The sequence below is a fragment of the Thunnus thynnus genome, chromosome 6, assembly GCF_963924715.1.
Source record: "Thunnus thynnus chromosome 6, fThuThy2.1, whole genome shotgun sequence".
NCBI lineage: Eukaryota > Metazoa > Chordata > Actinopteri > Scombriformes > Scombridae > Thunnus > Thunnus thynnus.
The window spans coordinates 27428501-27500302 of NC_089522.1; the positions used below are offsets into that span (position 1 = coordinate 27428501).

At 38.4% G+C, this 71802-nt stretch overlaps 5 protein-coding genes across 6 annotated transcripts; 2 read left to right on the forward strand and 3 right to left on the reverse strand.

Moving 5' to 3' along the window:
* Nucleotides 1-5089: 5089 nt before the first annotated feature.
* agmat (agmatinase (putative)) lies at nucleotides 5090-9921 on the reverse strand. Its single transcript, XM_067593127.1, has 7 exons — nucleotides 9235-9921; nucleotides 8297-8499; nucleotides 8032-8080; nucleotides 7315-7510; nucleotides 5909-6088; nucleotides 5622-5706; nucleotides 5090-5535 (listed from the first exon to the last, which is right to left on the reverse strand). The coding sequence occupies exons 1-7, from the start codon at nucleotides 9552-9554 to the stop codon at nucleotides 5462-5464; spliced, it is 1107 nt and encodes a 368-aa protein (XP_067449228.1). The 5' UTR covers nucleotides 9555-9921; the 3' UTR covers nucleotides 5090-5461.
* Nucleotides 9922-12033: 2112 nt separating this feature from the next.
* LOC137184964 (tubulin alpha-1B chain) lies at nucleotides 12034-15089 on the forward strand. The gene is made up of 4 exons (XM_067593126.1): nucleotides 12034-12165; nucleotides 13194-13416; nucleotides 13509-13657; nucleotides 13772-15089. Exons 1-4 carry the CDS (start codon nucleotides 12163-12165, stop codon nucleotides 14750-14752), a joined length of 1356 nt encoding a protein of 451 aa, XP_067449227.1. The 5' UTR covers nucleotides 12034-12162; the 3' UTR covers nucleotides 14753-15089.
* A 1517-nt stretch (nucleotides 15090-16606) lies between these two features.
* pink1 (PTEN induced kinase 1) lies at nucleotides 16607-23392 on the reverse strand. Its single transcript, XM_067593125.1, has 8 exons — nucleotides 22925-23392; nucleotides 21738-22013; nucleotides 21505-21608; nucleotides 21240-21422; nucleotides 20251-20414; nucleotides 20011-20138; nucleotides 19545-19775; nucleotides 16607-18164 (listed from the first exon to the last, which is right to left on the reverse strand). Exons 1-8 carry the CDS (start codon nucleotides 23279-23281, stop codon nucleotides 17880-17882), a joined length of 1728 nt encoding a protein of 575 aa, XP_067449226.1. The 5' UTR covers nucleotides 23282-23392; the 3' UTR covers nucleotides 16607-17879.
* Nucleotides 23393-24397: 1005 nt separating this feature from the next.
* On the reverse strand, nucleotides 24398-33950 carry LOC137184966 (trypsin I-P1-like). 2 transcript variants are annotated; one of them, XM_067593129.1, is made up of 6 exons: nucleotides 28990-33950; nucleotides 28317-28386; nucleotides 27860-28022; nucleotides 27561-27699; nucleotides 27147-27401; nucleotides 24398-25712 (listed from the first exon to the last, which is right to left on the reverse strand). In XM_067593129.1, the coding sequence occupies exons 1-6, from the start codon at nucleotides 29008-29010 to the stop codon at nucleotides 25557-25559; spliced, it is 804 nt and encodes a 267-aa protein (XP_067449230.1). In that variant the 5' UTR covers nucleotides 29011-33950; the 3' UTR covers nucleotides 24398-25556. The 2 variants fall into 2 exon arrangements, with proteins under 2 accessions (XP_067449230.1, XP_067449229.1); XM_067593128.1 differs by having other exon boundaries at nucleotides 28317-33950.
* An 85-nt stretch (nucleotides 33951-34035) lies between these two features.
* On the forward strand, nucleotides 34036-45985 carry zmp:0000001088 (trypsin). The gene is made up of 5 exons (XM_067593130.1): nucleotides 34036-35732; nucleotides 38618-38777; nucleotides 41233-41374; nucleotides 42117-42383; nucleotides 43247-45985. Exons 1-5 carry the CDS (start codon nucleotides 35678-35680, stop codon nucleotides 43415-43417), a joined length of 795 nt encoding a protein of 264 aa, XP_067449231.1. The 5' UTR covers nucleotides 34036-35677; the 3' UTR covers nucleotides 43418-45985.
* The last annotated feature ends 25817 nt before the right edge of the window (nucleotides 45986-71802 follow it).

Below are 71802 nucleotides of genomic sequence, written 5' to 3' on the forward strand. Positions count from 1 at the left end.
CCAAATCTGATTCACTCCCATTTTTGTTGCTGTGCTTGCAGTCTTTACACATTATTAGATTCAGCCATGCGGTATAGTGGTGAAGATGTCCTATGACTCACTGTACCAACGGCCAGCTCTGTGTATTACATTAGAGTTACTGTTGCACCATGTGTGTTGCCAACTGGAGCTGGACTGTGCAGCTGTAGAAAACAGCTGTAACAATGAACTACAGGTCAGCCAAAGTATATGAAATGCATCCGCTCTCAGTGGTGAACAATGCCCTTGGGGTCTGATACACATTCAATTATGCTGGAAGAAATGGGAGGACACACAGGAGTTTTTTTTTCCTCTTTCCTTTCATGTAAGTCTCATATGTGGGTCACGTCTTTCATTGTCTTCACCCTCATTTTTATCAAATAATTCCACAAATTCCTATTTGGTTAACAAGATCATTATATTATAGCATCATAAAATAGGAGTCAGCAAGCTAACAGTCCTTTGAACTACTGAACAGAGTACAAATTGAACATTATGTTGATTATCGACTCTTGAAAACTGACAGCTGCTAACTTTTAAAAACACAGCAAGACATAACAACAAGTATTGTACAGTAAGACATGAGCATTCCTTTAGTTGACTCATACATTTTGCAACTCTTTTGAGACACAATCACGAGAAATTACAGTTTTATGGTGTTGAGAGTGAGTCACTCCTTTAAAGTGAAACTGAGTATTTACAAGCACATTTTGTCTCTAGGGTTTTAAAGTTTGCAGGGGGAGTTAAAGGAACCAAGCATCTGCTTGTAAAGCCCTTTTGCAGAGTTTAACAGACTTCATGGTTAATCTGGAAATAAACACAGCTATAATCACATGTGTCTGTGTACATTTTAAAGCTCTAAATGTTCTAATTTTGCTGACATAATGAGAGAAGCTCACCATCAGCAACTATGTAACAAAGTCATTTGTAGCAATGACGCAGTCCAGTGTCTCGACGTACAGTACCAGGAGCCCGACTGGGTGTCTCTCTGAGACAAGTAGCCTGTATTTGTTACAAGAGGCGGTAGGAAGGCACACATAGTCAAGTCTATCTATAGTGCTGACTTGCATCTGAAAGACTGTGCATCATTCGCCAAAATAAACCCAGATGCATGAATGCAATGCAGACACACACACACACACACACATTCAAGCACAAACACTCCAGGAAAAGTTGCGTAGGACACCACAACGTTACTGGATATACTCGGAGTGTCACTGCTAGATGACACCAGAATGACATAATCTGGTTATCTGCTGCACTGATCTCATCAGAGGCCTCTCTTTCACCTCAGTAACAAAAACAAACAGTTTCCCAATGAGACCAAATTAAGTGCATAACAGTATACAGTATGTTGTACTTATTAGGCAATAACTGTTCCTCCTTCTCCACCGGTGAAGATGAGCAACACTGGCCAATGAAGTACTTTGTGATGTGCTGAACTGGGACATGTTCTTCGTTCTATAAACATATATATGAGCATACATTGGGTCTTACAAGTCATCTGGATCTGGACTAAAGACACTTTTTCATTTCCATAATGTTGGGGGACTTGCAACACAGGCAGAGGTATCCTCAGTTAGTCCCTAATATTAATCAAGCCCCCCAAACACTAGATCCTACATTACCCATAATGCAACTTGATAGTGTCTTTTGTTAGACCCTCCCAGCCTGGTAAATGCACTTTCAAACTACTCACCTCCAGTTTGTAATACACACTTTTTGTTAAGAGGTGTAGTCACACGTCTAAACCAAGACAATGTGAGGATATAATCAGTTTTAGAACACTAACTTCAGAGCCATAGACGATAACATACAACTTTTTTCACAGACTGATTACTCTACATTATGAAAAAACAAACATGATGTGTAAAATTTGCAGAATGGCTCTTTAACAGTTGGTATAATATTAAGCCATGCATAATTCAAGACTCAGACTCAGTTTCTAGTAATTTGCAGGTGGTGCAACAACAAATTGAATTGTTTTGTTGTGACGTAGAGAACGTAGAGATCTGTGAACAAACATGAGCTCAACATTTTAGATGTAGTCTAACTAGTTAGGACAGTTTCAGACAAGAAGTAGAAGAAATGATTCTTACTTGTTTCGAGCCTTGACTTTCACAATCAAGTTCCTTAAAACTTCTCTTCTATGTTTGACACCGTGTGATTGTTCAGCTCACATAGAGGTTCAAACTCCATGTTGTTTATGATGACGATACTGCTCCACATAGGCTATCATTCATTTTATAGCTCTGGCACAGGCAGTGTATATACACACACACACATTATACATATATATATATTTACAGACTACCACTCAGAAGTTTGGGGTCACCCAGAAAATGTCATGTTTTCCATGAAAACTCACACTTTTATTCATCAAATGAGTTGCAAAATGAATAGAAAATATAGTAAAGACATTGGCAATGTTAGAAATAATGATTTTTACTTGAAAATGCTTGCTTTTATCAAAGAATCCTTCGTTTACAGCAATTATAGCCTTGCAGTCAATTTGTTGAGGTAATCTGAGGAAATTTCGCCCCATGCTTCCTGGAGCACCTCCTACAAGTTGGATTGGCTTGATGGGCACTTCTTACATACAATAGAGTCAAGCTGCTCCCACAACAGCTCAATAGGGCTGAGATCTGGTGACTGCACTGGCCACTCCATTATAGACAGAATACCAGCTGACTGCTTCTTCCCTAAATAGTTATTGCATAGTTTGCAGCTGTGCTTTGAGTCATTGTCCTGTTGTAGGAGGATCAATCACAGGGTATGGCATGGTGTTGCAAAAAGGAGTGATAGCTTTCCTTATTCAAGATCCCTTTCACCCTGTACATATCTCCCAATTTACCATCACCAAAGCACCCCTGGACCATCACATTTCCCCCACCATGCTTGACAGATGTCATCAAGCACTCCTCCAGCATCTTTTCATTTGTTCTGCTTCTCACAAATGTTCTTCTCAAACTTAGACACTTTTTCCCCCCATCTTCCTCTGTTCGATGTTTGTGTTCTTTTGCTCATCTTAATATTTCCCTTTTATTGGCCAGTCTCTCTCAGATATTGCTTTTTCTTTGCTACTCTGCCTAGAGGCTCAGCATCCTGGAGTTGCCTCTTCACTGTTGATGTTGAGACTGTTTTTTTGCTGGTACCATTTAATGAGGCTGCCAGTTGAGGACCTGTGAGGCATCTGTTTCTCAAACTAGAGACTCTGATGTACTTCTCTTCTTGCTCAGTTGTGCACAGGGACCTTCCAATTCTCTTTCTATTCTGGTTAGAGCCAGTTTGTGCTGTTCTGCGAAGGGAATAGTACACACCATTTTATGAGATCTTCAGTTTCTTGGCAATTTCTCGCATGGAATAACCTTCATTACTCAGAACAATGGACTGACGAGTTTCAGAAGAAAGTTTTTTTTTTCTGGGCATATTGAGACTATAATCAAACCCACAAATGCTGATGCTCCAGATACTGAACTAGACTAAAGAAGGCCTTCTTTAATCAGCACAACAGTGTAACAGTGTGGCACAACAGTAACAATGTCTAGACTTTCTGATCAATTTAATGTTTTTAAATGGAAAAAGTTGTGCTTTTCTTTCAAAAATAAGATTTCTAAGTGACCCGAAACTTCATGCAAGCGTGCGCACACACACACACACACACAGACACACACATATATATATATATATATATATTGTATGCAAGACTTAAATGTAAAGGAGTAGTTTTATACTATACTCATTTTTGCATTATGTTAATATGGTGGAAAGTCTTATTTAGATTGATTTTCAAGCCAGCTAAAAACCTTTGTCATGATTTTCAGGTCTGAACATCCTCAGATTAAATCCACCATAGCAATAGTGCTGCAGCACAGTCACGTCTGTGCTGCAGGCTGTAGTGGAGATCCTCAGTGCTGCTGACAGCATCAAACCATGCTTGACCTGAGATGAACCCATACAAAATCTTCAGAGAAGTAACCAGGTAACATGGTGGCACTGACAAAAATTCAGGTGCTGAAGAAATGTTTTTCATTAACATACAATGCAACTGATGAATAACCTTTAGTATCACAAGGTATGGGTGTGTTAGCTATGCTATAAACCAGTGTGCATGAGAGGAATATGTCTCATATTGATATTTGTTCTAACCATCATCTAGATCTTGCAAATGGCAATTATGTGTGTTTAAGGCAGACTGATGACAGTCAGCCACACAGCAGTGGTCACTACAGTCATGGCAACAACAGTTTTTACTTTGACAAGTCCTCCTTCAACTTTCCTTTAAGCAGCAAGAGCCACTGGGACTTTTCTGACAGCACTTCAAACAACAGCTACATATCTGATAAAGATCACCTCTGACTGGTGCTTCAACTGCAGCCACAGTGAGGATATCCTCTCTTTACAGGCGTCGGAACAGGTGTGTTAGATGCTATGAGACACAGTTAGTACCTCAGTACTCATCGCATCCCATCTATACTTGGAGTCGTCAATAGCAAAGTGCGGTTTTTCCATAATGCTGCAACAAATAAGCACCTCAAGCAGTTTGTAAAAGACTTTCTTCCTCAGACAGTTGTGGAGTAGGTAAATGTCTGGCTGTCTTGTTAGCAATAATACAGATAAACATTGAATGTGCAGTGCAGAAGGATGACTAAAAACTGCATTTTCCATATACCTTTTGGTGCTACTGTCAAAGTGATTGCATTACTATCTAAGTGAACATTTTATCTCTGCATCGTCATAGCTGAGTTTTTTCTTATAAGGACTACTTGCAGTTTGGCTCTGTGGATCAGGGCTTTTTAGAGACTGCAAAAATGTCTCATTTGCTGCTGGAAAATACAAAGGAAGTTGAGAGATTTGTTTATATGTACCAGCAGCTGCAACAACCACTTTGTAACATCCTCATGCACAAAAAGTGACCACAACAGCTGTCAATTCCACTGCATACTTACTTAATCCTCTTCATCCCCAATGATCTTTCTGTTGAATGTTTTCATGTTCTGAATGGCCACGCCTGGCTGATGCTTTCTCATATCAATATGATTTAAAATTATATATGACAAACGCATGAAAGTGAAGGCAAACTTTGCATGTGCCTGCTTGTTTTATTAGTTCTTCTTGTTAACATAAAGTGTAAAAATGTTATTAAAATACATTTGATGTTACTGTATGTTGTTAATATTGTACATAATCATGTTTAATTTGAAAGATAAGGATAGCATTTCACATTTTTAGGATTTATCAAAATACTCTAGGTATTGTCATTTTCAGTTGTTGCAGGTGTTCTTGAATAGTGCATTTATCCTCTTGTTGGTCTTAATAAAGTGCTTTATGTTTATTTACTCAAACATGAAATTGTAATTGTTGCAGAATTTTCCTTCCTTATCAGTTTAATCATCTGTATTCATTGTGTAAAAAACTATCTGTTCTGTGTCCTCTATACTGATCAGAGGTATTTAACTTTTGGAAGGACGCACATCATTTCAAAAAGAAGGTTGGCACCCGTCAGTGCAGTGTTTCCTGTAGATGGAAAAAAAAAATATATATAAATAATGGTTGTAAAAAACAAAATACTAATTTGATGAGAAATGAAATGTGAAGAGTACCTGTTGTGTCATAGGCTGGAGACACCTCCACTAGATCACAGCCAACAAGGTTCAGACCACGACAACCCCGAATAATCTCAACTCCCTAAATCCAGCCAAGATAACAAAAATGCATAACTACTCATACAGCAGAGAAAACTGTAAACAAAGACAAATAATACAGACAAACATATATTAGAAAAGAATATGTCAAGTTTCTAATTTATGTAACCATCAATGTATCATTTTGACAAACACCACTCACATCACACATACTGATGGATCGAAGTGTGTTGCACCATGTTTACCTGTATGGGAGTAAGCCCTGCTATCTCTGGTGTGCCTGTTCCAGGGGCGAAGCCAGGGTCAAGAGCATCAATGTCGAAACTGAGGTATACGGGACCGCTGCCCATCTGAGCCCTGACCTCAGCCATCAGAGGTGCCAGAGATTTGAACCAACACTCTTCCACTTGGACCACACGGAACCCCTGCATAATATAAAAGCCAATTATTATGTTTTACTTAAAAGGGACAAGATATATACATATATATATATATATATATATATATATATATATACTAGATATAATAAGTGACTTAGATACTAGACATAGTAAGTGACCTTACTACATCTATTATTGGCTGACTCAAGGATTGTTTGGATAAGTGATGAGATTTCTGGCATCGGAAACAACAAACACAAATGTTTATGGATTTATGGAGGATGACTGTGTGTCTTAAATTTAAGACACACAATCATCCTCATTTAGCCAGCTCATTCATTGCTAATGTGATTTAGACTTTTTGTTTTGTTTCCAGTCTTTATGCTAAGCTAAACTAACTGTAGCTTCAAATTTAGTGTACAGACATTAAAGTGATATATGAAAATCCTACAGTTTGCTAATAGAGGGCACAGATTACTTAGTCGTTTTTGAAAATGATTGATTTTCAAATTCTGAGATCTGAAGGTACAAATACAAGTATACGTTTATTTATGTTTTTTAGGATTTCACTTAGGCACTACCACAGTAATACTTATTGTTCCTGGGAGAGCACATAACAGGCCTTTCTGTCAGAGGACGTTTTGACATGTTACTGTAGGAAAAGCACCGGTGTAAATAAAAAAAAATATTATGGAAATGAAATGAATTTTACTTAGCTGCTTCGGATTCAGGGTCCTGGTGTTGTGCATGCTGTCACACTGTTGTGACTTACCAAAGTCATCTTTAAAGTTATTATTATCACCTGTGCTTTTCCTACTATGACAAAACGCCTTCTGTGAAAAAGCCTATAACAATAATATACTAAATCTAACTAGGTATGCAGATGAGGTCTGTCTTTAAACAATGTTAATTAGACCAGCATATATTTGCTCATACAGTAATTAAAGAGGCATTAACGTGAAACCTTATTAAGGCAGTTGTAGTTATTTTTAAAAGCAAGTTTGTCCTCATGATTATGCAAATTATGCAGCACAGTGTTCCAAAATCTAATCAGCTCTACTCTCCAGGCAGAACATAAATGCTTTTTTCCTTCTATGTTCAGACACACAAACAGATGTTACCATGACAACAAGATTTCCATATATCATACTTAGCAGTGAGACATACTGACATTTATTAACAGCTTAATAATAGTCTGGCTATGCAGTACATGTTGCCATTTGTCTGAGGCTTTGCTTCACGTCGTCCACTCCAGTATTCTAGCAGAGTACCTGTGCCCGACTCCATTCATATGAATCTGCAGAGTAGCCTGAACCACGCAGACCAATCTGGACCACTCTCTTGCAGTCAAGCAACCCCTCCTCCACACAGCGTCTGAATGGAGTCCCATGGCCGATCTTCTCCCCCAAGACCACGTCACTGGTGTCAGCATGAGCGTCCACATGGATCAGACCCACTGGGCCGTACCTGACGAATCAATACAGAATAGAATAAGCGAGACACTGTGTTTGAAATGGTTAAGAGGTAGTTACAATAACATTAAAAGGTTTTGGCTAGTTTTCTTAGATTTGGGTTTAAGATAAGCTTTGTCCAAGAATATTTTGATAATTGATATATAGTTTCAGTTGTTTTATCAACCAAAAATGCAAAGTATTCACTCTTTCCAGGTTCTTAAATGTGATAATTTGCTGTTTTTCTCTTTTTAAAATAATTTTAAACTAAATATCTTTGGGTTTGGACTGTCCGTTGGAACAAGACAAAACAAGACATTTGAGGGTGTCACTTGTGACGAGCAAGTTTCACAAATTTTTAACATTTTATAGACTAAATTTAACTGGTTAACTGATAATGAATAAAATCATTAGTTGCAGCTCTATAACCTGTTTGGATTTTTCTTCACTCTGGAAATAAGGAAACAATCCTCATGTCCAGGCAAAGTAAACTTCATGTACAGCCCCTGGCAGTGAAGCACACAGTAGCCCACTTACTTCTCAGCAACAGCTTGTAGGATCGGGTATGCAATTGTGTGATCGCCACCTGCAGACAGCAAAAGTTCCTTAACATCTGACCTTTGATCGAACATGCACTATATTTCATAGAGTGATTTAAATGGCTAATAATTGTACAGCTCTTGCTTTGATAGTTATAAAACATTTACTGGGCCTATCTTGATAATCTCCAACCTGTCTAGGTGGTGAACAAATCATGCAGAAGTGACACTTTAATAATTCTTTTTCCTCGAGTCACTCTCACCCATAGTCAGAGGGATACAGCCAGTAGCCAGGACCTTTCTATAGGTCTCCCTGATGCGTTTGCAGGTGTCCTTCAGGTCATACACGTTCACATTGACGTCCCCAATATCAGCCACCATGAGGGACTCATAAGGTGCTGCCCTGGTGCCACTGTTGTAGGCCCTCAGCATGGCAGACTCTACTCTGATCTGCCTGGGACCAAACCTGTGGTGGTGGAGGGAATATCTGGTGTTTCATTTCCATATTGCAGTGATCTGAATCTTAAACTGTGAGGCAAATATCATTAACTGAGGTGGTAACAAAGTACATTTACAAAAATTGTACTTAAGTATAATTTTGAGGTACAATACTTGAGTATTTCCATTGTATGTTACCATATACTTATACTGCACTACATTTCAAAGAGAAATATTATACTTTTTGCTCCACTACATTTATCTGACAGTGTGGTTGTGACTTTTCATTTACTTTTCACTTTACATTTTAATACATTTAATGACCCAGCAGTATATTAAGGTGTCCTTGACAACATTAAAATGCTACTAACACATCAAAGCATCATAATGCTTTAATATTCCAATAATAGACATATTTATGATATACAGAACATTTAAAATGATGCCATTCTGCATACTTTTACCTCTGATACTTAATGTTAATTTGGCTGTCAATACTTCTGTACTTTCTTCAATCACTTCATATTAATTCTGTGCTTGAAGGTGTGAACTGTGCTCGGTATGCAATAGGAAAAACTTTCAATATGTCTTAATTATTAATAATTAATAGCCATTCTGTAACAAATTTGTGAGTCTTAAAGTGATTGTTGTTGCAAGCACATATACTTATGATAGAATTAATGATTACAAAGCAGTGGCCCTTGCATGTAGCAGCAGGCCAGGGCCAGACTTTTTAACAGCAGCTGCGGAGTAAAAACACCACCTTGCTCCAGGTCGGTTGGAGGTCCCGGTGTCAATTGGGACGCCGATAAACGCGGCATCAAGCCCGTCCGCTGTCTCCTGGTAAGGTAATTTGGCCATGGTGGGGATCCCTGACACCCTTGCAACAAACTCGGCGCTCGGCGGCACATTGAAGCCTTTTCCTGAATACTTTCTGTTTGGGTTTATGCATGGATGTCTGTCTAACTCGCTGCAGAGAGCCGAAGTTTGTTGTGTGCGAAGAGAGAAGAAGGTCGCTGCAGTCGAACTAGACGGCGGAATAAGAGTACGACTGAACTTTAGGTTTCTCCAAACTGAAAACATGTTTGCTGTTAGTTGTGGGTGTTATATGGAGCTGTGTGGGCACTGGTGAGACGGACTGTTGACATGGACAAATGCTACTTTAGCGTTTCCCTGTAAGCTCGTAACATTGCCTACTATATTATAGTCGTAGGGAAATGACAAAAAGTACTCCACGGGAGTTTTGGACGTCTAATTATTGTCTATACGTTGTTTTGTTGAATGGTCCATCTCTGTCCACCCATTAAACCATATTCAGTATAACATCACTTCACGTGACATATAAATTAGCTACGTTTGTTGTCAGGTCGTGCATGTGATTATCAAAGTTACGACGTGATTGTGACCGTGAAGGCAGCATAAATACGCAAATCACTAACGGAGCAGATGGGAGGGGCACCTGTGTGTGAGCTGTGTGTGTATTTTTTATTTATCCACTATGAAACAAGAGTCACTTAAAATACCAGCAATTACTCCCTAATTCGCCCCTGAAAAAACACCTTGAGCCACCCCTTACTTATGCCTATTTAAGGCATAAGTAAGGGGTGATTTTCATAGTTTTCACACCATTTTAAAGTTTTAACCCCTTAAAACCCCTTAAACCATGCAAATAATCATTAAAAATATCTTGATTTATTTCAATCCATTAATTATCCCCTTAAAAAACATTAATAAATAGCCTAATTCCGTCATTATAAATGGAAAATTAACGGAATTTTAAGGGGAAAATTAAAGGACCAGTGTGTAGTATTTAGTGACATCTAGTGGTCAGGTTGCAGATTGCAACCAACTGAATACCCCTCCTCCTCCCCTCCCTTTCCGAACATGTAGGAGCACCCGCAGTGGCCACGAAACTCGCAAAAAACGCAAAAGACACTCTCTAGAGCCAGTGTTTGGTTTGTCTGTTCTGGGCTACTGCAGAAACATGGAATTGCAACATGGCGGGCTCCGTGGAAGAGGACCTGCTCCCCTTTGGCAATATTTTTTTCCCAGGATGGCAAAGTCATGACCTGACCTCCCCTGCCTCTGATTGGCTTACCTTGGTATTCTTGCCCTTAACCCTAACCGATCTCACTTCTCATGCCTAAACCTAACCAACCCAACCAAGACGGCAATGAGTACTAGCCAATCAAAGGCAAGGTCATGACTTCACCATCCTGGGGAAAAAAATTGGCCTCCTCTGTAGAGGAATGAGCCCTCTGTAAAGGGCTCATTCTAAGGTAAAGAAAACACCACAATTCTTATTTTCAGGTGATTATACACTAATTAAAACATACTTATTGATATTATATTCAATTTCTGCAAGTCTGTTCCACAAGATGCCACTAAATCCTACACAGTGCATAGTTCATAGTGATCCCACGTCCTTTTCACAGTGTTACAGTCGATCAATTTTCTGTGTATACCTAGCCTATCAGTAACTTTTGCATTTAGCGTTGGTGGAAGAAGTACTGAGAACTTTTACTTTAGTAAAAGTCGCAGTAACATAGCATAAAAATTAGTTTAAAAAAGAAAAAAAGGTCATGCATTCAAAATTTAAAGTACACTAGCAGCAAAATGTAGGCCTACTTAAAGTGCCAAAAGTAAAAGTAGTTATGCAAAATGGAACCATTCAATACAGTGTATTATACAGTATAAAAGATTGGAATATTATTACTGATACATTCACGTATACATCATTTTAATGCTGTCAAAGTGGAGCTAACTTTATCAACGTAATATACTGTTTAATAGTTTAATTGATAATATGTCTTATATGTAAAGATATGAAAAGTAACTAGTAACTTGCTCAGCAGTGAAATAAATAAACGTAGTGGGGTAGAAGTATAAAGTGGCTTAAAATGTAAATGCTGATATAAAGTACAAGTACCTTGAAATTGTACTGAAGTACAGTACTTGAGTGAATGTACATTCGGGTTCAGATGGTGTCAGAATAACGATCTTGAGCAGAAGATTTTGTCATGCTGTAATTAGGCTAAAGTGTCAAGAGATGTGCATGGCGATATTACATGGTTTATTTGTGTGAGGATAGTGTGAGCAGAAATGTCATCATGTTGAGTCACTTGTGATATTTATATACAGTTTATCAAGAGTTTGGTGAGCAAATATGTATGAAATGAGTTAGGGAGGGATGCCTTCATTATTTCTACAACTATTATGATATCAGAAATGATATCAGGGTCACCAAAGTCATTAAGATTCATCGTCTGGGAACCATGAATGTCTGTACAAAATATAACCTATATGTGACCCATTCTTCAATCACACATAATCACATTCCCCATTTCCCCACATGTGTAGCCTGTACAGCCCTGAACGAAATCATCAACACATCCTCCAAATTACTTTCTTTGGTTAAACATCCTATCTGAGACATTTGAAGGACTTGCTTATCTCATGCTGGGGATTGTGGATGAGAAACAGTTACTGCAGCAGACGGAGGAGGAGGAGGAGGACGAGGAGGAGGAGGAGGAGGAGGAGGAGGAGGAGGAGGGTTTTTGCGCACTTCACCTGTCCTCCTCAAGAGGCAGAGTGCGGAGCGTCATCAGATCTGCTTCAGACACCGTACACCTCAGACACAGACACTCCTCAAGACTTGTCTCATTACATTGCATAATATCGACAAGCCATCATGGTAAGTGCAATTTTAAATGTCATTTCTAACATTTTTCCTGCAGATTTATTGTTTTGAGAGTCTAATCCATCGTTAAGTTGAAAGAGGAGGAAAGCAACTTAGGTTGTTGTTCTAAGATGTCTCTAATGGTGCTTTTCTTGTCTTGATGGATTTGGTAGCTTATTATGACTATAAATTGTTTAATTGTTAATATTCCTACTATCAAACAATTGAAGAGCTGTTATGTTTTTACGTATGTAGTCCAATGCATTTCTGCACTGCAAACGCCTAATCCTCTTCCCACATAATCAGCTTAGTTACAATTGCATGCCCACTGGTTTCACACTGTGTAACCAGTTAGTCAACCTGATTTGCTGTCAGTCTTTGCTGCATTTGTATAAATGTAGGCTATATTACATCTATCCTGTGCTCCTTCTGCTAAAGACCATTTTATATGAAATTTTCTTTATAAATTGTCTTTTTGTGTTGCATAAATGTAAGCCGCCTTTTTGCTATATACTGCAAATAAAATAAAATATAAATTCTAGGGCACATAACCTCATTGAGAATGTGAATGAGGCTTTTTAAAGAGACAGCACACTGCAACATGTCTGACCTAGATAATCCCCTGTCCTCACAGTAATTCTGTGCGCAGTAGGCACAGTCTTGTGTCGCAGCAGAGACCAGCAGAAAATGCCAGGGCCTCTGTAAAATAAATGATAGACTGAAACTCAGTCAGACTGGCGTGCTATCATAGAAAATAAACTGGTAATAATAAAAGCCTTTCATGCAATTTCAAGTTTATTTATATAGCACATTTCATACGACAGGCGTAGACTCAATGTGCTTATGTGGGGGGAAATAATTGGAACAGTTTGTTCTGATTTGTAGCGTCACAAGGCTTTTAAGACTTTAAAGCCCTGTCAAATGCACATGTTCAGTTCCTCCATTTTGAATGTGAAAGCCGTTGCTGTGGAAATTCAATTTCCTTTGTCATGATTTGAGATTTAACTAAATATTTAATTCAAATCTTCTTTCTCTGTGTCCAGCGTGAGTGTATCTCCATCCACGTCGGTCAGGCCGGTGTCCAGATTGGCAATGCCTGCTGGGAGCTTTACTGCCTGGAACATGGGATCCAGCCGGATGGACAGATGCCCAGTGACAAAGCCATCGGAGGAGGAGACGATTCCTTCAACACCTTCTTCAGTGAGACTGGAGCCGGGAAGCACGTCCCCAGAGCTGTTTTTGTCGACCTGGAGCCCACTGTCATCGGTAAACTCTCATTAAATACAGATACCATGGTTACATCTTTATTTTGTTTTGGTGAATCCTGAAGTCATTTGCGATTGAATCTGTCCCTTTAGATGAGGTGCGCTCTGGAACCTACCGCCAGCTGTTCCATCCTGAGCAGCTCATCACTGGCAAGGAGGATGCTGCCAACAACTACGCCCGTGGACACTACACCATCGGCAAAGAGATCATTGATCTGGTGCTGGACAGGATCCGCAAACTGGTGGGTCAATTCTGAACAGGAGGAGTTTATTCCAAATTATTCTTTAGAATATAAAACTAAATCATATAAGTGTATCTCATACATTTGATCATGTCTCTCCCTCTCTGTCCTCAGGCCGACCAGTGCACTGGCCTACAGGGCTTCCTGGTGTTCCACAGCTTCGGAGGTGGCACCGGCTCTGGTTTCACCTCCCTGCTGATGGAGCGTCTGTCTGTCGACTACGGCAAGAAGTCCAAGCTGGAGTTCTCCATCTACCCAGCTCCCCAGGTGTCCACTGCTGTGGTGGAGCCCTACAACTCCATCCTGACCACCCACACCACCCTAGAGCACTCTGACTGTGCCTTCATGGTAGATAACGAGGCCATCTACGATATCTGCCGTAGGAACCTCGATATCGAGCGTCCTACCTACACCAACCTGAACAGGTTGATCAGTCAGATTGTGTCCTCCATCACTGCTTCCCTTCGTTTCGATGGTGCCCTCAATGTTGATCTGACAGAGTTCCAGACCAACTTGGTGCCATATCCCCGTATCCACTTCCCTCTGGCCACATATGCCCCCGTCATCTCTGCTGAAAAGGCTTATCATGAGCAGCTCTCAGTGGCTGAGATCACAAATGCTTGCTTCGAGCCAGCCAATCAGATGGTGAAATGTGACCCTCGCCACGGCAAGTACATGGCTTGCTGCCTTTTGTACCGTGGCGATGTGGTGCCCAAAGATGTGAATGCTGCCATAGCCACCATTAAAACCAAGCGTTCCATCCAGTTTGTGGACTGGTGTCCCACTGGTTTCAAGGTTGGCATCAACTACCAGCCTCCCACTGTAGTTCCTGGTGGAGACCTGGCCAAGGTCCAGAGGGCTGTGTGCATGCTGAGCAACACCACTGCTATCGCAGAGGCCTGGGCTCGGCTTGACCACAAATTTGATCTGATGTACGCTAAGCGTGCTTTTGTTCACTGGTATGTGGGTGAGGGTATGGAGGAGGGAGAGTTCTCTGAGGCCAGAGAGGACATGGCAGCTCTGGAGAAGGATTATGAGGAGGTTGGAGTCGACTCTATTGAGGGTGAGGGAGAGGAGGAAGGAGAGGAATATTAAAAGGGACATAAAGGCATTATTTAAACAGGAAACAGATGTGTTTCCTGTTTAATGTGTGTCCAATATGTTCTTCAATACTTTCCTAACTTAAATGTGGGTCTATTAATCACCAGTTTGGCTACATTTTAAAGTTTCTGTGACAGAAAGGATATGGTAGTTGTGAGAGAAGAATACAGGGAGGGTACAGTTGACTGTAGTGTGAGGGGGGGGGGGGGGGGGAGGAGTGTTAACATAAGGAGCTAGTTAAACAGGCAAATAATTCAAATTCATCCTTGAATGCATTACAAACATAAATGTCAATGAAATCCCGCTCTAAATAAAATTCCTGTGACATGAAGTTGTCTGTGTTTATTTTTATTTTTTGGAGAATTAACTATTAGTTGCAGGTGATTTTCCTCCATAATCCTAAATCCTAAATCCTTTACCATCGGATATAATCAGATCAGGAAATTTTAGATATAGCATATGTTTGAGAAATAGCTGTACAGCAAAAAACACAATGCATTACATGTCAGAATTACTCGTAGTTTAAAAAGTAGTCTGCATATTTGAGCATTAGTTTCCGTCGCCTGATTTCAAATGCACCCCAACACCCCACCCGAGTTGTGATCTTTAGTTTGTACTGCAAACTAAACTCTTGTTCATATAAGGATAAGATTAAAATTTTGTGACGCAATGCAAGTTACTTTCTCAACTGTGAGTTCTGAAAGTGTTTAAGCTTTTTATCCATAGTTCAGAGTTCACAACATTATTTACAAAGATTATCTCAAAAAAAAAAAAAAAATGTTAGTTATGTAAGTTTCATGGGAAAACTTCTGTGGGAACACATGATAAAAGACACTCAGGATTCAGCTTAAAACAGGTCATTGCACTAACACTATACATTATTAAAACAAGTTAAATATTAATCAGACTTAAATTGTTTTTCACCCAGAATAAACCTAAAGACATTGTGTAATGATTTAACAACTGACTGACTGACTATAATATAGCATGTCCAGACTTTTGACTGGTACTGTATATTTGATCCTTTTAACAGTAACAGCAGCTTCTTTAAGTAACTGAGCAACCAAGAACCATTATCTTATCATTTATTGTTGCTCCAAGTAAAAATGCACTAAACAAGAGCTGTCCAATTAACACATAATCTCTCTTCCCTTGTTTTCTTTTAAAGATGAGAACAGTGGTCCGTCTGTTAAAATTACAGGTTTGCAGGAGAATCAGACTGGGAGGTTCTGGTTGGTACAGACTTATGGTCATAATTCATAGATTAGTAATGATTTCCCAATATTAGTGCTTTTATTGTATAAAATAAAATAAAATCCTTAACCTGTTCAATAACATGCTCATCTAACTAGAATGTTATGTTGGTAACATAAATTTATGGTTTAAATGTGAGCTGTAGTTGATAATCACTATTAAATGAACAACCTAACCTAGTTTGTAAATGCTGAGTTTTAAAACTTTATTTCTACAGGACCATTACATATGCAAACATTACTTGAAAGCAAAACTGCTCTGTTGATTAAAATAAATTGATTGCTTTGAAGTGTGTGTGAGAAGACTGTATATGCTAATAGTCTTGACAGTGCAGCAGCGGGAGGTCAGCTTGCTAACGCTGTGGGGGGGATTTCTTTGATATTTTGGCCTGATGCATATTTATATCTTATTTTATTTTAGGCTTAGAGATTATGTAACATCTTCAAAAAAAGTTGTACATCAGTTGTGACTTCAGTATTTCTCCTGACTATTGTTGCTCAGTCATCTCCCAACTGTCAGTTTATATTCACTTTAACCTAGAAAAAAGAGGGGCTAAATAAACAAGAACAATGACTTGCACAATCCATTCAGAGCTCTTTTCAGACAGACATTTTTATTCTAAAACACAGCAGAAAAATCTACATATATCCAAAATATTTCTCACCATCTTTCATATGAAAACAATGTACACACCCTATGTCTTGTATCCCTAACTGCCCATATGATTATATGATGTTTCATGATGCATGTTATAATGCCAAAACTGAAGGATTAACTGTCTAGTTTTGATAACAGATTACAGTGATGTCTGAAGGGTTAAATCACTACATTCAAATCATGGATTTGGCATAATAATTTACCAGATTATAATAGGTGTTATAGATAACCTAGCAATGAACAAACATCAGTTAGCCATAATAATGGCTCTGAGCAAGTGCAAACATGAACATAAAGTGCAAATCACAGCAAGAAAAACAAAATTACATCCTTAAGGTCTGTCAATCGTCTGTGTGATCCATGCTGTCTATCATCATTGATGTGATTACTATAGAGTAACATGTCAGGGAGGTTTTACATGCATTACGTTGTGCAGAATAGGTGAATAATTGACTGTTTTGGTGACAGTTTGATTGACATTCCAGCTTTTTTAAGGACTGAATGTTACCTGTGAATACATAAAACATATGTGGCCCTACACAGTAGGGTCTGACGGGTACTGTAGATTATTTTACTTTAAAATATCTGCATTGATGTTCAGCTTTATCAGTCCAAAACGTCTACACAGACCAATTTCTATCAAACACACAGATACTGTATGTTTGTGGGGTCTTGCCTAACAAATAACTAAAAAGTGCATAAGAGCTTGTAAAATTAAACATGCTCTTTTATAACAGAAATACCAGTAGCCTTTGGTACTTTGCATTTCAGGGCTTATTTAGTTGTTTGGTGCTGAAAAACAACACTAATTTAGGAAGAAATTCATTATAAACATAGAGAAGAACTAAGCTTATTTCTCCAGCAACAGTAGCTTCAGTAGTCCATGATCCTTTTCTGTAAGAGGAACTAGTAGCACTTTGTTTTTGATGCTGGCTGCAACTAATTAAGGAATTTGTGAGAACTCATTCTGGGAAATGCAGATTAGCAGCTTCAGTAGCAACAGAAAACACTGGTTTAGAGGTGAATTACAACACTTGATAATTCACAACAGCTGTTGGAATACACTGAACGTAAGATTATGTATGATAGTGTAAGGGCCATTAGATGTAAAGGCTTATACTATAAACATTACAAATATAGATGTCTAACTCTAGGCTCAGTCTATCCATATCAGGAGGTCTAAATTGTGTTTGAGTGAGTGAGAGTGGATCTATGCAGACAGTATGCAGGCCTGACGCTGCTCTCGCCCATACAGGAGGAAGCCTACAGCGGTGCGCAGGTCCTCCAGGTCCAGATTAGACAGGAAGCTCCTCTGAAGCTCCGCCTCCACTGTGTTCCCACTAGGTCCACTACAGCCCTTCAGGAGAACTTCAGCAGACTGGCACAGCAACCAATCAGCCAGCTTCCTCATGCCAGCGCTGTCCTGATTGGCCAGTGCCCTCCGTCCCCAGAGGCTGAGATGTAGCATGTTAGCTGCCACACGAGCACTGGGGCGCTGAGGAGTGAAAATAAGATGTATGAGTCAGTCAGAAAACAGATGTATGGAGTGCTGCTTGGATGTAGAAAGGTATCCCTCTGGTGCTCTTCCGTTTGGGGACTAGTTTAGAGCTATTAAGAAGATCTGAGGCACTCAAGAGGGTAATAAATTTAAAAAGCCTTTAATATTTCATGACTACTTATTCATAGTTAAAAACATGCCTGGCTTTCATCAGGGGAAGTACGTGGTATCAGATATTTGGTTACTATTAGCAGAACAATTTAGAGTCCATCTGTTTATAACAGGAATATGATGAACATAGTGGAGCATTTAGCTGCTAAAGAACCAGATATTTTTCTCAGAAGTTGGTGCAGATCAAAGCAGAGCTAAAAGACTACAAAGTATATACTACACTTACACTAATTATGTTTTGAATTGAAAATTGACCTTAAAGTATTACCGCTTGTCCATAAATCTCTGAATGTTTCAGGTTCTAGATAAATCTCAGATCTACTCATACAGCATGAACCTTCTCAGGTCAGCTGGTTCTGGTCTACTTGTGGTTCCTCAAGTTAGCACTAAACATGGTGAAGCTACTTTTAGCTTCTATGCTGCTCACATCTGGAACAGACTACCTGAAGATCTCAGACTAGGGACTATTCTGACAACTTTTACATTTAAATTTTAGACATTTGTTTGTCATAGTTTAAATTAAATTTTAAAGCTGCATTTCATTATTTTTATCCTTTATGCTGCCTTTTAAATGGTCCTTTACTTTTTATCTAATTTTACTGCTCTATTCATTTTACTTGCCTCTTTTAGTTTTGTTTTATTTTTATTGTTCTAATATTATTTTGCATTTTGTAATGTGTGTATGAAATGTGCTATAGAAATAAACCTGCCTCACCTTGAATATGACCAGGGACGATCCTTGTATATATTTAGACTTATGTCGTATGGTTCTAGTTTTTTATGTTAGCTCATTTTCTAGCTAAAATTTTAGTGATTTACTTTTTTATTATATTATTATTAGTTCTGTCAGTTGTAATGCTACAATTTCCCACTGGGATTAAGTACTCTTTCTCATTTACCGTATCAAATAAAAACCCATGTTGCTTCATGCCAGCTGGATGTGTAAACAGGCAACATTCACCATATTTACCTCATAATGTGATAATATGCCAAAGTTGTGTTTACAGCTTGTTGCGCTGCCCCCTGTGGCAGAAATAATTTCATCTTTTATAGCTATTTAGGGTGATTAAATTGTGTTGAACAACAAAATAAATAAAATGCTGCAATATGAAAATTAGATCTGACCTGCACACATCATGTTCAATCATATCAATGACTGACTGAGCCCATAGTGTCCAAACAAATCCTTCATAACCCCCGCTATACCTTGCTTGGATTCCTCCTGAGGAGTAACTGGATCACTAACTGCACATCAGCAGGAACAGTAGACGGCAGAGCAGGAAGCTGCTTCTCCTGGTAATTCCTGCTCTCCAGTCCCACTGCTCGATAGAACGGGTTATGCTGGCCGAATATCTCATAGGACATGGCGCCCACAGCCCAGGCATCTGCCTTGCTGTAGTCAATCACCACACCACATCCTGGAACCGCAGTGGACACCTTCGGATAGAAACGCCATGATAAACGGTGGTAATTAAATATGTGGTTATTTAAAGTAACATTATGGATAATGACAACGACTCATTGCACTTAAGTGTGTGTTTTACTGTCTGCCCCTGATAATACTCTGCTTCTTTATTACATTCAAACAACTGCTATTTGAAACAGGGCCAATAAGAGACTGTTGGGACATTCCTCCTCTACTTAATAACAATAAAGTGCTACTTAAGCATACCTCAGGGGCCATAAGGGAGGCATTTCCTCCTCTGTTGACCCACATGCTGTTGAAGGGCAGCTGTAGAGTAGAGTCACTCTGGGCCAGGCAGCAGCCAAAGTCAGTAATCACCAGATGAGGGCAACCACCTGCATAAATTAAAGTCAATGGAAATTTTTTATCACAGAACAAATGCGATCAAGGTGATGTAATTAACATTTATGTTTCTATTTTTTTCTTACTGACTGAACATTTTATAACCTGAGTCAAACTCCAACAGCACGTTGTCTGATTTGAGATCCCTGTGAGCAACACCCTGTCTGCACAGATGGTCGACCCCCTCGAGGAGCTGCAGCACCATCAGAGAGCTCTGCCTGCGGCCAGGTGTGGACGTTTCCAGGTACTGTCGCAGTGTGAAGGGATAGCTACGGCACAGAGGACAGGATGTTAGTGCTACTGACATGGATGCCCTTAGCTTTCACAAATACACCTGTGTAGTTTCTGACTATCATTAGCACCATGGAGCAATGTTTTTGTATGATTTGTTCTCTGTCATGCATGCAGGTGATGCGATACATTTCTGACACTGATTTCACGCTATTCCACTGATCTACAGGTGGAGGATAACGTGCTAAGAAACTTAACAAAGCGCCAATAAAAGCAGGGAAGAAGAAGACAGCTAGAAAGTAAACATGAGTGGAAACAATGCAGGATTCAAACTTTTAAGAAAATAGGGCTTTGCAAATGTTTTCTGAGGAAGGAAATGCACTAAAAATGTTTTTGTTTGAAGGATAGACACAATGCATTTTGGTGAGTGACTCTGAATTAAGGCTGGGCGATAACACGTAAAATCAATATCAGGATTAATTGTGAATGAAGTGTAGCCATATTACCAACAAAACATATATATTTTTTTTGTACCAGCTTGATCTCATCTGCACCAGCCAGCTGCATTTCTTCAACACTTGAGGTGCCTTGTCTTAATTGGACACATATGATTAATTACATCAGTTTGAACTGCAAGTATGACAGCCAGTATGAAGGAATTCATTTATTGAACATATTGATATAAGTAAAATTATGTTGGTCATAATGTCAGTTTTGGTTACTTTTTGATTAATTATCCAGCCCTACTCTGAATGTAAACACAACTCCGCAGGACACCTTTGAAATTAAGCTGTTGACATTTGTACTCTAATTCATATCCTGTAAGAAATTTGACCAAGAGAATGAAAGACGGCAGGTCTTACTTCTTCATGACCAGGAAAAGAGTGCGGTTATTGCCCAGACCCGCAGGGTTCAGCCTGGCTGGCAGCACGTCCGGATACTCTTCCTGGGCACCTGGTAGCAAAGGGACATCTGCTGTGAAAGCCCGGTACACTCTGATCACATTCGGGTGTGCTGACACTCTTTTGGGCAGGACTCCAAAATGTCTGCATGTAGAGAGATGAGATCACAGTTCAGGACTGCAGGAATCGTAATGAACAATGGCAGCACTGAATGCATATTACTTACCCATCCAGAGTTATTTGTTCTTTTTCCTGCTTCAAAGCCAGGGGGCCAGCAGGCACCAGCTCCTGTGACATTGATTTTAATATATCCTCGCTCGACGATCCCGCCTGCAAACAAATGACATTGAAAATACCAGTCAGTACTGATGTGTGTCTGTCATCTGCTTTCCCACAGAGGATTAATACCTAAAGTTGTTGGAAAATTCCTTGGTAACAAATACATTGTAGAATACCCACCCCGAAGTTCCACATCATCTTGACAGCCAAGGGGAAGTTTCTTAGTGAGCAGCATGTCAGAGATCGAGCAGTCTCTCCTTCCTCTTCATCTTCTCTCAGCTGCATCAGGCAGCACTTGCTGTTGTTTTCCTTCATAGGGGCAAACTGAGCTGCAGCCTCATACACAGCTGCATTCGAGCCTTTCCCAATCTGGTTCCCAATAACGTAATCTTCCAGCTTGTATCCAGAGGTAAACGGCTTAAGTGGGGTCTGGAATCTTTTCTTGCTAAACACAGCCTGTAGATTGGGAGAAATGTTTTTTTTTTTTTTTAAAGATGCAGAAAAATAGTTGCGTGCACATCCCATCCTATCCTATATTTAGAAACAGCACACTCAACGAACAAAGGTGCTCTTTGGAGTGAAAGGTCAAGACAATTGCAATAAAAAGACAACACACGCTGAGTTGAGTATACGACAATAAAGACCCAGTAAGATCTTTTTTTCATTCCAATAAAGTTTTGGGAGCTTTAATCCAGAAATAACAAGCTCTAGATAAGGTACTGTCACATGCATCATCTTTTTATCATCTACTTGTACCACAAAGGCATCATGTTTCTACTGGTTACAGGAAAATGTGACAAGATTAGGGCTAAGCAGGTGAATACCTCTAATCTATTCAACTCTAAATAAAATCCAAGATCCCACACAATAATCAAATTGCCAGCGGTGGAAAAAATAGTTTAACGTATTTTTAAAAAAAGTTAAACGTACCACAATGGAAAAATACTTTATTACAAGAAAATGTATTTCATTCATTTTTTACTTCAGTATATCTACTGCTAAGTATTAGGCTATCAGAAAATATTGATAACAAATATCAGCAAAATATACTTAAATATCAATATTATTATACAGAAACTGATCCTATGTTATATAAAATTACTGTTACATTATTGGATTATCTTTGTTGATTTGTTTACATGTAAGCAGCATTTAAGTGTTGCAGTTAATCGTGTTTTCTAAGCTGATTATATGTTTTGTATGTCAAATGTAAATAAGATTTAATTAATAACTACAGCTGTCAGATAAATGTAGTGGACTATTAGTATGAAGTAGCATGAAATGGAAACACTTAAGTGATGTATAAGTAACTCTAAATTGTACCTTTACAATACTTAAAGATAACTATTAAACCACAAGTTAGTTACCTGGATCTCCTGGCATGTCGCCGCGCTCTTTCGGTCATCTTCAAGCTGTTGTTCGATGAGCCCCACACCGAGACCGAAAGCCAAAAACACGGCCCTGTTTCGCGGGGACCCACCGCCAAACCTCCTCCTGAAGCCGGCGGACTGAAGCTGGGCTGCCAGGCCCTTCAGAGAGGTGCGGTAATACCGGTACCGAGACGGCAGGAAAGCCTGAGGCTGAGCGGTGCGGACCGACGGGCCTACACGGAAACGGTCAGCTCGGAGCTTTGCTGCGAGTCGGCCACCCGATTTAAGGAGACCCAGCTGAAAGACCGACCGGCCCAACTCGAGCCCCCGGCTAATAGCGTGTTTCACAGACATAATTTACCTGTAAAGGTAACTTAAGCTGGTTTTAGAGTCTGTTTGTGTCCACCTGTTCTCAGCTGTCTCTATCGCAAGGACACTGTTGTGTAAACAAAATAGCTACTACCGAGCATGCGCGAGAATGACAGGCGACCTACATATCATTTCTTTCTTTTCTTTTCTGTTGCTGGACAATAAATTTCCTGTATAGGTAGAAGCTACAATTTTAACATCAAATCATGAGAAAACATAGTTTATAGGTAGTCTGTCTGGAGTTTTTTGACACTAAACCAAAACCTTAATAGTTTTTGACCACTAGAGGGAGAAAGACTCAAACAAACACAGCAATTCTCCTTCACACAAACATGAAGTGTATGAGATGTCAACATATGTGATCTGAACCTGTATGTATAAAATATATAAGAATTAAGCATGTGTCAGAAAAAAACCAAGCAAAAAATAGGTCTTAGCAGGTTTATATTGGCCTAAATGTGGTAAAAGTAACTGGAAGAAAAGTCCAAGTATGATTCCTAAATGCTGGCTGCAGTGTTGTAAAATAAGGACTACAAACATGTCTACCCCAAACTGCCCTGAATCAATCAATAACAGGCCTGCAAAAGTTATGTGTCAGGTATCATGACAGCTTCATGAGTTTATACTGTCAAGTTCATTTATTCAGAATAAGCTTAATTTGAAATTTCTGTTTTCTCATTCATTGTTGCCCTTTTAAGCTAATATTATAATATTATTGCAATTTTTTATAGTTTATATAGACACATATGAACATTTGATTGCATTCATGCTAAATCCATCATGTTGATTATTTCATTATTTTCATGCTGTGTGGTTATTGTGGGTATTTGGAAAGACATTGTACCTTATTATTGACTTACCACACATTTCCAGAATATCCTGTTCATGTTGGAAAATGCATTATTCTAAGAATAAGAGCAGAATGATGCTAATCTTATTCAGTATTGCTGCTGCAAAAGCTGTTACCATGGTCACATACTATATTTTGAAAGCTGTTATTAAAAATGGTGGTGTAACAGCTGTGAAAATATGAGTGCATCAAAATATTACAGACTGTCACAGATTTTGATGAATGTAGAGCATCCATTCAAAAATGGACAGCAAAAATGTAATAGAGTATATATAACTTGTAGTTAAAGAGGTAAAACTTCACATTGGTGCACATTCATATGGTCCTTTGAATTGCTAAATGTACTGTGGCCGTAATCAGTGTTCCTATAGCTTAGGTTGAGACTTAACTGTTATCTTGACAGAAATCCAGGTAGTATGTAAGTCTGAGTTCAGGTTAATTGCAACTAATCTACTTTACCAGCATAGTTATTGTTTTGGACAATATGTCAAATTTGAATTAAATTAAATGAGCAGAAATAGTGACTTACTGGTGAAGAAGTTCCTTTTTTGTCATAAGAGACACTAAGCAACCTCTTTTGGCCTTCTAGGACTCATGAATATTAATGTCGTCTTCCTCATGACTTTTTTAGACAGATGTTACTGATTCAGCATGTGAGGTGGCTTTTTTATTCTTGTAAGGACAGAGCAAGAGATTACTGGGAGTATAAACAGACAGTCTTTATCATAAGAGAAACAACTGATCTTTATTGTCACTGTGGGTAGTTTATTCATTAATTCAGTGCTTTTAGTAACATTAGGAAAGTATCACCAGACACAGTAACGTTAGTATGATGTTCTTAAAGCTGCATTAATCAGTGTTTTGATATTTGTGATGGATAAAATGCCTGAATGTAATATAAAAGGTGTTGACTGTAGTGACAAACCCACAGAGCATCATCATTAATGCAGCTTCAGTGTCTTTGCTAATGCTACTACTGCTTCAGCTAATAATAATTAAAATAATGACGGTTTTATTTCTGAATCTCATCGCTCTATCAGGGTGACAAATGAATGAAAATCAATGAATTATAAGCATATTAATAGATTTCCAATCTTATATGTGGAAATTACTGATAACCCTGCCTCTATAGAGTAGAACCAAATTAATTCCAATTAGTGCGTAAAAAGTGTGTCAAATAAACGTCTTGTACTATACAAAACACAAAGAAAGCCCTAGAAAATAATAAAGACCTATGTTTGTGTTTCACTCCATGCTGTGTTCAGATCACAGCAGCAGTTCAGAAATCACCTTTGACTATGACACAAATTACAGCAATTAATCGGCTGCATCTGTTCTCAGTAGTGACCAAAATCAATACATTTAGAAGCTCGTCTCTGCAGGCTGCTTATAAAGGATGTCGGTGACTGTTCATGGTGTATCGTTGTCAATAATCCAATTGATCCATTGGACGTAGTTCCTCACTTTGGTGTAGACTCCAGGGAAGTATGGATTAGCACAGCTGATACCCCAGGAGACAATGCCCTCAAACTTACCGTTGCAGATGAGGGGACCACCTGAGTCACCCTGTGGATCACCGAGACGAATGAGAGATTATAAACAAACATATTTTATTTCAGTCTTGGCATAGACTAGTGTGCAGTATTTGCTGAACAGTATCTCATCACATTCTTAATCTGATCTAAGGGAATATTAAAGGATAGGTTCACATTTTTTCCTATCTTAAAGGAAAACTCACATGCCCATATGTACATTGACAGTTATTGGTCGCTGTAATTATTCCTCCTCTCCATACTGGCTTCTTAAAGCGATTTTAATGTAAGTGATAGAGGCTAAAATCCACATTCCTCCCTCTGTGCAAGAATGCTTCTTAAAGTTCTGGTATAGCTAATATGAAGGCACCACCATAATCCGTCAGAACTGCTTGTCAGACGGTCGAATAGCCTCAGAAACCCCTCCCCCCAACACCTTTCTGACCTAGGGTCAGAGTTTTTCATTTCTGTCAATATCTGTAATGTGACATTCACACCCACTTTACGCCGTAATTGGCCAGCTGTGCAGATGTGCTCTCTTTTTCCATTATCAACAATAACTGTATTTCAGTAAAGGTGGAATTATGGCTCTCTAGGCTGCAAGAAGGCAAACATGAACGGGGGTCACCTCGTAGCCTCCGCTACCCATAAACACCCTTCCCTGCGTATGTTCGCAGAGACGTTTACGTGCATCTTCGGAGAACCATAAATCCACCTTATGTCACTTTTCACATGAACAACCACCCTGCAGGGGAGACTGTGAAACCATGCACCATTATCTCTGTATTTAAATGGTACCTGGTGTAGGTTTTCGGAAAAACTATAAATATTTTTGATTTCCGATTTGGTCCGACAATTCGCTGTATGAACTAATTGTGATTGAGCATAAACCAACCATATCTTCCAAAGTTAGTCTTCTTTTGTACATACTTTAACCTTGGAAGATACCCACTTAATTGGACTAATTCAGACTGTTGAAGACACATTTCTTGAGTGGGGTCTGTGGATTTTGTTCACTTACATTGGAATCTAATGTAAATGAACCATAAGTCCCAAAAGATTAACTTTTTTTCCCTTGTGTGCACAAGTTATTGGTTTGTGTTAATATGTTGTGCACACAGGATCCATATCTTGTGTCTACACACTTAAAAAATAAATAATTTTTCAGGACTTTGCACGCTCTGAAGGAATCACTTTAGGAAGGGATCTCGTCACAACCGGTATGGATAAGATACTTTGAGTGCCTTTTAAAAGCAAAGTATAAATAAAATGTATTATTAAGGTGACAATTAAAGTGACCAGTAATGATTTTAATGTATATATGGGCATATAAGTACTATTTGTGAACCAATCCTTCAATGTTAATAAATATATTATGTACTATACAGAACATTGTTTGGCAGTAATTAAAACATGCACAGAGCAAGAAACCTTTAAATCAAAAAAAGAAAAATATTTTTTTCTGTACCTGGCAGGAATCTTTGCCACCCATTCGAGATCCAGCACACAGCATGTTTGAAGTGATCCTGCCCCAGTAGTAATAGCTGCAGTAAGGCATAATTCTCACGTCCACGGCACGTAGCACAGGGGAGAGGTAGTAACTGTAAATCTGTGTCACACCCCAGCCGCTCACTGTGCAGACGTCATCATAAACTGGAGGGGTGTTTTCGTCTGGCAGCTCAGCTGGCTGGACATTGGCATTCAGCTGTGCCGGCTCACCCAGCTGTAACACAAAACAAAGTTACAGCACCACAGCTGTGAGATGCTGACTAAGCAATAATTCATCTATTAGGAGTGAGGAGCGTATGCATGTGTGCAGAGCTCCATGTACCATATCTGTTATTTTAAGCTGCTACTTTCTTTTTTTTTTTTTTTTGCATACCTTGATGAGCATGATGTCGTTGTTGAAAGTCTTGTACTTAAAGTTGTGGACGTATATCTTTGAGACATTGAAGACCTGTTCATATCCTTCTGTTGTTTTCAGACTGTGTTCACTTAACACCACCTTCATCATAGTGCTCCTGAGGGCCAAAACAGAGATTTGTTGCTTTAGAATTTACACTTTAACTGTAAAATATAGAAAAATGATAATTTGATGTCTTCAATTTCATTCTTATATCTTATTTCCTTTCAAAACATCATTATAGACCTTGTCTGGTAGTATCTACTGTCAGTACTTACGGTCTCCAGCAGTGGGCAGCAGACACCACCCACTGAGGGTGCACAAGGGTTCCTCCACAGTAGTGTTGCCCAGTCTCGAACTGCAGGGATGCCTGATATTTGATAGAGTAAGGCCGGACCTCCTGACCCCCAATGATCCTTGCTGCAAATGTCCCTGTCGACACTGAAAACAAGCTGCTTGTCAGGCATTTGGATTGTTCTGTCTTTTAAATGAGTTTATTAGATTTACAAAAACTGTCAATGTTTTTGTTCTGTGATCTACCGAAGAGGAAAGGGGAAAAATCAATGTTTGTATTAGTAATATATTCACTTCAAATGGGGCAAAATTGGCCATTGATTTAAGGTTTTATTATGTTAATGCATTTCTGAAAGTCCCTTTCAACATGGTTTTACATCTTGAGTGTCGGATTTATTATTCATCCAGGAATTAAAATTTTAAAGACTGAACAGAACTTACTTGATACCGAGAAAGCCAAGAGTAGCAGCAAAGTAGACCTTCCCAGTGGAGCCATATTTTGACTTATCACCTGTAATGCAGAAACATGACTTTTAGCAGCTTCGATATACATATATATATATACATATATATACTGTATAAACAGAGTATATGTGCCAATAAATTTAGTTTGTCAGACTATAATGATAACAACTGATTATCTGATTAAATTAAGAAAAATTAATACATTGCCCCAAATTATTGTACAGTTATACTCTCTTCACTCGGCTGTACACTTGAATTTTCAAGATTTTTTTTAAGTGTGTTACATGTCACAATTTGTAGAAAATAATGATTTTTTTTTAGATTTTGCTTTCAGTTCCTTTAGTGGAACTAATTAATGGCAAAAGTTCACAATCTTTAAGTTTTTTTTGTTTTTTTTTAGTAAATTAAATGTCTAAATCCTATTATTGGTATAAGTATATGTCATTATGACTATCTGCTATCTACTTTCATATTGAAATAAGGGTATGAAATTAAAATGCCATTCTAACATGTATGATAAAAATATGTTTGTAATAATATAGATTTTTTTTTAAATTTAAAGCACCATCATACCCTGAAATCTGGGCAGATGACTGAATGTTAATTATAATATTTTGACAAAAAAGCGTTATAATTACCTTCTACTTACCTGTAAGCACAAACACAGCATCTTTCAGAGTATCTCCAACTGGTCTGACCAATGTTCTCCTGTTGTCTTTTATAGTGTAACTAAATCCTTGTTCAAATCCTTTGTATTATCCTTTCGTCTTGTTTTGTACTTTGACCATCTCACGCTTGAACAATGAAACTGACCTACTACATGACAAAGCTATGGTGTTGTCTAGTATTATGTCTGTGTCTTAGCTATAGTTTTCTGCTCTCACCTTGGGATATGAAGGTATTTGGGATGGGAACACCCCTGCACAGTCATCATCAGCAGGTTACAGATAGAATAAATGTTGTACATTTATTTTCATTGTTAAACTAAAGAATCTACATCATCATACATTCGTGTGGTTCAACTTGTATTTGTAAAAAAAAAAAATCTAGTCTGGAATGTTGTTTAAACATGCGTCTCATTTATAAATCAACAGATAACATCTTAATTTAAAGGTTTAATTAAAAAACAAGTAATTACAGGTAATAATACTTCCTGTGATTGGCCATGATAGTGACAGCGGTTGTGTATAACACCACATTGCAGCATGCAATGATGATATCTATATGCTGTGTGTGCTGATACAAACATAAATGACCAAATTTAGACATTCAGTGAATGTACTAAATATTTGTAATGAATATTCTTTTTTTAATAAAGAACACTGGTCAAAAACAGGTAAAAGCTATTACCCCTTTATTGATATCCCTTTTTGAATTATATGAATGACATATGAGGCTGTAAAGATAACCCGAGGAGACAAGATGGATTTTAAAGCTTCCTGACTCTCAGTTTACTCTCTAATGTACTGTATGTACTGTCTTTGCTAAAGTACCACTGTGTTACACCCTCTGGTTTTGTTACACACATTAGTGTCGTATGTCAATGATTTCTCACACTGATAGCCACAGAGATAATGTACGTTACGATAATATGGCTTCAAATTTTACACAGGAATGTATTATTTAGTGCCCAATGAAACAAACACCAGCTAATACTACTACTACTTCCCTAGTATAAAAATTAATACATCAGTAATAAATATAGCTAATAATCATGTAACATCTAAAACAGTGTTACGTAATGCTTTATGTGGAAAAGAATTAAAACAAATCAGCACTGCAATTAGATAAAAATCAGCAATTAAAGGTATAGAGAAGAAAATAGAATACAATAAAGAACAGTAAAATTAACTAATAAAACAAGTAAAACATTGTAGAACTGGAAACATAAAACTTTAGGCTAAGACAAATAAAAGTATAAATTAATAAAAAGTTCTGTTTTGTCTTGAGCCGGGACATAGGAACAGCTGGAAGGGTCCTGCCTGAAGAGTGCTACTATTACTACAACTACTACTACTCAAACAATAATACATCTATAATTATAAAAACCAAAAAAAAAACCCTGAAACTAAAACCTGCAATAAAACAATACAATCATTAACATAAAGAGGAGTGAAAAAATGAATTTTAGTGAGCTGGAGTGCCACAATAACTTCAACGGAATTTATAAAAGGATAAACAATATAAATTTAATTGTTGAATCAAAATACAAATGTAACCCTATAAGAAGAATGTTTTGTTACATATGTTTTGGGACTCTCTGTCTGTTTCCAGATTTTGGATCAATCCACTGCTTTAAACACTACAGTAACACCATCACCAACTCTGTTTCTTCTTAATGACGATTCCCCACTTCAGCTATCAATCCCCCAGTGCAGACTCCTTGTAGTCTGTCTTACAGCGGCAAAGAAATCTGTTCTTTAGTTGTGGTACTCCCCCACATTTCCACTTTTTAGCACATGGTTGAATAATGCAGTGTATATTGCTATTCATGAAAAATCCTGTGTCATGTTACAAACAGCACAAACCCATAATATGAGGGTATTGTCGGACATAATTGATTCACTTAGAGCCATGATGTGACTACATCATTCCTTTCTAGTCCAGTTATACATGTTTCTGACGTGTACCCATTCCATATGTAAAATTCTTATTTTGGTATTTTTGTATTATTGTCTGCCTCTTTTGTTCATTAAAAATAGTTCACCAAAAAAAGAACTGTTTTGTTAAATTTATGCGTAAATTCAGTTTATATTCACATTAAACAAGTGTACAAATTCCACTATTTAGTTAGGTGTATGTTTATCTCTTTTAGTCATCTACCTGTGTTAATTTTTGTCATTTCTAGATCTCTTTAAAAATATTAATTAAAATATAGATCATTTAAAACTATTTTAATAATCACAGCCTCATATTTTCCAATTAAATATTACAGAATGCTTTCCTTTTACTTAAAATGCCTCTAGATCCTCTATAATATGGAGGTAATAATTGGTTGATTTAAAACCCCTGATCTCCCAGCAGGTTTCACATCTGAGACCAGAAAACAAAACAAAACTACAGGCTGTATATCTGATTTATCACTAATGTATTCTGAACATATGTGTGTACAGTATAACAGCTGGTGGTCACTATTATCTTGTTCAAACTGTCTTGTTCTCACATAATATGAGTTGCATGTACCCAGGGACTCTGTGTTCAGTCTCAACTTTCAGAGTACCAACTAAATTGTGTTTATAGTAGAGTATGATAAAAAAAACTGTCAATCTGGCCTCTAATACTCAATCAGCTTCTTATTCCTGTTTACTTATCCTTTAACCATATGTTGCCTTATTTAAATCACAACTTGGGAAACTTTATACTGCATGTTCTCATCAGGCTGAACAAGGGAATGAAAACATATACATAATCATCCATTTCTTTCAGGGGGAACCTGAAGTATTCCCAGCTCAGGTGGGATATGTTATCCTTCCAGTGTGTTCTGTGACTGCCTCACAGGTCTCTTCCCAGAGTACCTCTACAGGGAGGGGACAAACACTTGAGGTATATCAGGAGGGATCCTGATCAGATGCCTGAATCACCTCAACTGTGTCGTACTAGCTGTACTCACCTTCAGGCTCAGCTCCCCCCTTACCATGCAGCCCTCCTGCATTGTAAGCAAGCAACACCCTCATCACCAATCCGCCTTTTGATTTCACACATTATCATACTCTCCCTTGTGAACAGTTCTCAAAAAATACATTATGTCTTTCACCTCACTGTTTTGCAGAGAGTACCATAGACTCAGACTGCAAACCAGCCTGCCAACCCTCCTGTCCCCTTTTTCTAGAGCCTCAGGGTGACGTTCATCCACCAGGTGTTCGTAAGTTCAAACCTAGCACAGTTATAGTGCATATAACACATGTTTATTAAGCAGAGATTTATACATCCCTAAATTGAAACAGACTGCACCACACAAACTAGTAATTACATAGAGATTAGTTCTTTCTACTGCCAGGCGTAACTTTTACAGCTAACTGAACCAACTGATAAAACTTACGTTAGCTTGCTAATGTCGCCCGTTTAGAGTGAAGAATATAAGAGACAACCTGACACTTGATAAAAAAGCAGTGTAATGATGATGAAAACTGGAAAGATTTCTTATTACATTTCATGAAAGTAACATGAGATACCTGAAATTACAACTGTTATGCCTATAACATCACACTGAAAGGACCAAATAATGTCAGCTAGGTTAGCATAACTCATTCTAAACTGCATGAATATTATTAACTGTGAAACACACATATTTCTCTATGTATGCATACATAAATAAAACAAAAGTAATAACTACATTTACAAAGGATTTTAAGGTTAATATCTAATTTGCCTCCAAAAGCAGTAGTTTTGGAAGTTAGCTACAGCTTATGCTATGGTGACTTCTTGTTGAATAGCTGATTACTTTTGAATGGCTATGTTTCCCAGCAACCAATTTCACACTCTACATAAGTCTTTACACGCTAAGACATAGTGCAACGTGATTTAGTAAGTAACTAGTTTGAAATTAGCTAGACCTACTAGTTTCTAAGAACTTAAGAGATACTATCGAGCTTTCGGACTACCTCAGCGACCTCCGTCTGAGAGATGTACATGGCGTCTTGCAAGTCTTGAGACTGGGTCCTCTAAGGAGATTGGATTCAAGAGTTTACTGAGTTCCCTCAACTCCTTGACAATATCTCAAGTCAAGGTCAGCAGTATTTAAGCAGATAAAAGCTATGAGACCACCTACAAATTCATCAAGATGGCCTCCCCAAACCTCCCAAATACCCAAGTTCTTGCTTCTTTCACCAGAAAAGCTGCCATCCTTCTGGCCTCTTCTTCTCTGGTTGCCGACATGGCAGGTACTAATAATATGGCTGTAACTCATGGCAGCTGCAATGGAGATTTTGAAGATTTCCAACTCAGATTGCATGTCCCCATGCAGAAAACAATCCTCTGGCGTCGGAAGTTGAAGACCCTGTGGAGGACAAATGTCTCCAGGTCACCCTCACTGTAGTTTGGGTTTACCAAGCTGTCAGATTCAAGGATTTTGGAGCGTATCTTAAAATGGTATTGCATCTAAATAATAAAAAATATTATATTTATCAAAGCTGCTCAATCTATATTTCTATACTGACAAAAGATCAAATTACTATGCATAATGTAAAAGGTCTTGCTGGTAATGATGAACCCACAAAAACATTGTCACCAAACTCTGCTTTTCTTCTCACTTCTGTGGAGCGTTTTAGTGTCTTTCAGCTCATTGTTTTGGTTTTACGACTTGCTGTTTTTGTTCAGTCTCACTGCTGTCATCAGTGTTGTTCCCAGCTAAATTAAAGTCCAGATGAAACAGTATTTTGAAAGTATCTAACTTCCGTATCATCACGTATTTCAGAGTGAAACAGGATAGACAGGCGGGACATAATGTTGGGAGGAATTTGATTTGAATGTTGAAAAGTGGGCATGTCATAATGAATCTTAGCTTTGTGCCACTAAAAGTTGAAGACTGATTGATGGGTGGATGTCATGATATTATTGGTTGAAATTGGTTGGTTCAAGCACACGTCATATTTTGTTTCACAGGAAGAAAACATGATGAATTTTAATATAAGAATACAAAGAAATTGATATTTTTTGTATTTTTTTGGTATATATTGTTAAATAGGTGTGCAATATGACTGTGGATGTGATCTAAAAGGGTTAATAGGGCATTTTTCATTTAACCTCGACTTTCATACTGATGTTGCTCTGTGTCTGCTGGATTTGTAGCATAGACAACGGGTTGCTAACGTTTGCCATAAGAACTAACCATAAGAATATGGTTTATATAATATGGTTTATATGGTTATTTTTACAGCTTGTTGTGCTGATGCAGGTTTAACTTTTATTTTTTATCTTTTTTTACCATCAACCTTTACAATTAACACCCAGTCTTTTGAAATTGAGTAAAATCATCTACTCATGCATAACGTAACATGTTTGTAACTGAAGGCCTTTATCCATGGAGGAACTGAATAAGGTTTAATCAGGAAGTCAGTGCTGTGTCATGTTGAAGAAGTGATGATACTGATACTGGCACTGATAAGACCTCAATGCCACTCCAGTTCACAGACTGTAAACTAAGATTATCTTAGGATCTTCATGTCTCCTTTTCGTTTTGTTACCGATTCATAAATTATTCATTTTTTCTTTTGTCTGTAATTAAAAACAACACAGACTACTTTGAATCCTCAAGTACATTTTAAAACCTTCAGCTTTGATTATAATCTTTGTCAAGTCTTGAAAATGTAATAAAATGAAATCTTGACATAAAACAAGAAAAGCCTCGATTTTTAATGAGTGGAGAATTTTGAAGTAAGTGTTTGTATTAAAACAAAGATGAGATTTCAGGAATAAGAGCTCTGCCTTTTGTGATATACAGTTGAGTTCTCATTCCAGGGCCAGACAGATGAATGTGAGAAAGGGTAGCTGGCTGCCATGTGCAATGATGACAGCGTTTGGACTCAGGAGTGGGTCATGCGGAAAAAAGGCGGTGGTCAGCACTCAGGGGATGAGAGAGGTACCAAGAGCCCGACTAGCTATCAGTAGCAGGGAGGGCAACGGAGAGGGCTATTAGTCAGCTGAGGTCAGGAACTCCACAGAGGGATGGTAGCAGTGATGAGACTTGCCGGAGCTGTGCTCCATTTTTAATGACACCCGGACCTAGAATAGATGTGGAGCAGTGCCGTCTTGACCTGGTCTGATACAAAAGCTGCTTCTTGTCATCAGTCAAAACCCTCATTAATCCTTTCTGGGGAAATCAATGAGAGGAAACTATAAAATGATGAAGAGCTGCAAAGACCCTTAACTGTATCTTCTTTCATTTTGGATGACAGCAACCCATTTGATCCATATTAGGAGCTTCAATCACAAGCTAAATTATGTCATATGTTTGACATAGTTTAAAGGGTTAGAACATCAGAGTCGCTGTTACAATTACATGATAAAACTCCACAGGTGGTCCTGATGCACAGGTTGACATAGTATCCCTTCACCTTTTACGTGACAGTTAAAGGGGCAACAATAAACTGAGTGATTATACACACAATGAGCAAGGATAGGTGAGGTTGAGTAGGTCATGGAAGAGGTGAGACAAGGGGCCGTGCTGCTGAAGCTTCAATTATATATCGGTCCAGGACAAGGTGGTGTCCATGGAAACGGAAATAGGAACTATAAGAAACCCGAGAGTGCAGGTGCGATGCCTTCCCATTAAGATTAGACAAGTGGCACACAGGTGAAGCCTCTCTCTCCGCGTAGACTGCTCTTCCCATTGTCTCACTATGGACCTGACATCTGTATTGTTTTGTATATTGTTGGAAGTCCTGGCTGTAAATTGTAAGTAAGCCTCTTTTTCTTGAATTTATTAATTCATGTATGCATGAAAGAGCTTTAAGTGAAGTTGCACCTCTGGGAGACGATGCCTGTTTTTGGTGACAGAAAAGTTAAGATGCATACTGTTGTCTAACATCCTGAAAAACAACAATAAAAACAAATTGACTGTGTATTTACATGGGCTGAATGTGTAGCTATTAGTATTCCTGCCATCAATTTTTAAAAACATCCCTTTTAGCTGCACTCTGAGGCACTTTCAGTTTTGATGCTCCCTTAAAATGGTCTTTTGAGAGAAAAGTGTTCCTGACTCACAGCCTTTTTCATCTGGGCATGACTTTGCGTGTTTCTGATCGAAATCAAGAATCACACAAGCGGAGGAACACAGAAAGGGGAGAAAGGGCATACATTTTACTTAAAATGAAAAGATGAGTATATTTCAGACATAAAATGGACACAGCATCATTTTGTTTTGGGATGTCTGTAAGATATGGTTAGGTTCGCCTTTACAAAATCCTTTGTAGATACTTTTCTATGTACTGTGCCTCCACAATATTGTAGGTTGTTAAAGTTACTGATCTTTCTTGTTTACAAGTTTTATTTTCAACTTTAGTATAATCAATTACACAGTGAATATTCCTGTAACAGTTACTCAGACGTACAGAGATACCTTTTGAAACAAAAAGGTCAATAAGTATGTTTGTTCACGAGAAGAATTTGAAACCTCAAGTGAAACAACAGATGAAAGCTAACAGTAAAAAAACAATAAGTAACTGTGGCCAACACCCCCTTTTGTGCCTGGCAATTATGTCACAAAGATAAAATGTGAAAGAAGACTCCGATAGACATCTTGAGCAGGTCGACAGGAGGATCTGGTACTAAAAAGAACTGTTAAATTTCACAAGAGACTATGCTGGAGGCACTAATGATTTTGTGATGAGCCGGTGCACTTCAAAAATGTTAAACATGAACAACAGATTGAGTCTTACTGTCAAGGAAAACATTTTCTTAGTTAAGTTCATTTTGAATGTACAAAATATTGAAAAACTAGCTTTGTTTTCATTGATAGTGGCTAACTACATTAGCTATAAACAGTAAATTACATGCATGACCTGCTACAATGTACAGTTTTGACGGTATGCAGAATAACCAAAAATAATACCTTATTTCAGTGGTTCTCAAAGTGGGGTCTGGAGACCCCCATTGGTCCTTGATGGGCTTCCTGGGGTCTCCAGCAAAAAGGGGAATAATTTATTGTCACTATAATTCCATCCGTAAGCAAAAATCTTATCAGGTGGCAGATCCTGGGACAAAATCTTATCAAATGGGGGTCCGTGGTGCGAATTGTGATAGTTTATGGGTCCTTGACGCGAAAAAGTTTGAGAACCACTGCCTTATTTAATCTTATAAATTTTATTTTATACTTTTCAGCTTACATGACACACAGAGGGAGATCACTTGTTAAAAGTTCAGTTGCAAGGTCTTGCATCATACTTTCAAATGCACCTCTGCGTGTGTGTCTCTTCTCACACACACCTAATCCATGCAATGTATACTGTAGAGTTACCATTTTGCTCTTGACACGCACCACTGCTGCTAATTATAGCCTGGGATCAATATCTAGGACGGTAATGAGACGGCATTGCTTCATCCCTCAGTCTGACATGGCTCTCAGTCACTGTGATGTATACTTTTGGTTTGTTAACCTTTAAGTCTCAAATGTTCACAATGTGGATAACAGAAATGATGAGAATTGCCTTTTGGGTGTCAATCTTCACCGGTTCTCTTTGGTTACGGAGAAATGTGAGTCTTCAACTGAAAGATGGTAAAACTGAAAACAACAACAACCCAAAATAGCTCCAATGCACTGTTTTTGTCAAAGTCAATATATTTTTTTAATTTAACTTTTATTTATCCGTTTTACAAATTAGACATGGCCAAAATTAAATTAATGAAAGTCAAAAAGTCAAATCAAAGTTTATCTGAAGCTAATACATACAATACTTAAGCAAGTGGACTAAAGCCTCGTATTAAGTTCAGACAAACTGAAACAATTTTTTACACAAAATGAGGACTGTAGGTTCTGTCCCTCATCACTTACTTTGAAAGTGCAATAGAAAGAAAAACTTTAAACAGCCAATATGATCAGGAAGAATGATTACAGCAAGCTAAACCTGTTTCTATGTTCATATGGGCACCTGGCTGTTGTTTTAAGACAGACGTGAAAAAACTTTTAACATATAGCACATGTACAGTACATTAACATATTTCCCTTCCCAAAGCAAAAAAGAAAAACAGCAGTGTATAATTTCTAAATCTTTCAAGTGTTTCCGAAAATTCTATACAAGAGCTATATAAATATGTACAGTTCTTGTATTACCCTTAAACAATTTAAGTCAATCTATCCAAAGCAAAGACAGACCACAAGTTCCTTTCATCTTTTTTAAAGGGGCTGATCCATGTAAGCGATATTCATCTCTTTTCATTCTCTTCTACTAAAAGGATCACAATCTTAAGACATTTTCAAGCTCTCAGTTAGGTTTAATCCTTGTTAAACCTAATTTACTCCTAATGGACTCTGCATGAGAATATCTCTACTACATATTGAGTAGGAAACCAAATTAAGTCAGCACACTGTACCCAAACTCTGTGTTAACATCAGATGGCCTGACTCATCCTCACTGTGAATCAATGTACGTCAGGGATGAGATGGTTTTTCATTGATCTGCTAAGCCAGAAGCATCCGTGCAGTGAAGTGCTCTAGTGTTGTCTTTTTGACTTTTGTATTGTTCTCGCTGACGCTGCAATTGCAGTAGAAACCTTACAACTGTGTTAGCTTTTGTGCATTGTTGTAAGTGTCTCATCTTTATTTCGCTCTTTGTGTGTCATAGGTCAAGATGTGGCACAGGGACGTATTGTGGGAGGATATGCACCAGTTCCACATTCAATCAAGTACATTGTGTCGGTACAGACGACAGAGCGTCAGCACTTCTGTGGGGGCTCCTTGATAAACAAGTACTGGGTAATCACAGCAGCACACTGTAATATCGGGTGAGCTAAATTTTTTTCCTCTGATTTCCTTCTACTGAATATAAAAGTTGCATAAACTCAGGCAGAAAACACAAACTTGATAAAGTGGTAAAATAAGCCCAGGTCACAGTATATTGTGTCCCGATTAGATTTTTATAAGGAGTTGCTGCACAGCCATTAAAGGTCATATGATGACATATGAAGACCTCGACCTGACTTCTCTGTGTGTAAATATGTGTGTACAGGATTTCATTAGATCCAGTATTTTTTGAGCCATATCAGATCCTGTGAGTCATCAAGACTGAGAGAAAGCACATGAAAGTGATACAATCATGCCAGTAACAATGGAGCTCTTTCGTATGGGAATCTGAATCTGGGTGTGTAGAAAAGACCTTGCCACAGTGTCATAATAGCTTATCTGGGAATATTTTCAGTATTTTGACAGCAAAAGCACCTTGCTGGAAACCAGTTTGTAATGTAACACATGGAATTGGCCACTATGAAGTAGCACTAATAATGCTAACCCAAAGAGCCAAAAAAATTCAGGAACAGTTTGAGCTGTCTTACCTTAAAACAGGTGTTTCTTCTGCGCCAGTTTTTTTTTTTGCAAAATTGCCATCTTGTTAAGATTGAGGTGTCTGACCAGATCACTAGACGCAGATCGATAATCCTACACTCTGAAGTGGAAGGGAGGTTTCCCTCTGGGGGGATACTGAATATTTTTCTTACAGAGCCCCAAAAGTGTTTTAAAGGACCAGTGTGTAGGATTTAGTGGCATCTAGTGGTGAAGTTGCAGATTGCAGCCAAATGACCCTCCCCTTCCAAGTTTGTAGTAGAACCTACGGTGGCTGTGAAACTTGCAAAAAATGTAAAAGGCCCTCTCTAGAGCCAATGTTTGGTTTAAACCCTTCTGGGCTACTGTAGAAACATGACGGTACAACAGGGCGGGCTCCATGGAAGAGGACCTGCTCCCTATGTAGATATAAAGGGAACATTCTGAGGTAAAGAAAACACAACAATTCTTATTTTCAGGTGATTATACACTAATTTAAACATACTTATGAATATTATATTCAATTTCTGCCAAATACGTTCCCGTAGATGCCACTAAATTCTACACACTGCACCTTTAAATCTTGTGCACACAAGATTTTAACTTAAGCACACAAGATACGCTCATTCTGGTTTGTTTCTACAATTTTATGATTGACATCGCTCAGAAACCCGTCTAAAGTTTTGGTTTCCTGTTGTACCACAATTCACTAAATATGCCACTCTTCAAATTTTGAACACTAGATGGAAATATTAGTCATTTGTCAAAGTAAATTCCATCGAATAATTGATATCCATTTCCAGCCTGTATAGGGTAAGCAAAACTATAATGTACTTCTGTGGTTTGTAGTTGGGAAAGCCAGTATGAAAGTGACAAGGAGATTTTCTTTGTCATGATCATTTGACAGATTATTTAGTACTTTAACACATCCTGAAGTTTGCCATCTCAGAGTTTTTCAGTATAGAAGCAAGTCAGGTTTAACTGTCAGGAGTCATTGTCGGGATGATAGTGACAGCCGTGTCTTTTGTCCTGCCATTCATGCGGTCACACTGTGTGTGTTACAGCAGACTCTACTCTGATCAAACCGCTGCACCTACATTTTCCCAGGACAAGGATGAGGAATGTCTTGTGTTTGGAGAGACATTCAGCTGATCCTTGCCTTGGGGAGTGTGGGTGCAATGTCTTTTTTGTCTGCACTGGTCCCACGAGGCATGTACTGCAGGCACAAAGCACTACATCTGTCACAACTGTGACAATGAATAAAAAAAGAGGATTTATCTTAGTAATACAGCAAATGAAAGATGTCATTTTTACACTTATATTGTTAAATTTTCTTTAAAAGTTATATTGTTCATACTGTTGTAAAATGTTTGATGAAATTGGAAATGAAATTTAATAATTTTTTATCAAGATAAAGGGCATAATATGTTTGCAATTATACAAAGGCATTGTCGGACATTTTTAATAAAAAACAAGAATTATACAGACAATTCAAGTTTATACCGTTGTGTTACTTTTGACTCAATCATGTGTTACTTTCATCCCGACTGGCGGGGTTGAAAGTAACAATGCACTACCTCTGTTCAAAGTCAAATTATACTGAAGTCATTCCACATTTGTACAAAATAGCACCTGGTACTGATAGACACACATGTGAGTTGTTGATCAGAAATTAGTTTGTATCTGTAACGTTATCTTTTAAAATTATGTTTATCTGAAAAATGTTACTTTCATCTTGGCTTTCCCGTAAGTTACCTGCTTGCTAACTTTGAACACAGCAAGAAGACGAAGGTCTTAAAGCTGCACTGATCAATATTTTTATATTAGCAATGTTCGTTTTATATTAATTAATTATTATTCTCTTAATATTAATAATAACTATTTGTCAATTATGATGTTATTCCTGCATTTTTATGTCTGCAGGATACAAAAAATGATTATAGTGGCAGGAGACTACTCTCTCACCATCTACGAGGGAACAGAGCAAGAAATCCTGCCCCAACTTTTGGTGCCCCACCCTGACTACAACAGCACCACCAACAATAGTGACATTATGCTTATAAAGGTACAGTACACAAAAGGAAGCAATAAGACCACTGTGATAAACAGGACACCGCTTTGGTTCATACTGAAATATCTCTCTGACGAACGGCTGGATTGCCATGAAACTTTGTACTGAAATCTACTGACAACTATTGGATGTGTTGAACAACATTCATGGTGCCCAGAGGATGACTTTGAACCCCTGCTAGCACCACCAGCATGTTAAAGGTTTCAAATATCCATTGAAATATCTCTACATCTGCATGACGGATTGGCGCACATTTTGGTACAGACATTCATGGTCCCCAGAGGATGAATCCTTGACTTGGCTGATCTCCTGACTTTTCCTCCTGCGCCACCATTGGTGGACATTGTTGTTTTTTAGTGAAATGTCTCCACTATTGGTTGGATTGTCACTAAATTTGGTTCAGACATGCAAGTTCCCTAAGTATGAATTGTAACATCTTTACTTACTACATCATCCTCAGCAATACTTTGTGTTTAGTGCTAATTAGAGAATGTTAAGATGCTAACAGGCTAAACTAAGATGGTGAGCATGGTAAACATTATACCTACTAAAAATCAGCATGGTAGCATTGTCATTGGAGCATGTTAGCATGCTGATGTTACCATTTAGCTCAAAGGACTGCTGTGCCTAATTACAGCCTGACTGAGCCGCTAGTGTAGCTGTGGATTCTTCAGTCCACATATGAAATGGTTGGGCCTCTTCTGTTTACTGATCACACTGTCCACTATCTCTCCAGCTGAGGGCCCCGGTCTATCTGAACAGCTATGTTTCCATCGCTCTGCTGCCCCGATACGGCGCCTCTATAGCAGAGGGCAGAGCGTGCAGAGTCTCAGGCTGGGGATTCACCAGCCCCGGTGGAGGCCAGATCCCCTCCACCCTCCGCACTGTCAAACTCCCCATCGTCTCCTTAGAAAAGTGCAACAGTAGCGAGTCCTTCAACGGCCGCATTACAGCAAATATGCTCTGTGCTGGTTATAGTACAGGTGGGAAGGATGCCTGTCAGGTAAGTCTTAGTCTTTAGTGTAACAGATAACGGACAAATATCTATATATCTGTATACACATGTAGTCATTTTCCTTTTCTAGTTCTGAATTCATTAATTTGAATTTAAGAAATTTTGCTCTTAAGATACTTTGTTTTATATACTACTCCTGCATTTTTACATTTTCTTTTTTTTTGTCATTTTTTTCTGCATTTAAAACTACATCTTGTTGTGGTTAAAATGACCCACATGAGAAAGTCAAATTCCTTGTACTGTATGGTTTAACTTTCTTCAGTAAAACCATATTCCAGTGCATCCACTAAGTGCATCACCTAAAGTACTGCAGTTTTTGAAGCACTTTGTGAGAATTTCCATTTTATTCTTCTACTCCAGTGATGGAAATTTTGTACTTTTTACTCCACTATATTCATTTAACAACTATAGCTACTTTTCATTTCAATCGTTAAAGATTAAACCAGCCAACATTTTGGCTTTTGACCCTTTACAAAAAGCAGTGTCTAGTTTGGTCCCATCATGTTTCTGATGTCTATGAAGTGTTATCTGTTCCACTAAAGCGTGATTTCCCCTCTAAACTTCTCAAATGGTTTCATTTAAATAACTGTTTGAGGTCCAAAGAGGTTTGAGTATCCAATATTTCACAAAAGCATTGGTGCATCAGTGTTAACAATCTATTTATGTAATATATAATATATCGGTAATATCAATATGAGAATAGAGAACATTTATATACTTTTACTGTAGTAAAATATTGATTGCGGGACTTGTAATGGAGTATTTTTACATTGTTGTATTGGTACTTTTAATGAAGTAAATTGCTTTACTCCAGTAGGAGTCCTTATGATGTTTCTTTCCTGCTGTTTCAGGGAGACTCTGGAGGTCCGCTTGTATGTGACGGCCGAGTCTATGGCTTGGTGTCCTGGGGGAAAGGTTGTGGTGATGCCCAGTTTCCTGGAGTCTACACTGCTGTGTCCAATTTCCGCAGGTGGATAGACAACACCATATTCAGCTACTACAGCAAATGTAAAAAAAACTAGAAAGCCTCTAAGATAAAAAAAACAACACTCAGTGGAGACTTTATGTTCTTGGTTTCAGTGTAGCCTTTTCCAATTTAACATTATGTTCTTTTTATCATGTGTGCATATTTGATTATATATTAATGTGTTAAAGGAATAGCTCAGCATTTTGTAAAATACACTTATTCAATTCACTTTTTTGCAGAGAGTTGTTGGGAAAATTGACACCATCTCATATATGTGTGCTAAATATGACACTACAGCAGCGGCTGTTAAGCTTAGCTTAGCATAAAGACTGGAAGCAGGGGGAAACAGCTAACCTGGTCTATCCAAATGTAACAAAATTAGATAAAATTTTCAGTGTAAAAGTTACGTTTTATGTGAGGTTATGTGCTTGCAAATTTCTTGATGCTAAGCTAAGCTAACAGTCTCCTGGCTTCACCTTCATATTTAATGGACAGATATATAAAAGTAATACTGATCTTCTCATCTGACTCTCGGCAGGAGAGCGAATAAATGCATTTTCCAAAATGTCAAACTATTCCAAGTTTTCAAGCTTGAATATTTATCATGTCAATTGTTGATCTGTATATAATACACAAACTCCCTCTGGCAAAACAGGACATATTGACCACATTTCCAGAACATCAAGAATGAGGTGCCATATCATTGCTTAAATTGTTCAAGTTCAGAGTTTCCAAAACCTCTATTTGAAGATCTATTTGAAGTGCACTCACAAACGCTGCTACAACTGCAACATTACAAGTCATATGAGCATTCAATGCCCATGCACAGATAGACACAAAAGCAGCTACAACTGTACAATATAATGCAACCCAATACAAAAGCCTTGCAAAAACCACTACTTTTGTCAGGCTTATAATGTTTAATTTTGTCAAGATATGTCAGTTAATTCTTGATTCAACTGTAGAGTAACTTGTTGCACTGTTTTTTTGTGTGTTTATTGAGTTGTACTGCAAAAACAAACATCAAATGGTAAAATGCATGCTTTTGATCAGCTGTAATGACATTGAACATAAGCATAAATAATTCACAAATGGCTTGATTTATTCCTTTAGTCTCATTTAATCAATAAAGGACCATTAATGCATACAGAATTTCTGTCAATCTGAATGTGAACTAACTCAGTTACAATTAGTAAGAATCTATGTATGTGTATGTCTGTCCTTAATTTTCACAGTGAAGTTTATTCAATAAGTAAATGATTGCTGCCAATTTCATGTGGTTTATTTATGGACTAGTTGTGTTCCAAACCTGGCACTATGCATAAAGCACCTTCAAGTGTGAGAGTTGAGCAAATGCATGGAATTAGGTTAAAAACAGAGTTTGAAATTGTGAGTGTGTTATAAAACATTGACATGAACTGCTGTGTTTTCCTGTTTTATACACTTTAATAAATCGCTGATCATCCCATCTTGTTTTCCACCCACTCTCCGGCTGACGTCTTTATTTGCAAGTACACTGTCGATATCGCAGCGCGGGGGCTTGTCCCCGCTCTTTGCGTCTGAGTGGAGACTTTAACAACGGATTACACAAGCTGTTTGGATAGATAACTCGCAAAGTCCTCTTCATGCTCTGTCATTTATACAAGAAGTCGGTAAAGTCATTAAAGGAGAACAATTAATAAGTCAGCACACTGATTAATTTTTAAAAGCTACAGCAATCCCTTTCGGTATTGAATGTTAGTCTTGGTTGCTTGTCACCAGCAATTACTAAAACGGCTGATGAATTATCCCAAAACTGGAAGACCGTCATGAAATATGCATGGGGCCAGTCTTTCCCCCTGAGCAATCTGTGTAATGGCTCTTAGGCGTTTGCTGGACTCCTTTCTCCCTCATGAAGCCAGCGCTTGCAGCCAGCAGTGATTCCTGTAAAGAGGAGCGGAGGCAAAGCCAGGTGAAATCAGTACAGGCTGCATCACACCTGATAGGTGTAAGCGTATCACAACAGAATGAATAGTTGATGGCCTACTTTAGGGGGATCTCCGGTTTCACTGCTCAGCCCCGTTTGTTCTGTGATGATGGGTGTGTCAGTGCACCGTGTGATTGATAGATTTCAGGGTATTTAGGCCTCTGATTTTACAGGCTTTGTTACATAAAGGCTGATTCCTTTTGTTCTGGCATGAGAAGGCCTCTCTAGGGAATGTTAGAGTATAGAGTTCCCTATATGCTCACTGCGCGCAAAGGGAAATGTTTCTCTCCGAGTTTGTATGTTTCTTGCCGAATAGTATTGATTGAGGCATACAGATTGTTAACATTCACAGTTTCTCCCAGCAGTGCTTTGTGACAGCTGGGGAGACAAGTCATGTTTTACAATTATAATGGCTTCCTTCCCTGAAAAACCAGGCCACCTGCATTCATTATATTCCAGTATGTGTTATGCATTTGAAGAACAAAGTTTACTTTAAAGCCTCGAGCAGAGATTTGGCGTATCAGAGGTAAGGTGGTATACACATTAGTAAACGGTTAGGCAATGTGAATAAATATTAGTTCTATTAGTGCTTGTGCTGACAATATGTTTTCATATTCAGATACATTTTTGAAGATGAATGCTTTATTAATAGATTAATGTTCCAAGAATGTCAAACCATAAAGCATTTGCTGTTTATGCACATGACTTACTTGAACCACCAGGGGGCATTTGATCATTAAAGCATGAAGAATAGAAAAACAACAGATGAGATGCAGGCCTGCTGGCACTTCCTTCTCTTTGCCTCCTTTTGATTATAATAAGCCCTTCCTCTGAAGTGTTGTGTCTATGCATTAAAAAGGTTACATCATACTTTAACTGAAATGATTATGAATGTTGTGACAATTAGCGCCTTTAAGGAAGCACCCCCCTATGTCACACACACACACACACACACACACCCCTAGACGGATGAATGAATTCGAAAAGCAGTATGGCGCATACTTACAAGCTGACACACACACAGGGAAGATGTCAGACTGTCCGAGAGTTTCAGTCACTAGCCTGCCAACCTCTGGCAGCGCATCAGAAAAGTCTGTCGTTTGTTAGGCCGCCCATCCTTACAGTCCGGATCTGACTTCTCTGCACTCACCACACCAATTACTCACCAACCATCCGTTCATCTCCCTGGCTTCATTCCTGGGAGTCTGCTGCTGGAGTACAGGAGGTAATGCTGGAATTCCCAGAGCAAATTACAAAGCTGCCACTCTGATGGAGGTTTCACTCTGTCTAAATCTGGGGAACTCCAATTCTGCAGAGTAATTGTGGAAACCAAGAAAGTCTCTGCTGAACAGAGAGCAAGCAGCAAACTTCGGGGCTGAAAAATGAAGCCAACATGGAAGTGCCAAAAACTGCTGTTCCTCAAACGGACACTTGAGGCTGACTCCAAAAGTGAGTCAATCCCTTTAGACCCCCATGTTAACATGCCAAACTTTACAGCAGAAATAAACATGTTTACAGCCTGGTACAAAAAACTATGGTGTAACCAGATTCTCAGAGTAAAGGTGTAGCCATAGCTGTCGGTATTTCAGTGTGTTTTCAGTTCATCAAAGTTGATTCTAACATTTTGGTCGCCTAAAAAAGTCTTGTTCAGCACAATGAAATTGCAATTGTGTTAACCTCAAATGATACGTTTGAGGAGCACAAAGCTGCTGGCTCCATCTTAAAGACCCTCTAAGGAGTTGGATGTTCAGTTTTTTCTGGGAAGTACATTTTATTTTAATGGTTTTAAGCCTGTTTTTCGCTCATGAAAATTAGCACTAGCATTAGCATTATCACAGTTAACTATAGACTGTTAATGCAACATGCTAACTAAGCTAGCAGCTAGCAGCTAACGTTAGGGTCAGCTCCATCCTCTCGTCCAAATATGGTCACTTCTGGCTCCAAAAATCCATGATGGCGACAGTCAAAATGCAAACTCGAGGCTTCAAACCAATGGGTGACGTCACCGTGGCTACGTCCATTATTTTTTACAGTCTATGAGGGACACAGACTGATAACACTGAGCAATTGACTCTGGGGTTGGGTTGAACGGGACACTATATGTTGGAATTTTGCACTGTCACTGTCTGTTTAATACACTATAGGGAACAATGAATCTTACTGTGTTGTGTGTCTCTTGCTTGCTAATGTATTTTGTGTGTTCTTGTAGTTTAGGTGTTGGCACCTTTACAAGTTCCTTTGTAGGGTTTTGCTGGCTGTAAACTTCAAATTATATTTTGTCAGACTGAGACTCTACAATGTACTTAAGTGCACCTAAGTCATGAATGTGCTTTTATTGTGCTGGCGATGTTTCATTAGTGGCCAAATGAGAAGGGGGAGGGAATATGATGGTAAGAACAGAGTATTTGTGGGGTCCTCTATACTTATTACAGCCGGGATGCAGAGTCTTGGAGGCTAGACAGCTGTTTGAGTTCAGTGGGATGCCAGGAAGCTCCGAGGCATGACAGAAGCTGACATGAAAACGTGACCGGATTATTGTGTGGTCCTCTCCTCAAAACCAAAAAGCCATTCAACTTCACAAACAGCCTTTTTCTTTCCTGTCTTTCCCCTTTCTTTCCATCCTGACCCTGCGGAGATGCATGCACTTTCATTTATTTATTTTTTTTGTCACCAATTTCCCTGTTTAATTCTTTCACATGGCTTCAGCCAAGAGGCATTTTCATGAATCTGGGACAAGAGATGTGTAAAATATGTTTTAAAAAAAGATGGGAGGATTGGCTCAGAGGCATACGTTTTAAATTTTAGAGAGGATAATCATTACTATATTCTGCAACTTAAAAATGGTCAGAGGTGGTGGCAGAAAAGAAGTCCCTCTGTAATTCTTTGCCTCAGGTTTCAAAGTAACTGTGCAGTCCGATTTTTTTTGTTGTTGTTGCTTTTCATAGTAAAAAAGCATTCTTGATGGTTGCGTCAGATGCCACTGGTCACCAAAAATAGATGCTGGTCTCAAACAGGAGGACAGATCAGGATAATGAGCAGGCTGAGTGACTGAATCAGCCTCTCGAGTTCAGATGACTTCCACTCAGAGTCAAATGTCTTGGCAAGCTTCAAAACTGAGACAAAGGGAACCATTAGCTAATACAGCAAATAAGTCATTGATTCTAGTTGCAGAGGACAGAATCCTCAATTTAAGAGTTACCTTATCTCATAATTCGCCTGTCTCTCTCTGAAGGTTTTGTTTTTTTTTTTAAATCCATTACGTTGAAAATGGAGCCATTTGTTTCCTCTGTCCATTGAGAAGAGTTTGTTGCTAAATGGAGATGAATAGCTCAAGTGTTAAGTCCTGACAGTTTTGGCAGTGCACACCTCGGAGAGCACAGCTGAATATTAAAAACCACTGACGTTTATGGAGTCTAATATGCTACTGGATGACAAGAGCAGGAAAAACATCCTCTACAGTAGCTGGGTGCACATATACAAATGGTGTAATGCATCCCAGCTACATATAATAGGGCTTGCCACTGTCTATTTTTTTTCTCTGAATAATAAATGCAGAGTTTGCAAGTGTGCCATTGTGCTGGGTGTGTGAGTGTTGTCTTATATCACTTCAGTACAGTACAGGGCCCTTGTGATTTGGGAGCAGCATCGCAGGTGTAACTTATTGTGTTGCCTACCACCCAGATGTGGAGGATTATCTTCATTATGTAACATGCTAATCCTGAAACAAAAGACATCTGCTATAATAGCTACAACAGAAATAATTAATTCACTAAGAAGAAGTGGTAAACAATTACAAAAAAAAGAGTTTGGGGGCTTGAGTACAATGAAAAATGTCAGACTGAGACAGCCTATAATGATTTGAAAATAGAGAATCATTAGTATTGAGAAGAAGGATGGGGATAATAATTGCAAATAACAGCACTTCAGTTTCCATGAAAGACATTTACCACGGAGGATGAGAAAGATGTGAAGTGTGTCATCTCTCTTTTCATCCCCTAGACAGTCAATTGAGACAGTTTGAGGAGGAAATTCTTTGGATGGACAGTTGAAAGTATTTCACTGAACTTATTTGTTCATTATTTACAAAATGCAGGCAGGCAAATCCATGTTTGGTTCAACTTGTAAAGAATGAATGACAAGACACACTTTGAAAAGCTGCTCCCATCCCCCCCCCTTCCCCTTATTTTTTTTTTTCTTCGCCTTAGTTCTGCTCCCTTCCACGTCCTTTTTACTACTCAGTAGATTTATCAAGTTTCCCCTCAGAGAATTAGCAGAAAGTAGGGCACTTTAATCATGTTTCCTAACTTAGGGCTGCCATCAAAGGGAGGCAGTGCTTTGTTCTGTTGAGAAAATATTGCTGATAACCCCCCTGAAGCCTCAGATCAGAGCCCACTGACACAATTGACTTACTCCCCCAACTCTTTACCAGCTAATAACAAGACAGACTTACAAAACATCCTAACTTGTGTATTGTCATGGCTGCTTGAATTCAAGCCAATTGATTTATTTCAAAGTACCCTCATTGGTGGAAAGTATTGAAGTACATCTACTCAAGCACTGTAACTAAGTCCAATTTTGAGGTATTTGTACTATACCTGATTCTATTTTATGCAGCATTATACTTCTAATACTCCACATTTCAGTGGAAAATATTTTACCTTTTACTCCACTGATTGTGTTTGACCAAGTAAACAGTTGAGTGAAAGGTATCTTATAGTGGCCCCAGAGCTCAATGCACTGCAACTTTAAAAAACACACATGCAAACAGACTAAACACAAGCAAATGATAAAAAAAAGCATAATCAATTTTACAACACGTTTGCAGAAAATGAAAGACAAATACACAAAGGCAGCTGGAACAAAATGGAAGTAAGAATCAAAGTTGCTGCAAAGTTGTTACCATGGTAACATGGTAATGATGTACATTTATCTTACCATCCTGATTGCATGATTCAGATTTTATTGCAGATATCTGCTACATTTCTCGCATTAGCTTCACTACTCCTCCACTGGTTGGTAATTAGTTCACAGACTAAGATTTTATATATTTATAATGTTAACGCATCTGTAATAAAAATCCAATAATGTAATATATATAGCAGTACAAAACTCACATAATGAGTAGTTTTATATTTGATACTTCACGTACATCTTGCTGATAATAACTACTTGTAACAGATACTTTTATTTTAGTAAAGGATTAGAGTATTTCTTCTCACACTGAATACCTGAATATCCAACAAATGTGATGAAACTAATCTGCAGCTAATCTGATCGCTGGTCCAAACAGTGAAAGATAATTATAAGTAAACAAATGTGCTAATTTAAAACTTGACAAAGCAGAAGTGACACTCATGTCTCGCTTGCATTATGTGTCGCTGTCAGATGGCGGGAAAGAGAACATTTGGGGTGCAAATGGAAGATGTGTGAGGAGGAATAAGCCAGTTAGTGATAGAGTGGGCGATGTGAAGGCGGTTTAACAAAATATCTGATCCCATCAGTGTTGACAGACTGTTTAAAACTAGCCATGAGGCTTGTTGTGTTTGGATGTGAACAACTCCCACTCTCTTTTACTTAAATAATACACATCTGCTGTCTCCTGTCTAATCTGGTTGGTGGGGTTTTGAAGGTAAGATGCTTTTTTTTTTATAACAACAAATCACAAAGGCAACGCTGTGGTTGTACATCTCTCTCTACATGTACTTTGCATGCCAACAGTGTACATGCCACATTGCACAGAAGAAGAGAACACCCATCCCCACTGAATAATACATTACAGCTAAGTGTTAACAGCTACTGAAATGTTTTGATCAGACAGCAGTGATTAAACCAGCGGCAACATTTTGGAAAGTAAGAGTCTAAGTCCTGTGTTAACATTGTCAAGAGACAATTGTTTTGACATCTTTGAAACTAGGCAAAGTTGAAATTGCATACGACAAAGGTAGCAAGGGGACAAAGTGGAGCAATTAACCCTCATGTTGCCCTGAAGCTCAACTGTGCAAAATTGATGCTGCCACTCAGCAGAGACCATAATCATGCTTCTAGGATGGAGACATGGAAGAGATCTCCAAAGCTGTTACACAAAGAGAAGCAAGGGAGACCTTGACAGTGATTGGTGGTTGTACTGTGGATTGGCTCTGAATTTCTTTTTGAAGTTGAACCACTCAGACAGAATCTTAAATGTACTTGGTAAACAGTCTGAATCTTCAATGGATCTCGCCACAGAAAAGCCACTTTAACAAGCTCCTTTAGTCTCGCTGGGAAGAAGTACATTCGATCCCGTGTCAGAGAGCAGACACAGTGTCACATCTGAGTCTGAGCTGCTTTCATCATGCGACTCTCTGCAGATTACCAATCTGAGAGAGGATGTCAAGTTCTCTCACTGCCCAACTGCAATGTCAGAGGTAATCCTGCGACTTGAATCTTTAAAAATATTATCTCTGTCAGCGAGAAAATAAAGCAAGAGCAGAGACGGACACCGAGAGGTCAGTGGTCGCAGAGACTGTCGCCTTGAAACTTGATACTCTGAGTGGAAATTGCTAATCAAAGGGACAAGCCTTCCTTGTGTGTGTGCGTGAAAGCAAAATCTTATGGCTCTTAGCTCTATCCGAAAGACCCTGTTAAAGAGAGAACAGTGATTGAACAGAACAGAGTCATTTCCGCTCCTGTGCCCCATGGCTGCCAGATAGCACTTCTAGCTGGAGATGGCAGACAGATTACATCTCATCCGTATGCAGAATGCGAGAAGCGCTGTCATCCCCCCTTCACTGCCAGCCGCTGATTACTTGAAGAGAACAAGGAGGGGTTGCAATCAATATGGAGAAAGAGAGACTGATGGGATATTGGAGTACACCAGCCTGATCTAAAGAGATCCATGTTACTGCCTGGCCAATTCTAAACAGAGACAGGTGTTATGGGGCTGCAGAGCCCCCGGGTGAAGCATAGTTTTATTTGATGGATTTTCTTTGAGTACCTGGGCAGGAAGGAAACAATCTCTAAGCAAGACAGCCGCTGAAGTCATGATACTCCTTGTGAGACCTGAACATCAAAAAAGTTTAGGAAAGTTGTCAAATTGGATTTGGTGCGACCTGGGACCTGTACTACGAAGCAGGATTTGGGGTTAGCGAAGTAACTTTAGGTTTAACTGGGTTTTCAGGGTTACGACGGTAGTTCACCTCTTACCGGGGTACATTGCCATGGTAACTTATGCTGAACTGGATCGGATCACAACCTGTCAACACCCCGACCACTGACCAATCAGATCACTGGGAATAAAGGAGTCATCGTTTTTACAGGATACATACAAAACACATACAAAATACTGCAAATATATAACTAATAATATACAACATAACCAAGTATAGAAGCACACTGCACAACAGAACAAAACACAAAAAAGCTGCAAGTTGTACAGAAAAAAATGGAACTGAGTAACGAAACAAATGAAGCTTCCACAGGACACTAAAAACAGACAAACATGCCTGAACATGCAACTCTTCATCACGGTTTGTGGTTCATGAAGTCAACTACCAGTCAGTGATATTAGAAAAGGAGCTAACGATGTATTCTGATTGCAATATTACAATACTTACACATACTAAAGTCGTGTTAGCCTTGCAATACAAATAAACTGACGAGATACACACAGCTAATGATTTAGAGTGATTAATTAGTTTCAGTTTTAGTGGCCTCTTCTTCTGGTTTGTTTCTCAGTTACGTGTGCTTCTGTACAAATTGCAGTGTTTCAATATTTGGTTGTATTTTCTGTATTTGCGGCCTGTTTTTGTATTTTGTTGTGTTTGCTGTATTTGTAGCAATATTTTCTTCTACAGTGCAAATCCTGTAATGGAGACATTAATAACAGAGAAGTTATGTAAAGATCATAATGTGTACTTTAACAATTTAAAGATGAATTATTTAACATGAGATTGTTCTCTGGCACCTGTTTGGTCTAGCAGCCACTTCATGAAGACGCTCGAATACCAAATAATTAATTAAGTTACTTTCCGGCAACATGCATATGAGCAGATTTCACTGCCAACGTAGTCTTTTATTCATTTACTGTTCCACATAGATTAATAAATATTCAGCCTTCATGCATACTACTGTTTCCCTTCCTCACAAGTACCACCTAGCAGAGTGCACTCAGTAGAGTGCAGATCTCTGCCAGGTGTGTAAGTTTTCTTATAAAGATGTATGCAAAGTTTTTAAACAGTATTTTTGTATAGTATAGTCTCAGTTTTCTTTAAGATGCATAGAGTAATGTAATGGTATTGTAACTGAGCATCCTGGGTTCACCAAGGAAACAATAAACAGGATGATAAGTTTAAACATCTCAATTCAAACGTTGTTATTTATTAAGAACATTTTGTTGTAACACACCACACAAAATATAGTAAAACCCCTCCCTACCTCCCTCTCCTCTATCCAACAAAGAAAGGATGAATCTCATTTAATGGTCCTTCCAGGCTCCCTTACAGTCAAGATGTTGACGAAGACAACAAAAACTTATACATCTCTTATAGTGTCTAACTTTAGTGGATCATAACATATCAAGTATGGAAGATGAGACCAAACTTTTCTATAAATGTCAGATTTTGAGCCACAACGAAGGCCAAAATGTAGCCTGCAGCAGCCTAGCTAAGCCCTGTTTTTAGCATTGCCAGAAATGCCTTTTGTTATCTTGTAAAGCATATCGTAACATGGCGAGGACTGCTGAAAAGACAAAAGACTTATAAGGAATCACATTATAAAATAGGTTTTTAAAAAACTGTGAGTCACCACAACCACGAGAGGTCCCTGTCCATACAGTCATGAATGTGCACAAAAAATATTAGGCTGATGGGTCCAGTAGTATGTGAGATTAGCTGCAAACAGACAGACACATACACACACACACACACACACACACACACACACACACACACACACACAAAACCAAATGCATGATTCCCTCCAGGCTTGGTGGAGATAACAAATGTCCTTGCAAACCGCAGCTACAAAAGTTGCTATTCAGAGGTAAAAACCTAATTCAGAATCAATTTGTGGCTTTGGGATGCAATTTAAAAAGGATGCACTGACGGCACTGGTATTTATGTGCAATTCGATCCGCTGAGGTGTCTTATAATGAGGCATGACTAAAATAAAACTAAATGTGGATCTAATCTGTAAATGACCAAATTAAAGTGTGTGAGATTTATTGTTTACTAGAGGACACTTGTGAAGGTAAAACAGGACAAGATGAAAACAAGTGCATCTGTAGCAGCAGCAGTATGGCCCAGCGTGCCTCTGGCTACACAACAAGGCTAATGGCTTCATTAGTGAAGGGCACTAATTAGGATTAACGGGCCTTCTCCACAACAAACCAACACCCCTGCACTTAAACCTCCATCTGTGTCAGCTCTCAGTATGCGCATGGTATTCTCCCTTTTAAGTGGATTTGGCATGGTGTCCGTAATAAGGGTTGATACATAAGACAGGAGAGAGTCTGATTTAGTTCAATTCAGCTTTGGTTAAGGTTGGATCAGTTGGATTGAAAAGTAACTGTTTCAGACAATTACAGTAATTGAAACGTGGTTCATACAGAATGTTCAAGGGACTAGTGCAGAAGATGAAGCTCAATTATGCAAAATTGAATGCAGTTAGTTTGTTTATTGATTTAAAGCAATAGTTTGACATTTGGGAAAAGTCGCTTATTTACTTTCTTCATGGGAAGATCGATATCAACCTCGTGTCTGTACACTGAATACAGATAAGTCTAAGAGTACAGCCTCACTGAGCTGCTATGCCTCTTTGACTCTGACTCTAATAAACAGGTCAAGTTAGGGGGGTTTAGGTCCTTACTCCAAGCAAAGCTTTCACACCCAGCTGTGCAGAGCATCTCAATAGATTTTAGAGACACTTGAAGGACGGGCTCACGATATTTCAAGTCTGTCTTAAAACAACACTCAGGTGTCAAAATGAACACAGGTTTTTCTTGCTGTGATCATTCCTTCTGTTCATACTGGACATTACGATATCCCTTCATTATGTGCTTTCAATGTAAGTGATGGAGTCCTCCCTCTGTGCAAAACTGCATTTAATAGATTACCTGAAGTTAATGTGACGCTTCAGTCGTCTAAAATAGTCAAATCAAGTTGATATCTTTCAATGTTACAGTCTTAGCAATCCAAAAAAGATAAAACATTTCAAACTCTGGTCAATATCTACCATTCCTTCCCTCAGGAAAATGCCTGCAGAGCATCAGAGCTCAGATCAGCCGCCTCAAAGATAGTTTTTACCCCCAGGCGGTCAGATTACTGAGCAGTAAACACTTTACATGACTCACAGTGATTTATTATTTGTGGGATCTCTTATTTATTTGTTTTTGCTTCTTTATATATATAGTTTTAAGGGCTACGAGAGCCAGGGCAGTTGCATTTCATTGCATTTGAATGTACATTTGTATTTTTTAAACGTACATGACAATAAACTTGAACTTTTTTTAGTGCCAAAGTCCCTCATTTTGTTACGATCCTTCTACCACAGCTCAATGGAAAAACACTGTCCAGGGACAAACAAAGCAGGACATTTAAACACAAAAGACTGTTGCTTTGGAAGATGTCCACTTTATTTACAGCTGAAGCTTCATATTAGCTTTAGATAAACTTTTAAATATATTTTTGCACAGAAGGAGGCTTGTGGATTTTGTCACCCATCACTTACTGTACATTGTAAGCACATTCGGAAGGGATCAATATGAACAGGAGGAATGATAACAGTGATGAAAACCTGTTTAAATGTTCATATGACTGTTGTTTTAAGACAGATTTGAAAAATTGTGAACCTGTCCTTTAAAATTGAGCCTCACCTTCATACTCTAAATGGGGCATCATAGGCCTTTTTCACTGAAGACATTTTGACATCATTATCTGCTGGGAATCAGAGAATTTATACGATTATCAAAATAGTTCAGTGATTAATATTCTGTCGATCGACTAATAATAGCTCTGAAATGAGAGAGAGAGGCTGCACCAGGGATGGGCTCCTGAATACATCTCAAACTTGGAGCTAAAAAGTGGAACATTTTGCAAAATAACCTTCAAATAATCTTCAGAGAAGACTCTAAAGAAGAGGTAACAGCATTAATCAGCTACCTGCTACTGTTACCAACTCTCCAAAGGAGAAACTGCACTGAGGAAGCCAAGAGAGTTATTTCATGAAGATAAGAAGAGAAATGAAGGGGTCCTTATTGGTGGTATTCTCTCTCTCTCTCTCTCTATGAACCGGTATGATGGCAGCGCGACAACGTTTGCGGTGGTCTCTCCTAGTTCTGACGATGCAAAGTCTTTGTCTATATCTACATCAGTGTCATTGTGTGGAGTGCAAGGGAAATATGTCTATGATCATCAGTTTGTTTTGGACATTTGTAACAAAGACTTTTGCTATAAGAAACACTGGCTGGAAGCTAAATCAGCTGAGTGCACATGGTCAGCTGTGCCCAGTGGGCCCAAAGGAGACCAGGGCCTTGTTTGGAGCTGCACCTGAAAGGAAACATCAAAAGCAGTGCAACAGGATGTGGAAGCTGGACAAACACGGAGGAGTGCAAGCTAGGCCACTCGTTGACATGCAAGAGCTTTCTACATGGAACTGAGACACGTACTTTCTTCATCCTTTCTGTTGTTGTTGCACTGCTGTGAGCTGGGAGGAACAGCGTGTGTTTTTTGTGTGTGTGTATGCGAGTACACAAGAAAATCGCAATAAACTAAATCTTGAATTGATTAATTGATTAATCAGCAGCTCTAAATCTCGTTAGTGTTTTGCTTTCTCTGTGTAGTCTACGCACAAGGACTCGGGTACAATGTGGGTTCTGTTTTATCTGCTGTGGATACTGTGATTCATGCCAAGCCTTTACCACCAGCTGCTATAATATCATCATTAAGTGGAAAAAGCGGCCCCCTCAGAGACCCTCCATGAATCCATCATATCCTTTCATCATAGCTGAGAAGATGCTGTGTTTACTCCAAGGTGTTTCTTCATATGTCATGTGCTTCATGAGAGAGCCCTGAGAGAGAAGCAGCATCTGTTACTATAAACAAGTGGCCTGTAAACCCATGAATCATGCCGAGTGACCGTTCATAACTTAATTTATCCGAGCCCTGAGAGACCAACTCATGCTGGCCTCAGATGTTTTCATTTGAAAAGCTGTCTGATAAGCCAGAGCTATAGTATAGTCGTCTTTTTTTAAATGCCACACACCATGCTGATATACAAAGTTGTTGGAATATTGCTGGTTCAGCTCAAAGTCCCCGGTGAATACACTAGAAAGCCTTGATACTCTACTTAATCTGCTGTAGTATAAATGTGCTGAAACAGAACAAGCATATGGATATGGATCGAGTGTAAATTCAATAAAATGCTTACTCTTTCAGAAAATATCTGCTTTAGTGAGATAGGCGGTGATTCCTCCAGGCAGCTGGTCTCCACTTGTTCCCAGAGTTTTCGAGACACTACCTGGACACTGATTTTTATTCATGGAAAAAAACGGGGTTTTTTTTTTTTGTGTGCCAGCCCAAAATGCGTTTGAGTCTATTGTCCAGAACTCCCAAAAGATCGATGTGTTTCATTTCGTCAAATAGATGTTTTCTGGCAGTAACAACAGTTTGTGTCCTCAACACCAAATGAAGACGGTTGATTTTCCGCTCTATCACTGCTCGATATAACCTTGTCTCCTCTCTCCTTTTCTTCACTCTTTTCAAAGTTTCTTTTTGTCTGCTTGACCTTTATTGCATTTCAGACAAATCCACAGAAATATATTACCCTCCCGGAGATAAAGCCAGGAGTCTCTTCTGGCCTTGTTCCCATTCTCCATTATAATTATCCTTTATCGTTTGGGTGCGAGAGACTATACATCATCACAACAACCTTAAGTCCATTTCAAAGGCATAACCCAGAACAGTTTTCTTTTTTCTTCTTAACTTATCAACCTCGACTTTACTTTACACAGTTGTTTCTGTCAAGACGTGTGAATTCAAGATGACACACTGTCTTCAAAGACTCAATACTATATGATTTTAAGGCTGTAAATGGCATTTTTAATATATTATGGGACTATACAAAAATGACTGAGGTAGGGAAGTGCAGAATCTTTCATTTATGTTTTTAAGCAAGTTTTTAAAAATTCACAGTATACCCTCATAAATAGTCTCAATACTGTGAAAGAAAATTGAATAGTGGGTTATCATTTAATAAATCTTTTGTATATATATTAGTAATGTTTTCAAACTAAAGAGTCAATGTTTGTTATCAACTGAATGTGATCTAATGTCATTGTCATGTTGGTGAAGAAATCCTACTCCCAGGCTAGTTGAACTCTTGAACTTGTTTCTATCTGAGGATTGCTTGCTGACCTCTGAGGTTAGCTAGAGATATATTTATCTTAAGCCTACTGTTTTAGAGACCATACTTGTTTGTAAGAAGGTGTAACGGTTTGGGGAAGTGTCCATGTAGGGACCAGACTGTTTTTAGCTTTGCCTCTGGAGAGGTATAGAGCTGTCTAGTTTGGGTTCACAATCTTTAGGGAAAGGGCTGGCTGAACAACATGCTCTCTCTCCAAAAATACAAGATGATGGTATTTTTGTTTGTGTTTGGACATTTGTATAATTGTTATTGATGATGTGATGGATTGTACAGTGTCTACAACTGCTTCAACAAGTAACAATGTTTAATGCTTTCTTTATGTCTCCATGTGCCTCTTTCTCAAGAAAATTTCCACAACAATACCAAACTTCTGAATCGCAAATCTATTATTATTTCATAAATACCTCATCTGTCATTAATAAATGGGCGGTTCATCCGTAATAAAGCTTTCAGAGAGCAGAGAAATGTACTTTTTTTTTTAGTTTTAGGCTATTTGTTTTTACAATCACATGATATTATGGTTTTATGTTAACTAAAACAGATGATGATTTCAATGAATGATATTGAAATTTAACACACCAAGAACACTCTGGGTGTATAAAAAATGTACAAAATGTACATAAAAAGTGTTCTGGGTGGCTCCATGTATCAGCTGCACAAAAAAAAGTTGAAATATTACAATTTTGCATGTTCTTGGTCACTTTAGGAATAGTCAAATTTCAGGGTAAAAGGATGGTGTTGAGGATCTTTTTACTGCTCTCAAATATAAAAAAAAATGAGCTGAATAGTATGTAAGAGTTCAAAACCCTCATACCCTACCCTCATATCTCATAATAAAATATTTATAGCAAACATAACAAAAAATGTGAATAATCCTGCCAGTGAATAATCCCGAAGTTGAAAAGGGCTCAGACAGAGGCTCCGTGGCTGCTGATGGATTTGAGCCCTGCAGGGTTTCCGCCCTGCAACCAGACTCGACAAACTAAACATGCAAACAAAAGATGCAAATAAGACCAGATGATATTGTCTGATATGTATGAGATCAGATGTCAGACTGTCTGTCATAATCAAACCAAAATCATAAAGCCAGAGATGCACGACCAGATGTGATGAAGGTTGTTGTCCAAACAGCTGTTCTAAGAGTTCAGTGGTAGATATTAAATCATATGTTTATAATTAATTTATATTATACATAATTAAAGTCTAGTGCTCTCTGACATGGGGAAGTGAGAGAGAAAGTGTGCTGCTCTGTTATATTGTAGAAAACATGAAGGTGAGAGACATGGCAGGCTTTGGAAAACAGAATCACGCTTGTTTAAATTCCTTGTAATCCCACATCTATTTCTCATAGCTAGTTGGTTTTCCTCTGCATACGGCCATGACCCATGGTACACACATCTTTTTGATGTAAGTATTCGATTTGTATTAATTTATTCTTAAAATAAATCTCTCAAGGTAATAATGAAATAATAATCATCTTGGATGAGAAAAAGCTGAAAGACCTTCCACTGCTTGTCTAAAAGTTTCAGGCTACTCTCCTTTCAGCAAAGAAGAAGAAAAATATACAGCAACCCTCCCTTTTCTCCTGATCCCTTTTCCCCTCTAATAAATGTTGCATAGTCCCTGACTACAGTCCCTAATCTCTTCTCTGTTACCATTCTCCAAAACAGAAACTGAACCTTATCCATCCCAATAATACTGCTGTTGTATAGCCTTGCGTTCTGATATCGAATGCATTTTCTCAGTGACATCGCAAACAAAACAAACATGTCAGAAAGTTTTTTTGAAGTAGCTTTTTCCTGCTCCCTCAGGATGCTGAATATCTTTTTAATAGCTGTTGTTGTATTTATGTGGCGTCTCTACGGTTCGACTACTGAAGATTGAAACACAAGTTATGGGCTTGTGTACAGATAGCTTAGTGTGTTTTGTGTGTGCATGTTCATGTGTGTGTGTGTGTTTTAGGTAGGAGTAGAAAATTGCAAACCATTTCTCTTTCCCACCCTACTACACTAATGTCTCACTTGGGCTCCCTCGCTTAGATTGCTCATTTTCCAGCTGCCGCTTTTTAATAGGAAGTCTATCCTGTGAAACTGGACAATTGGTGGAAATCCACAGAGGGTCATTTAACAATGAGATCACTGCTCTATTTTGGATTGTACATCATGAAAGTGAGAGTGTGACTTATGTAACGTGCCTTTTTTTATTCTCCTTGAGCGTTTTTCAGCCTTCCACCTCATCACAGTTGGTGCTATTAAACTACATATATCACACAAAGTGAATATCAAATAAAACATTTACAGGTTTTTAATTCCAATGTATAATGTGTTTCAGTAAGAGTTCACACATGATGCTAAAATCAAACCTGGAAAGGATGAAAACAAGACTTAAGGTGCCTTAAGATTGTGTAAAAACAATGATTGTGTACGTTTACTGCATATCAGACTGTACAATATCAGTTTGAGGGATGTCAGATTGTGCAAAGAATATATGGTGAATTATAGTGCTATCATGGAAATGGACAAAAATGTACGAAAGCAGAGGCACATCATCACCCCGCGTTATCCATCTGAAGCTCTGAAGTTTGAAAAAGCAGCAAAGTCACACAAACTTATTTTCCTTTCGCCTCCATCGTTTTAGTGTTAGTGTTAGTGTTCGCCATGGGTGTATTAAAGGCTGCTTCATGGTAGATCACTCGACACTTTTGATAAGTGTTGCTCAACAGGAATTAAAGAGTCGCGCAACATTTATTTATGCTTCGGCAAAAGGTTTCAGTTGTCTCCATGGTAACCAGAGGCTATCCTCCAGTAAGCTTGTTTAGTTACATTAGAGTTATATCATCCTGACTGGGACTAATTAAAAAAGGACATTGCAAGTTATCTAAAGTTTTACAGAACAAAATATATAAGGAAGTTCAATGAAAACTACAGTCTCCATGGTGACGTTAGTAACATTGCGTGAGAAAATATGACGACAAGAAAGGAAAGTGTTGAGTGACACTTTTTTATGTCAAAAATACATCATTTCTGTCGAGCGACCTACCATAAATCAGCTTTAAGTGTGTTTTCTCTCTAAACTTTCTTCAAAAACGCAGTGAAGAAATGTCACACAGGCCAGTGTATTCTCTGTCGTTTCATGTTGCAATCTGATTGGCTGGTTTGTGGTCGGGGGTCATAGCGGTACTCACATGGTGAGAATTTGGTCTTAAATTTTTGAGTGTAAGATTTTGGCTTCAGGCTGTTTTTGGTTGTCAAAGCTCCAGATCGGTCATTGATGGATGTGTCTAACAGTGCCATCTAGGACTATTATGTTGGACTGACGATCAAATATTTCACCATGTTTCTCTCACAACTGTCAAATTTGGTCTCAGACGGCTGAAAATCACACAGTGTAAAGGAGCCTTAAGAGGCTGTAGCCATGCTAGCAGCTCTGTGAGGTTGTACATAGGCAGTACTTTGAGCTAAATGCTAACATACTTATGTTTAGCAGGTACAATGTTGACCATGTTAACCTTTGGAGTGATGGAGATGTCATTAGTTTAGCAGGTCTTTTAGTCATGAATAAAAGTAATAAATTAATGGGAATCACCATAGTTACTACAATTCATCCTGAGGCTGACATGAATGTCTGCACAAATTTCATGGCGATCCATCCAATAGTTGTTGAGATATTTCAGTCTACATGAACCAAAGTGGTTTTGTGTCAGAGAGAAGTGATAATAAATATGAAAGCAGAAAACAGACCAGACAAGTTTATATTTAATGACATGTCACACTGTGTTTCGAGGAATAATGATTATGAAAATTAGTTTAGTAAGCCATCACTTTCCCGTCATGAGCCGTATAAATAAATAAAAACTATCATCAACCAGCATGAAGCACAGCGTTCATCAAGAGAAATGACTGGATCTGCAGGATTTATGACAGACACAAACTGCTGGGTTCAGTTTCACAAAACTTTCCTTCTTCATGACATCATGCAGCTGATGTCACGTCTTCACTTCTGGGATGCAGCTTACTGAATAAACAAAACAAAGGAACCACGGGGAGGATGATGCTTTCTGAACAGTAAATCAGTGCTCACATTACTTGAGTATCTTTTGACTCTCTTTTGGCACGTCAGGACTCAAATGCAGGGAGTTTTTCGGGTCTGTTAATGTGAGCACTTTATTTTTTTTAATCCACAATTAACTTGAGTCAGACTTTGCGGAGGAGCTTTGCTGTGTAGCTTAATTACCAGCTGCTAAATTGAAATGTAAATTTGCTCTTTCTTCTCCTACTGAGGCAGAGCACTTCAACGGTTTGCAGCGCAAGCAACAAGACAAAGAAAGGCGCCTTCTCAAACAAACTTGAAGGGTGTAATGTCACATTCAGAGCACATCCACATGGATGCAGAATACAAAGCGTTCTGTAAATCACAGCAATATAACAAGATGCCTGTACTCGTCACGTTTAAGTATGTTTGATATACAAAAGGTTTATTAGCATGCCGAGTGAAAAAAAACAAAAAACAAGCAGGTTGTGTATGATATGAAGTATTATCTGTTGTAGTTTGGCTGAAGAAAGCTGATATGACTACATTTGAATATTTAATGCAATTAAAGGTTTACTCTGTGCTTCTGGCTGTGTCCTTGTTATGCTCATAGTTATTAGCTGCGGATGTGGTGTGAGTTATTGCAGCAGAGTATCTCAGTCGAGCAGGCTCTGTCCTGTTTCGCCAAAATAACCATGAGGTTCATGAATTCATAATTCTGCTTTGGGAGTCTTTTCTTTTTGATATTTCTTTATGTATGCTCTAAGGAGAGATTCCCACAACTGACTTCACTTTTCCCGACCTATTTCTTTTTTATGTAACATCGTGGTTGTTTAAGCCCCTTCCCAAATGTCAGTCTCCTCTTGTCCTTTATTATTCCGCAGATGAGCGCTATTATTGTTTCCTTCCTACCATCAGTGAGATTTAGACCCCATTCAGGGAAAATAGAGGAAAGCTTATCCCCAGATGCTTTTCTGCTTTTTATTTATTGGTATTTCCATTGAGATGCCTCTCCATAGAGATCCTTGATTCATGCATCTTGCTAGTTGTGTAAATATTTGGTGGGGGAAATTTTAATAAAGAAGCTAAGTCAGCTGACTTTTCCGCAGGGAGCTGCGCTAAGTTAACTGAGTTCACTCTGTCATTTTTAGAGAGGCTTTCATCATGAGCTGGATTGTATCTACATGCCAACGGTAAAACATTCCCCCCTTGAAATAAAAAGAATAAGAAAAGATTTCTGTGTTTTTAATTGCGGTGAATCCCGCAGTCTGCTAATGGGGAGGACCATTATAGAGGATATTACACTTTCAATCCTGTGTGTGTTAATTGCATTTTACAATATATGAGATATTTCCAAAATGAAATATCTATGAAAACCCTCAAAATTATGAACTAGGGAAGCCATACTGTTCTCATCATAGTAAATGTTATACTATATGTTGTATCAGTAAGTGCATTTAACTGCATTATAAATTGGATAAGAACAAGAGATGCTCAAACTTAAAGGAAGATTTAATCATTTTTAAAAGAAAAACAACACATTCTTCCTCTTACAAATGAAAAGTTAAATTCATAAGTAATATAACACCTTTTCCCAATTCAATACTTTCAGGGGTTTATATACATTATGTCAAGACGGTGTGGATGTGGTTTCATGGATCTGATTTGATTGGCAGTAGCTCGGTAAGATTAGGACTGTGTCTGAAATCACTCCCTCGTTCACTCTTTCACTATTCCCAATAGACACTGAATAGTTTACTCAATAGTGAGCTGTAAATTGAGATTTCAGACAATTACCAATCAATGTAATTGTGCGTCATCACAGTCAGCTGTGATGTCACATGGCCGTTTAACATGTGGAGCACTGCATTATGGGGTTTTTTAGGGTTATTATCAGAAAGTACTACATTTTATCTTTCTATTGTGGGATTTTTTGAGGACACATATGGTGTGTTGAGATTTCAGATACTCAATAAATATAGTGCACTCTATTGTTTCAAGTGTCATTACATTCTGATTTGATTTTTTGCTGAATCCTGATTGGTGCTCAGAAATATGTGACATCAAATCTTTCCAGCTGAGCCCAGTCCACCTCAAACCAGTACAAAGAGCACAGACAAAAAGTAGTACAGACATAAATCTCTCAATTGAAATAATCAAAAATGTTCTACTTTGGCAGAAGGTTTGTTGTTCATGAAGGATCCTGTTGTTCATAGTAAGAAGCCAATTCAGAAAATAGGTTTTCAAGGCCTTTAAGTGCTGCAGAGACTGGATGTAATTCTTAGCGTTAAAGTGATAAGGTGTACAAAGCTTTATTATAATATATGATGTCAAGAAGCATTCTGCCATACATTATTTAAAAGCCTTTGTGCTCTCGGTGGATGAGAAATACTGCATGCCTGCCTGGACTGAAGCTGTGTGTCTGATCTCGACTCAGAGAGAGGTTTAAGAAGCATTTTGTTGTAGCAGATTTTTAATGAACAGCAAACTTTGGGGTTTGAGCGGCTCCAAGGTAGAAGGTTAGTTCATAAAGTCTGGGTGTGTATGAAACAATTAGGGCTGTGCTCACTTATTATTTTCTAGTCCAGACTGCCCCATGAGGACTCCTCTGTGAGGAGAGCTGGAAAGGAGAGTATTCAATATCAGATCTGACAGGCAATATCTAATTGACATTTACACAGCCACTGGCTGTCCTCTCTCAGGGCGATTACTGTACCTCAGCTCTGAAAGGTGATTCACATAAATGCCAAGTGGAAACCAACTAACATTATATTATTACTGACGCAGATTGTTTAATCCTTGAGTCCACAACAGTGGCGCAGCACGTTCTCCAAACTGATGAAGGTGAAATGTGAAGGACTTGGCTTCTGCAAATGATGCTGCTTTCAAATTTTCAAAGTTTATTTCAGAGTCTTCCCTGCTGGTTTAATCAACAAAGAAAATCTCTGTAATATGTGTAAATGGAAATGCTAGTCCATTAAAATGATTACTCCTCTCTAGCACACACACCATGCTTTATTCAGCATACGTTTTCAACAACTTTGATAAGTCATGTGACTCATAGATGCAAAGATACTAAGTATACAAAACAACATTACCATCATCCTTTGTTTACATACTTTTTACAAAATCATGAAAAATACTTTGAGAATAACTGGAAATTCAGGTTTGTTAAGTTTCAACAGTAGATTGACTATAAAATTAGATGCATTTATCCATAAATATTGTTTTTAAAATGAGTTTGAAAACTGAGGTTGAAAGAATTTGCTGCATTGTATCGAAAAATGTAGATTCAGCATTATTACCAATTGATTAAAAGATAGAATATATATTATATATATACACGATATACTGTATATATATAATATATTAGAAAAGAAAGAATATTTTAAAATGTTAATTGTAATATTTTATGTTTTGTATTTATGGTAATTTACATTCCTCTCATTTCTGTATCCACATGGACTAAATATGGTATTTTTTGATTATTTTATTTATATAATACAACTGTAAACAACCTCAGATGTATGAGATGTAGCCAAAATTGTTTAGTGAACAGAGTGACGTGTTATAATTCTGATGGACTGAAGCTCACTCTGTTCTGCTCCTCGGTGTCTGTTCGATCTCAAAGTTAGAATCTGTTGAATGAAAACACTTTTGTGATCGTAATCCATTCAAAATATTCTCCCTCACCGGTCTCCTTGGAGACTATTCAGCCAAAGCTGTTTTTATTTCCTTTACAACAGCATTAATAAATAGCACAAACCTAACGGCTTCACTGAAATAGATTCTTCCAGTGTTTGGCCTCAGTGTGTGGACACAACCACTTTTAATTTTTGTTTTGGAGTCACAGTCGTGTCAACCACGCACCTCATGGAGAACACTGAGGCGGTGTGAACTGACTAATGTGCGGATATTTATGGACATCATTGAGAGCTTCATGATTAACTGTGTCAAGTGTGGGAGGCAATACTTTCACACACTAGGAAAATTACACCATACCCTTCCTCTCCACTGATTCTACCCATCTGATTTATCTAATGGCTTTGGTAGCTCATCTGCAGCTTGCCTCTCAGATGTCCTTCACTGTGTTAATGTAATATAGAAGAAGAAGAAGAAAACATATGCTTTCTATTCAAGTGGTGATAACACATGCATTAAAATATGGCCTGACAAACACGTGCAAAAATGCTGAAATGAAAAAGATGAACTTGGGCACCAGAATTGAGCTAAATGCTAAACATTTAGCAGGTATAATATTCACCATCTTAGTTTAGCTCGTTAGCTAACATTTGCTGATTAGCACTAAACACTGAGGCTGATGGGAATGTCATTAGTTTTGCAGGTATTCAAACTAACAAAGGATTGGACATATAAATAATTTGACTTGATGATGACGCTTAATGAAAAGTTAAAGCGAGATTTTGAAAAGAACAGCATCGACTGTGGCCACAAGTGACAATTACAGTCCGTTGGTAAATGGTAAACCATAGTGTTACAGTAGCACAAGTAGAGAAGAGTCATTAAGTCAACAAATTGAATCAGTAATGTCAGTTATGCAGCGTCTAGCTAAAGTTTGCTAACGTGAGCTAGCATTAGCCACCATAAGCTACTCATACAAGACAAAGTAAGTTTGTAGCAGCAAAACTGCTGAGTGTACTGAATTGAGAGTGTTTTTTTGCCTATGTGTTTAACTTTTTATTAGTAAAGTGAATATGATATTTCTGCATTCAAAAGTTACACAGTCTCACTTTAATTAAGAGATTTAATTGTATTATTACAATTAATCCTGATGGGAAATAATGTCTGAAACAAATTTCATTCAAAAGTTGTTGAAGCATTTCTATCAAAACGACAAATGTCAACCTCCTGGTGGTGATAGGGGAAAAGTCAAGGGATCACCAAAATCATTAGGATACATTCTATGGGAACCATGAATGTAGCTGCTGATCTGTGTTGTAGATGTTGAGATATGGGATAAGTGAGAACTTTGACCTGATGATGGCACAAGGTCATTAGGGTTCCCCCATCTGGGAACATAATGTTGGGACATCTGACCAAGAGAGCAGCATAAACATTACAAACCACAATGAATACGAACGACATAAACAGACTAAGACAATTGTCACACACTACAAACGAGTGAACACAATATCCAGTTAATTTGCAATAAAAAGGTAATCCAGTTAAGATGCAATAAGAATACACAATATATCCAGTTAATATGTGATACAAGATTATAGACAGAATCTAGTTAAGATGCATGAACGGGCATGGTTTTACAAAACTATCTCAACTAAAGTAAGAAGGAAACATTTAAAAGCAACCACACTAACCAAGAGTACTATTCTCCTCCTTTAGACTTGACTTAAACAGTAATCAGCCTTGACAGTTTCAAGTACTTCTGTACATTGTTCCAGGAGGAAGGGACAGCATATTTAAAAGCTTTCTTCACCCAGCTCCATCCTAACTCGGGGGAACCAACATCTGCAGAAAACTGTGACAGCACAGGCCATATTGGTTTTGATTTCTACACATGTATGTACAGAGATAAGATTGAACCAGCCCATGGAGAGATCTGTGTATAAAAGTTAACCAATGAGAAAGTCTGCAGACATACAGGAGGACATATAGGGGGTGACCACTTATCAGCAGCATATGCAGCACAGTGGTGTACAAGATTGCCACAGCCAGTAATATTCTATCTACTAGATGTTGAGATATTGAGTAGGTGAGAACTTTTGCTTCCACTAGGATTAACTAGGATTCCTCCATCTGGACAGAATAAATGTATGCACAAAAATTCATTGCAATTCATCGGATGGTTGTTGAGATATCTCACTCTGGACTTGAGCGACTGAGGGGTTTTTTTTGCAGTATGCATCAAAGCTTCAACCACTCAGATGCATCCCAGCACATTTCTGCACTCCACGTGCTGCTACAGCACAGCAAAGCAGAGCAGAGCAGAGAGACGGGTGTGTTGCTGGGGATCATTTGCCACTCTGAGACTCGGCTTAGCTGAGGGGCTTGGCAGGCCCTGCCTCTGACAACCACATTGTTTAAAGCTTCAGGAGATTAGCTGAGCCACAACCGCTGCCAGGCACTGATATGACTGCTGCCGAATTCACAGCAGGGCCGTCGAATTGAAGTTGCGTCTGGGTCTCTGGAGGCGGCCTCTTGCTGTGACAGGCAGGTGTGTTTATTCCAGCTGAGAAGTGGGAACAGTAGGCGGCGGAAGCGGCTGTTCACGACGACTGAAAACATCTGCAGTGCTGTTAGAGCTTTGCGGGGGGTGGGGGCAGAGGTTAGGGCCCTCCAGCGATGCCTCCACCCTCAAGGCAATCTCATTTTAAAAGGTTCTCATTACCCCCGGGCCGCTGCACTCAGGTATGCCGTAAATCCTTCGCATCCAATTTATTCTGGAGTGGGCTGACATGGAGCCTTCACACCAACTAATAGCCCTCCACGACTTCTAACCTCACTCTCACACACAGGGCTAATCCACTGACTACAATAGCAGACAGCTGAAAATTACTGCTCATCAAATTAATTAATATTAATAGGGTGTCATGTTCATTATCTGGATAGTAAATTAATTTCCCAATCTCCACTAAAGCAACATATCACATCGTCTGCTCTATTTTGTAATGATGCTGATGGTTTTATTTTACCTTACTTTCAATACCCTTTAAATTGTTATTGTCTATAAAACTGAGTTTAAAACGACTCCTCTCTCTTTTGTACTTTATCCCTTTTTCATTGATGAGTTTTATAGGTTCATATACAGTCCAGTCTCATATATGAGCACTTTATGTGTTTCCATTTAGACTCCCTGATCTGACATTTGTGTTGGGACTAACAGGAAGTTGAGTCAGGATATAGTGTACAGACTCAGAGCCATGTCGCCTCCCTGCCTTCATTTCTTCTTTAAGTTGAGACAAAAGGAAAATGAAAGTAAATATCAATAATAGATGTACATTAAATCTACAACAAAATCCAATTTAAACTGAATTTGCAAAAAAACTGCGGTATAATTCAAGGTGAGTATGTTATTTTAGAGTTTTCCTGAGGGGTTGAATTTGTCGTTTTTGAACATGAAAGGTTCTTCCGAGCAAGAGACAAGAGCCAAGACTGTCTTAGAGATATAAAAAGAAAAAAAAAGAAGACAAATCCTGCAGCTGCTTCACTGACAGTGGATGAAAATCTGGCGGAGATTTTTTTTTTTTTTCTTTCGAGAGTTTAAAGCCTCTAGCACTACACTTTAAAAAAAAAAAAAGTTAATAATAAAAGTTAATTTTGATGTAAAACACTCAGCTAAACTGTGTGAGTCCCAAAAAGCCTTCTCGGCATTAATTATTAGTGGAACAGCTTCCAAGTTTGGTCTCTTGATGATTTCACAGATGGAGGTTTTGTCTTTCTGGTTTCCAGCATTTTTTCAGGTTCATATATGTTTTAAGAAAATATTGTTCCTGTGTTCAAGACCACAGGCAAAATTCACACATGCAAATTTATGTATTTGGGTGTGGTGTGTGGGTATTTACTGGCATAACTTATCCACAGTAGTCTATTTTATCGCCAGATGAGTTGTTCCTCTCAGGTCATTACGGAGGATGTACCACACCATGCTATTCCCTCCTTTTTTCGGCAAATAGCGTCCATGAATGAGTAATGAAGACTTGAGGTGGCTTCCTGTGTGCACTGCAGCATTCATTTTCTGCTGTTAAATGTCTTGTTAGCAACACATCTTGCTACTCTCTCCCACCCTAGCATGAATTGGAGGTAATTGTTTTCAGTATGCATCACTGAAATACTCCCAGAAAGCAATAAAGTGCCAGAAAAACACAGCAGCACGACAACGTCTCAGCCTATCTCTCTCTGTCAGATTTGTTGTTCCAAACAATTAGTGGGGTTGTTACCGTGTCACTGATTCATTTTTTTTTTCTGTCTTACAATGTGATGAACTTTTACTGCGAAGGTTTTCACCCACTGTATAGAGTGTGACTGACTTCTATACTCATTGTCACTGAAAAAAACGATGTGGGAAGATTTGGTCATTAATTTAGATTTTTCTCCAGGCAGAGCTGCTACTGAATACAGCGCGAACATATGTTACTACATGTATTTCTATGCAAATTGGAACTCTTAATTTTGCAGTTGCAGATTGAGGTCACTGGGGTGTTTTTCTCATTACAAGTTTCCACAACCTTTAAAAAAAAAAAAAAAAACTTTGTGCAACTTTTAGAAACCGTGTGACTTTTATATCTCCCCCCTACCAAAGTCACACAAGATTTTAATGGTGCTTAATTGGATGTCTATGGAATCAAGCAGAACCTCCTCTCAAAAGTGCTAGAGGCACGGCCCAAGGAATTGTTGGTCAGTCGGTTAGTTGGTCCAGACTGAAATATCTCAACAACTATAGGTTGGATCGCCGTGAAATTTTGTACAGACATTCGTGATCCCCAGAGGACGAATCTTAATGACTTTGGGAATCCTGTGACTTTTCCTACCTTTTGTGATGTCATTTAGAAAAATCATTTAGTGAAATGTCTCAATACACTATTGTATCGATAGCCATGACATTTGATACAGACATTCATGGTGCCCAGAGGATGAATCTTAAGTGATTCCCCAACTTTTACATCTAGCGCTGCCAGCAGATAAACATTTTCACTTGTCCGGTGAAGTATCTCAACATTTGTTAGGTGGATTGGCACAGAATTTGGACAGACATTCATGGTTCCCAGATGATGAATTCTATGACTTATGACTCCTTGACTTTTCCTCCGGCACCAACATGATGTTGACACTTTAAGGTTTTAGTGAAATATCTCAACAAACCATTGAATTGATAGTCATGACATTTGCTACAGACTTTCATGGTACCCTCTAGTTCCACCATGAGGTTGACACTTGTGGTTTTGAGTGAAATATCTTCTGTCTTTGTATTTAGTGCTAATTAGCGAATTTTGGCATGCTAACATGCTAAACTAATATCGTGAACAGCGCTGCTAAATATGAGCATGTCAGCATTGTCACTGTGAGCAGCT

Excerpts from the sequence above, each read along its gene's own strand:
- agmat (XM_067593127.1), bottom strand. The coding sequence starts at position 9,554 with ATGTTTTCAGTTTGGAGAAACCTAAAGTTCAGTCGTACTCTTATTCCG. Across the intron at positions 5,707-5,908 it reads CAGGGCTTACTCCCATACAG|GGAGTTGAGATTATTCGGGG; the intron begins GTAAACATGGTG and ends GGCTGGATTTAG. Across the intron at positions 5,536-5,621 it reads TCCAGCCTATGACACAACAG|GAAACACTGCACTGACGGGT; the intron begins GTACTCTTCACA and ends TTCCATCTACAG.
- LOC137184964 (XM_067593126.1), top strand. Across the intron at positions 13,417-13,508 it reads CCTGGAGCCCACTGTCATCG|ATGAGGTGCGCTCTGGAACC; the intron begins GTAAACTCTCAT and ends CTGTCCCTTTAG. Across the intron at positions 13,658-13,771 it reads TGGACAGGATCCGCAAACTG|GCCGACCAGTGCACTGGCCT; the intron begins GTGGGTCAATTC and ends CTCTGTCCTCAG.
- pink1 (XM_067593125.1), bottom strand. The coding sequence starts at position 23,281 with ATGTCTGTGAAACACGCTATTAGCCGGGGGCTCGAGTTGGGCCGGTCG. Across the intron at positions 21,423-21,504 it reads GAACAAATAACTCTGGATGG|ACATTTTGGAGTCCTGCCCA; the intron begins GTAAGTAATATG and ends CTCTACATGCAG. Across the intron at positions 20,139-20,250 it reads GCTGTTGGAGTTTGACTCAG|GTGGTTGCCCTCATCTGGTG; the intron begins GTTATAAAATGT and ends TAATTTATGCAG.
- LOC137184966 (XM_067593128.1), bottom strand. The coding sequence starts at position 28,428 with ATGTATATCGAAGCTGCTAAAAGTCATGTTTCTGCATTACAGGTGATA. Across the intron at positions 27,700-27,859 it reads GCTGCCCACTGCTGGAGACC|GAGCACTATGATGAAGGTGG; the intron begins GTAAGTACTGAC and ends TTTGGCCCTCAG. Across the intron at positions 27,402-27,560 it reads ACGACATCATGCTCATCAAG|CTGGGTGAGCCGGCACAGCT; the intron begins GTATGCAAAAAA and ends TTTGTGTTACAG.
- zmp:0000001088 (XM_067593130.1), top strand. The coding sequence starts at position 35,678 with ATGGACCTGACATCTGTATTGTTTTGTATATTGTTGGAAGTCCTGGCT. Across the intron at positions 35,733-38,617 it reads GGAAGTCCTGGCTGTAAATT|GTCAAGATGTGGCACAGGGA; the intron begins GTAAGTAAGCCT and ends TGTGTGTCATAG. Across the intron at positions 38,778-41,232 it reads GCAGCACACTGTAATATCGG|GATACAAAAAATGATTATAG; the intron begins GTGAGCTAAATT and ends TTATGTCTGCAG.